The sequence below is a fragment of the Symphodus melops genome (genome assembly GCF_947650265.1).
Source record: "Symphodus melops genome assembly, chromosome: 11".
NCBI lineage: Eukaryota > Metazoa > Chordata > Actinopteri > Labriformes > Labridae > Symphodus > Symphodus melops.
Genome location: NC_136701.1, coordinates 21,254,879 through 21,320,225, shown reverse-complemented (window position 1 = coordinate 21,320,225; position 65,347 = coordinate 21,254,879). Strand labels below are relative to the sequence as shown.

The window sequence follows — 65,347 nt, the reverse complement described above, 5'->3', positions numbered from 1 at the left end:
TACTCAGTCCAACAACTCCAGGTCAACTTATGTGGATGTTAAAATGAATAACAGAATGAATCAAAAGTAAAAGTCGCCGACGCAATTAAACTTTTTGAGGTGTGCTGGAGACACTGACAAAGAGGTGAGATTTCCACACAGAGTAAATGACCAATAAGTGGCAGCAAGGAAGCAAAGACCTGTCTTAATGTCTATGTCTATGACAGCCCGTCCGTCAGTGGACTCTAATGGGGGGGCGGGACCAGTGAGGTCACAGGAGTCTCCACGTGGTGAATCAAGGGCAATCCTCCCCTTCTTGTCTGCAGGAAGAGGGTGGGCTCAGTGTCCGCATTAATGATCGCTCCTCAGTGGATCAGACAAACAATCCCCTGACCTACTATGATACAGCCCACTGACACACACACACACGGAAACCCTGTGGCACGACAAGCACACATGCAAGCTGAGCTGATCCACCCTTTACCACCACCATGCCTGTTTTCTCAAATACACACACACAGCCACACAAAGACACCAGCCACTCAGCACATAACCACATGTATGAGCTTTCAGCACACGCAACAATCATGCTAGCCTGATTGATGCGCAACTAAATCAGCCTGGACCAGAGGGACGCTGAACATGAAACGGTGACCTGTGCTCTGTGAGGATCAAGACTGCATAAAAGGAGCCTTTTGAGTCCAAACAGTTACCTTCTGGAGGCATCAGATGTTAGCCCCAAAGCTACTGCGATGCAACAATGCTGCTCATATCAGACAAACAGATGTGCCACATAAAGGGGGACATAAAAGAACCCCCCCCCAAACCCCCCCCCCAGCCTAATCCAGAAAAACATGACAAAAACCACACATTAATGTCATGAAAAATGTATTATCTGTCACATATCCTTCATATGATAATGAGCATTCAGATCGAGTCCCTGAACACGCTGTAGTGCGATCAAGTCAAAGAAAAAATGACACCAATAAATAAAGAGAATTCCCCCTCATTCACGTATAATCTTATTTTAAGGGCTTCTTTTAGACTGTCGAGCTGTATGAACACCATGAGAGGAAACGTGCACATGCATGCATTGACTTTAATGTTATTATGAAATATATCCTGAAGTTGGGTAAGCTAAGGACAAGACACAATAAAACGGGCCTTTAATAAGGACATGTACCTTAAGGGCGTTTTCAAAAGAAAAGGGCTCAGGAGAAAAGGGAAGAGGGAAAGTGGGACAATGAGGACGGCCTCGGGGATAAATCCCAGCTTCTGACCACGCAGACGCACATCAGGCTAGACACTGAGCGACACTGGCTAAGAAAGCAGGCCAGAGCCAGCGGCTTGAGAGGCAGTGCCACCAACGTCCCCTCCTCTTCCTCCCCTCCGCGGTGCTGCTTCCCTTCACCCAGCTGCTCTGTTTGTCACTGCAGCCCTTAATCACAGAGAGGAGAGGAGAGAAATAGAGCCCACAATCAGGGGCCTGCAGGGAATTAGGCCTGTGCACATTAGCCAGACACACTGCCACCGAGCACCAGGGGAATAAGATAGACACACACGCACACGCACACACACACACACACACACACACTCCCAGGTTTGCCAAACAAAGAGGAGCTGTTAGCCTTGCCATACAACTCTTACTAAAAGAGTAAAATACACTGTACTTTGCTGAAAACCAATTTTTTTTTTTTTTTTTACAACTGTAAAGCAGCCAAGAGCTTCAGACAAACTCGTTTTAATGAGTTCAAGCTGAGGTGGCACCTCTGTGTTGCCCGCCTGTGATATTCAGATGAATCCTGGAGGGGCGGGGAGGCAGCGCACAAAGCCTGGCCCCCATACAATGAAGGAGTCAGCAGAGAGCGGAGGCCAGCCGTCCAGCCTTTCCTGTTTGCAGCGATGAGGCAGCCAGAGGCCACATGTGCATCAGAGGGCCCCCTCCGCAGGCCGCTGATCCCGGCCTGAATGCCCGGCCTGAATAGGACAGCAGAGGTCCTTTGTTGACCTGTAGCATCACATTCATCAGACACTCAAGCGGCAGCACGACACGGCGCATAAACACAGACAATTTGTTCAGTCGGGAGGTTCTGCTCACAATCCAACAGTGTGAAGTCAACTTTAGAGTTCTTTTTGCTCAAACATCAATTCATAGAGGGCACTCTTCTTTTGTGTGCTAATGCAGCCTTGACTCATCAAAGGTTAATGACACAAGCAGGACTTGCTGATCTCTGTCAATGTAAGGAGTAAGAGTCATGTCTAATAATCTAACTGAAAGAAATGCATCTCAGGAGTATAGCACACGTGTAACATTGGTTTTACTTTCTCATAACATCCCCTAAACCTCCCCGACAATATCAGCACTGTTAGATCCAGAACTTCAGAAGCCCTTCCAAAAGGCTGCGAGGTAGTACGAGCGCCGCCGAGCTGTAGTAGCAGCGTATCCTGCTTCCCTTCCTGAATGGGCCCTGAGCTCAGACTGCGCTTTGAAGTGGACTTGGCTGGAAGTCACAGTGGCAGCATCAATCTCCAGAGCTGCCAGACACCCAATTAAAAGAAAAGAAAAAAACCTCACTGGGTGAAGTATTGATGCAGATCTGGATAATCTGCCTTGAAATTGGCCCCGTCCATTTTTAGAAAACACAACGACACCGAGCACTAAGCGTGAGCGCTACGAGCGTGCCTGCAGAGACGTGTGCCATCAAGTGAGGTCAACATTTCACCAGGTCGTCTTTGAGGAAGTTGGCTCGACAAAAGGCTAAAGCGTCCACTTGAGTTCTCAGGTTGCACTGACTACAGCGGGTTGTAAGCACTGTTGATGGACAGGCACTCTGGGTACAAGGTTATAAAAACTGAACATGCTTTACCGTTTTATTAACATTATAAAATGTATCATACTGATGTGACGCCCCTGCTGGTCGTGACACCAACAGCACCCTTCAATTTATACACAAAGTTGGACTACAATATAAAGCTACAGTTAGATCAGCGCGACACTGGTTCATTTTCTTCACTTTCATGCCAGATCCTCAAATCTGCGGATCTACAGTTTATGATGGACCAGCCGCAGATGTACATGAATGTACTGTAGAGGCCAAACAGCCACAGTCCATGTGCCTGTGTGGAGGAGGCGCTTGCTGCTTCCCCCAGTGACTTCTTCTAACTCTATATCTTAAAGTAAAGTGAGATGATGTGCACATTTAGTCGACTTAACGGTGAGACGTCGTCGCCCTCACACGTCGGCACCAGAACGTCCAGTTAAACAAGTGAGCCGGCATGTGATTGGCTGTCGCTGTGGTGAACGTGCCCGCTCTCCCTGCTCTACTCCCAGGGTGGACACTAGCATGTTGAACAGACAGCATGTGATAGGAGCAGCACAGTTCAGCAGGATGTTGATCTAGAGATAGAGATGTGTGTAAGCTGTTTCAGGTTCAACTGAACAACTAAAGCATTGTGTGACTACATTTAGCACAGTAAAAGAAAACCTGCAGGCTGAACAGAAGGCTCTGCTAGTTTAACAAGAAACGGCCACCTTAAATATTGTGCTTCATTTTGACTGAATTCCAACCTTAAGACGAGTTGTTTAGTCTGAATTTATATGGTCTTTGTACCGACGAGGAAATAAACACTTATTGACAGTTCATTGTTTGGACAACTATTTAATAGTCATCACGACTAATTTGACTGTAGGAGGATTTCAATTATTTAGAAATGTCGTCACATAGTTTGTTCTGTTTTAAGAAATCAGCCATCAGAATAACTCAAGAAGTAAAACCCATCGCTGGCATGTAAGCAAACATTCATTCTGTTCCCCTTTCTAATATTAGTGTTTGGATCACTCTAAAGCAAACACTTCCCTTTCTGTGAGTCAAATACTGCCCGGATCAATAGTAGAAATGTTTGAATTGCTTCACAGAGCTCCATGCTGAACAGGCAGAGAGATTTCTGTGGGGGCGGACGCACTGTGAGCCTGTGCTGCACATGTGCAACAGCTGCACAGAGTGCCTGCCTCTGCATGAAGAGTCTGCCCACACAGGAGGCCACTGGCTCCAAAACAAAGTCCTTCCTATGACCTGCTATTTTTATTGGGTAAAGAGCGTACAGTAAGATGGCTACTGAAGTACATCATGTGCCATAAATATAACATCTTACAAATCCTGCCATCCTCTTTATTGCTGCCCCTTTTCTCCCTGATTATCAAAAACTGACGATTGACTTTCCTCCCAGTTTACAACTGAGTACATAACATTAACTTACTCACTTTTGTATTAGCCTAATAGAATCACATAATACTGTGCTGATTTTTTCATTTAAGACAAGAAGTGCTAAATAAAGCTTGCACATTACAGAGATTTGATAGGAGCCATTTAGAGGCAGAATATAGAAAGACAACTAACACTGTTTCTGCCATCAAAGCTTTTAAATGCCTTTCAATCCACTTTGCTAATAGGCCAGTTTTTAATTATAGATGCCAGATAATTTGACATTTACATAAATGACAAAGCTCCTCAAAAAAAGATGAATATTTTATGCGTCAGACAGTTTCTTAGGACATTCTCCACTTTAATTGGCCTCAGCTGGTTTCAAGATGAAATAAATCTAAAAAAAATGTATTTCTCTGCATCACTTTGTTCAAATAGATGCTGTAATATTCATATGACCTACTTCTAAAGATCCAGATAACACACTGGGGTGTCCTAATGACTGAAAACATTTATATACAGTATATAACTCAGGAATGTCAACTTCTTAACAGCACATTTAAAAAAAAAACTGCATCAGTCTTCTACTCACAAACCAATGTGTTTTAGTCAAGCTTCAATTTCTGGTGTTGAAAAATTATCTATTGCACGAGCGCAAACCCTGCTGAAGCGTCAACGTGAGGCTCGCTGCAAAAGCCAGGAAGTGACATCATACCCATGCAGAATTGCAGTTTAACAGCAGAGATAAGCAGAGATGTAACTTGTCTGAAACACTCTTTTTATAAATCAGCAAACACTGTACGGAGGTTAGCATTCTTTGTAACTCATCCGTTTTGATCTTAGGACGGATAAGGTTTCTTCATAAGGGGGCGTGGCTGATGTGACTGACATGTGTAGGCGTTGTAGCTGTTTGTCCTCGAGACTTCAGGCCTACCTCAGCTCCAGCCCTTTAATCTCTGAGAAGGTCGCCCGAGAATTAGTTTTCATTTCCAATACAGGTGACGGTCTTCAAAAATCTGCTTCAGAAACGAATGGATGACATCACTGAGACTAAATCCATGTTTATACACAGCCCATGGTTTAATCAAACTTATCATCAGAAACCTAAAAAAAACATGTATTTAAAGCATAATAAATATTGTAAAAACCAAGACTAGACTCTTTTTTACATATATATAAATATATTTTTTTATTTTATGCAGTATTTTTGTTCAGTTAAAGCTCTTGTGGCACGTGTCACCTTCTGACCTGTTTAACACTTGTGCAGAAGCTTTCATGATTTTTTTTCATTTGCCAAGACAGCACTTGAAATGTTCAATTTATTATTGCAGAGAAAGTATCGATACCAAGTATAAGTCAACTCTTCACTGTAGTTTGATGTTTTTTACAATACAGACTAAAAAAAACATGAAGATACATGAAAAGTGCACCTCTGAAAGCAGCACTACTTACACAAGGCTGGCTGGCTGTCACGGTTCACTGCAGCACAATAGAAGTGTGAATGGCAGGAACTGAAAAAAAGCTTGTTCGAGAGGGATTTTGAGAATCAGCACTATGGGGGGCCCACATTCACAGCCCAAGTCCATTGTTGACCGCGGTCCATCTCGCAAGCCAACAACCATGTCTCATCCATCTATCCACCCAACCGCTCTGTCACTCAGTCAGAAGCCTTTACATTCACTTTTACCTGCAGGCCTCAACACAATCACATGCCATGATCTGACAAGTATGTTATGGGCAACAACAAGCCATGGTCCAACCTTTATCAAAAACTCTTTCCTGCAATTAAGCTTTCAATACTCCGTTCAGGGGATGGCACTGATAATAGGAACAGTGTGACTGTCCAAGTTTATAACACACGGGCAAATATGCATTTACATTCAATCTAACAGACAGCTTCTTCAGCTGTGTCTGTGTGTGTGTGTGTGTGTGTGTGTGTGTCCATCTAACCTGCCAAGACAAAGAAAACACAAGAACAGCTCAATGGCCCATAAATTATTCCAAGAACACAGTGTGTCTTAATGCACAATTACACAGAGTCATTTTCACATTTGTTGTTTGGTCATATCACAGCAGGCCTCTGAGGCTAGATTTCAGCGACAGCTCCAAAGGGAGGTGCTTCATTATTTAGCATGTTGTATGTGGCCTGCAGACAATGCTCGGTGAGCATCAGTGCATCTTAAAGGAGCAGAGAGAAAGGCCATCATGTCGCCCTCTGGTGGTAACCTGCTCAGCTCGATTGAAAGTGGAAGCCACTAAAGGGAGCTTTGTGTTCATTTCTGTGATATTTTCCAGTAAGAAAACTGAACAGATTGTCTTCAGTTATTCTATCGCAAATTCAGCCTAATTAGTAAGGTGAGATATCCATGAAATTAATCCATGTGGATAACAAACTCTCTGTTATGAACAAGCTAGCAATATAAACATGAAGGTATAACTTGAAATTGCTGAAATGGTCAAATAATGTATGCGTTTGCTTTTCAAGCATAACAGAATGAACCGCCTGTTTTCTTCACCCTCTGTCATAAGACGCGTCACTGAAATCAGTCACTGAATATGAAACAAGCTGAAAGCCTGCCATGTGTTACATTGAGCACTGCAGAGATATAGTGTTGTAATGGCTGTATTGTACCCCTGTAATGAAGAGGCCATTTGATTCAACAGAAAGTCAAAGCTCTTCTACTGCACAGTGAGCAACACAGGTCGTTCAGCTCTGCATGTAGAGGGACTTTCTCCTTTTAAAGCCAATGTGATTCACTTCTCCTTAATATATAATCAGTCATGGTCTTTAGTGACACCTTGCTGTATCTTCCTTTTGCAGATCTCTTCCTTCAGTTTGCAAAGTGATCCAAAAAAAATCTACACAAATTTAACAATCCCTGCTTTCAGCCATAGATGTACCTGTAATTCTTGTATGCAAAAAAAAAAACACCTTTCAAACAGGTAATCAATCATGATGATTCATGTTTGAATTCATTAATATATACGCTCATGTGTTTTCCTTGACCATAAATTAACAAAGGGCGGATGTTTCTGGGTCATTTCATTCTCAGAGCTTCTACACGTGGCTATCAATTGTCAGCCCAGTACTGATGCATATTCAAGGTTTACACATCACAAAGCTTCATTGCACACCTAGCATCCAACACTGTTCACCAGCCTTTCTTTTCTATTTTTTCATAAAGTGCACTTTTACCTGCTGCATGTTTGCTATGACTCACAGTATAGGCCAGGCACGCAGGAGAAATCTCAGTCCTACACCAATCATAACATAAGCACACAACAGCGCACAATGTCGAGGGGGGGTGATAAAAAATGCAGCTTTACAAGATGCCACAGCTTGGTGAGAGGACACAAATAATAGTCTGGCTATAGCAAGAAAGCAACTAGGCTTGTTTTGGTGGTGTACCAGCAGCAGATGATGAATTAAAAGATCCACAGGCTGCTTGTTCCTGAAGGCGCAGATGATAAAATGAGGCTGCGTTTGACATCGACTCAAACAAAGGCAAGAAGAGACACACACACAGAGAGCGATGGATCCCAATAACTAACATAACGTGGGGCACTGCAGTCACACACACTTCCCCAGCAGCCGGCTAACAACCCACGAATTACATATGGCTTCATTTCAACCAGCATCTCATTCACAGTTTAAAAAAATGGTATTTTGTGCATTACAAAAAAACGCTATCATCTTGCATGGACAGCTAATAGCGGTGGTATGCTAACAGCAGTCACCTGCATATCACAGATCCCTCTTATTATTAGCTTAGTTATTAAGTGGGTAAATCACTGATGAAGGGGAGAGGGGGGAAATAAACCACACAAAAAAACACGCTTACCCTTAGTTTATGTTCTCTCCTGTATCAGAAGGTGTCGTCCTTGTTACTATAACGACAGTATTTCACCAGACATGAAAGGTATCTTCGGTTGCTAACGACGCGCGCGTGCGCCTAAGCTAATTCAAATTTAACGGTTAAAAAACAAAATCCCAGGTGGCTCTCATATCGTCTTTTCCATCAAATCCGCATCCTCGAAGAAAAGGAAAAAAACATGTATTTTCCTCCGTGATGCTGCTACCGGTACAGCTTGTTACGAAACCGAACCGGTTTTTTCTTTTTTCTTTTTCTTTTTTTATCTAGCTTTCATTCAAAACGTTCAGCGGGTAAGATGATGATGAAGAAGGAGAAAAAACGCAGGCGACGAGAAGAGTCCCTTTTTTTTCAAGGCAGGTATACAAGACGGATATCCGCAGCGGTTTCTTCTCCTTCTTTTACCCCCCGCGTCCGAGCATCCGAAGGGCCGTCCGCAGCTCGCTGACTCCCCGCTTCCCCGCAGCGTTACTCCCGATCAACAGGGAGAAGAAAGAAAAGTGGACGTGGTGGAGGTGGTGGTAGTTAGGGGTGTGTGTTGGGGGTGGGTGTGGGTGGTTGAGGTGGTGGTGGGTAGGTGAGTGGGTGTGTGTGTGTGGGTGTTGACCCTTCACAGTCACATGGGAAACACCATGCACTGTGTTCTTCTCTACAATTACCGAGAGAAGCGCGTATCTGGGTGCTGTCCCTGGTGCTAAAACTGAAACCATTCACACAAAAAACTGTTTTGTATTTGAATAAAGCTTTCCGGAAATTATTTGCAGCCTCGTAATCCGGAAGAGGGCTATAACCTACAAACAGAAAACGTACATTGAATGCATCATTGTGAATCTAAACGGGGTAGCAGCTCAATAAAGCATTCCCATGGTCTTCAAAGATTCACATTTTACATTATTTAGCATACCTTCCTTCAAACTGGATTTTGGATTTGGAAAATCTTTATTGTCTCCAGGGTGCAATTTGGTTCACAACAGAGGTCCATAAAGGCAATATCCTAAAAAACAGTGTAAAGAACTGCATACACAGAAATGTAACTACCATGGATGGATATCATCATGATGGAGGAGAGTGAGATAAGGGACCCACGTAAAGGTTTATTAAAAGAAAGGGAATGAGAGTAGGGTGATGCCCTCTCCTAATATTCACCTCATAATTGTTTTTGAACACACATGTTGTCCCTATAGTAATGGATGCCAAAGCAAAGGCTTAAAATGAATATGCAGATATCGTGTTTGCCTTACCATTGAAGACAACATACCAGCACTCGGGCACTTTATTTAGTCAAACATTCTTCCATGAAATCAACATTTCTTAAACTCAGTTTCAATGTCCATTAAGCTTTTTTTTATTATTATTTTTTTAAGGACTGCAGATCACTAAATTATTTCTGAGACACCATGCAGCACCTGGCTGGTGTGTGACCTCGAGCAAGTCATCAAGATCTGGGTTATTCATAAGTTCCACATGCAAAGACCCTCCATGAGAGGGTGGATGTTTCCCCCCATACTGTACTGCACAGTCTAGTACTGTGAGCAGTGCATCAGTGTAAAAAAAGAGAGTCTTGATGTCTTGTTGCTGTTAGCCTGTAGGCTGGCACCAGACACCTTTTACTCCTACATTATATTTGCTTCTTTCTGTTCTTCATCTCACCAGTGGGTGTGTTTCTGTGAGCGTGGGTGTAGCTGGACCAACAAAGTGGTAGTGGTGAGGGTTTTATGGGATGATGGGTCTCACAGGGAGGCCTGAGCCGTTTGGAAACTAGCATGCTACTCATTATAAGCAGTTAGTGGTAATGAAAAAGCTCTGCTGTGTTGTTAGTGCCGTTCCAGTATTTTGCATTTTCGCTGTGAAGGTATTATTGTAGTTGAAGCCTTCCCAGTGAGCCGGATATTTTAAACCACAGCTACAACTTCAATGGGGCTATTGATTTGCACTATCAACATATCTGAGAAAATTTGAAACTGCTCAAAATGTTAACATGCTGTGTAAGCTCCTGACTCAACACACTGTTCCTCAAGGTTGATGGACAGCTGAATTAAGGAAAAAGGGGGCAATAAATATTTTAAAAAGGGGCCATGTACCACACCTACAGTCCACCAGAGTCCTGGATCAGTTTTGATTTGGACCAAAACATTCAACTTGGGTTTGTATCAAAATATAGAGTGAGAGGAAAAAAAATCTTCTCTGATTAAATATATTCAAATTAAATGAGGTTGTGTCTCTGATGATTGGTCATTTTCCATATTAAGCTCTTGGTTTGGACAATGTCCCTGTCAGAGTGGAACACTTATACAGTGGTATAGCCTCATGTTAGGGTCAATATTATATAAAATGGGGAAAAAAGGAAGTTGTTATTTCACTGATTCTCCATAATCGCCAAAGAAAGACAATAAAAACCCATGGGCACAGTGGTCATTGAGGTACAACAACACATCTATTTATTTTATGTTTTACATTTGTTAACCCACCATAGGCAAGGCTAAATAAAACCTCTCCACATAAAAGCATATATTCAGACAAATATATATTTTAAACCCCAACAAAAAGTCTGAAAAATGTTTCTAATGTATATTGGCATCAACAAACTTAATGTGTATGATGATGATACCCTGCTTTATATTTCTGTTGGTTCTGTTATTTATTTATGATAGATTCTAATATAAGGATTTATAACAAAAATATACAGAAACTTATATTCACCCCATTTTCTCTTAGGTTGGACAGATTTCAAATAATGATTATACTCTCCAATTGTCTTTTAAATCCACCATTTTAACATTGTTTTTTAACTGATGAACTTTGAGTATCTAAAGTAACACAATAAAAAAAACCCTTTCAGGTTGTTATTTTCATCTGAAAAATTTGAAAATCTCTGCAAAATTCCACATACAGATTCAAAAAGTTCATGTCGTACTTTTATTTTTATAAAGTTATAAACTCAAGCGTCACATGGATTAACAATTTAATTCACAAAAGAGTAAGGCACACCAGTGTCATTGTGCAGACGCTGTGCAGTAGTGTAAATGCTAAAATAAAGCCCTGGGGTATCAGTAATAACTCGTCTGAGCTGTGCGTATGTGTGTCAGCATTGATGGCACACATACCCACAACCTGTTTACGCCCCCGGCCCCTGTCCCCGACCCCTGCTCACAGACCCACACCCCTGCAGAGAGCTCATCCACAATCCTCCGTGACAAAGGGAAAGAGCTGAGCGCAGGATATAAGGCTGCTGCTGGCTGCCAGAGTGTGTCCAGCACAGAGCTTTCTGCAGATTGCAGCAGTTTGAGCTAAACCCCCTCTCTGTCTGCTCACTATAGACAGGACCTCGGTGGGTGGGGGTCATCATCAGTGCGTGCGGTGATCAGGGTGGAGATGGGGGCTTGTGTTTGCTAAAGTTGGTGTGACTGTAAAGCTTCACAGCCTGTTGGACATGATCTCTATACTTTCCCCCCACCCAGCACAATATGTCTGTGTGTGACCGATATTTACAACCTTAAAGCTGAATCACATGGCTCCAATCCTACGTAATTGAGGGGGTCCATGTTCTGACCTGAAGTGTCTGAGGCAGGGACACGCACATGAAGAGTTTACTTTGAGTGTATCCAACAAGTTTATGTGACTCGGAGTAGCAGAGTAAACACTGCCACTGTTACATACACAAATAGTTCACTATGATATAAAATGTAAACCTTTTTTAATGAACAAAAATAAAAGATGAAGCTCTGTCAGAAGAAGTCAAAGATGCTCAACATAGTCACCAAAAGAAAAAGGAGAACTAATTTTCAAAGTTGTTTTTTGTTGTAACTGGGTTGAACACTTTGGCTCGGACCCTTGCTGTAAGGAATATAATTAATCTTAACGTGCTCCATTTTTTTTTTTTTTTAAAGGTTTGTGTTTTCCTTAGAAGGCTGCTTGGCTCTGTTGTTTCCTTATTTGCAACACCTCTGATGTTCAGATCCTTCTTCCTAATTTGGCCAGAGATGGACTTCTTTCTCAGCTGATGCAGATAAACATCCTGTCTCATTGGTCTCAAACGAAAGCTATATTTTAAATTGGTTGTGATGACGTTTTTGATTCATAATTCTTAAATATAAAAGAGTTTCCTGTTTTCCTTTTTCATCTGCAGTGACAGAACATCTATAGGTACAGTTTACGATTCACCATTCTGTGAATACAAGAAATCCTCCCTCTTGCTTTTTTTTCTGATTTCAGTAGGCCCTGTGTTTTCTCTCCACACTGATAAGCTCAATAATTCTAAATCACATTGATGACTGTATAGCTCTCAAGGGAGGAGTGATGGGGATGATTGATTTAAAGGTACAGTACCATTCTCACTATTGACTCAACTTGTCAATAAACCTGCTCTGTTAAAGCCATAAAGCAGCAGATATAGCATCTCTGTTTGCACAGTGACAGATATGAAATATGCAAGTCATGTCATGTTTGTCCCCTGACTCCCAAAGTGAACTGTAGCTGTATTCATCCAGCAAAGAACAAAGTTTTATGACAGCAGTCTACGGCCATCAGTGTGTTAGAGTCCGGTCATGGCGACCTACTAAAAGATATTTATATCCACAAAACCCTTTTTTGAGTTGGCTCCCTATAGGACAAACTGTGCTATTTCTGTAGTGCTTCTTGTTCATTCTCTATTGCTCCTGTCCCGTTTCTTATCTCTCTTCCTCCCTAAACTAGTTGCTGGAGGTCACCCTGCTGTTCCAGTTGAAAATTATATAATTATTGGAAAGAATGAAACCAGGACAGTACTGTGGTGGAGCCACTATGGTGCAACGTGACTCACTGGGCTCACAGGCTGAGGATCATCTACAGATGGAGACAGACAGCTCTGTGAGTTATTGCACCTAATTCCTGGTGTGCAAATCAGCAGACGAGCTGTTTCACATGCAGTTAACATGTCTGCATCACATGATGACGTGGCGGGGTCGTTCACATGTTGCTGGAGAAAACATTTAAGAAGACTACAAGACAGGTGTCGTAATCAATCGAAACCCACCACAGCATCTTCAGAACATGGTGTGAGGGACCCCTTGCGAAATTTGTTTTTGCAAACATTTAGCTGTCTTCACAGTGATACTAATCAATGAAAAGTAAACCTATTTTTAAAAATAAATAATAATTCATTTAAAATGGCTGTTCCCTCATGAAATTTGAAACTTCTGTTTTTCCACTTTTGCTGAATGTTATTTCCTGGTGAAGGTCCTGTACAGAAACGTTGCCAATAATCGTGAGTTTGCAAGTTAGACAGAGTGCAGGACTTTACCTTTAAGTTTTTGATGGACACATTGCCCTCCCACACGTGGGTCTTGTGAAGTGGATGTGTGAGGGGTTTTTTCCCCTTTTGCAGTCCTAAAAGAATCTTTTTTAAGATATGTATAGCATCCCATTTAAATGAACATGAGCCTTTGAAGCCATATTATGATATATATGTATAAATATTTCACCTGCTGCAAAATATATTTCACAAACTGGAAAGGGTATGCCCACACTACAGTAGGAAATATACTTGCAGCAGGTGAAATATTTAGACAGCTGCCCTTCAGAGCCACTGTAAGAAAACCCTCAGAGACTTTCGTATTAAATCTGTGAAGAATATATCTACATGTCTGTGTGATAGATTTGGGGGGAAAAAAAAAAGAACTATGAACTTTCTTGATTGCAGGAGTGATGGGATACTTGTGTTCTGACATTTAACAGACACACATCAGGCATGATGACAGCTAAGACCCAATAAAAAGATGGAAAGTGCATTTAGTACCGTACATGTAGCTCCCTCTAGTGGAAGATAGGGAGGACTGCAATTTGATGCTGACTTTGCCATAATCTCACAAAATCTCATAATCACATAAGTGTGGGGTATATTATTAAAATAAACCACACCCACCATGGCACTGACGATGAAATAAAGCTTTTTGATGACTAGACAGTTTAGTTCATGTTAGACTAATTGGACGGCTGGGTATAAAAAACATGTAAAGGATTTTTTTTTCTGTCATTGTGAATATAGAGTTTCATGTCTTCTATACATTTGTTTTACTCCTCTGACATATTTCCACCCAAGGTGGCGCTGACAGTTTAAGTGGGATTGCGGCTGCACCAGCACATGTCACACATTAGGACTTCACTTGATGTAAACTCTTATTGTGCTGTATGAAAATGAGTTTGTGGGAGGTATTATGAAATATACTTATTGGACTGACTGTGTTGGCACTTTCCTCCTGACAGAGAGTTCCTCCCTGCTCTGGTTGACCCCCTAACAGAGACTACTAGAAGGAGAATCTCTCTTTACTTCTGACTCTTCAGCTGATGAATGTGTCCGCTTCTTGTTGATATTGTGTTTTCATATGTGAGTCAAACAGAAATCCCCCAACCACAAGAAAACAAATGCACACGGGTTAACATCATTTTTTTTTATTAAATTCTTCTCGTTCAAAACGTCTTTGGTTTTTCAACATACTTTGATAGAGCATTCATGACAACAGGTGTCAAACTTTGTGGGTTTTCCAGCGGAGGCTAAATTGAGCAACTATTTTTGCTATTCTCTTTGTTAAGTGCATGACTTCTTTTTCTAGCTTACAGTCCACTTAGTCGCACATGTCAAATTATACAAAAACTACAGGTTTGTCATTTTTTACATCAACAAATAAACAGGGATAGTACAAGGACCATTCTTACAGAAGCTGTGGATCCATCAAACAAACTGTACAATAACAATAGAAGAACATTGTCTTGTAGGAAAATAGGCCTCAGATGACGTCAGTTAAAGAACAAACAAGGAAGAGTGTGGACTCAGAGGGGAATGTAAAGGGGAATACCGACTTCTCATGGTGGTATGCAAATATTGAATGGGCTGAAGAGGACATCCAGAATAGCAGGTAGATCTTAAGGTTCTGAAATTCCATTTAAAATAAAACATCGATGCAACAGGGAGATCAATAGAACGAATCGAAACACAAAGAAGCACAATTTAAACAAAAACGGTTTCAAAAACAACAATAATTACAAAAATGTTTAACAAACATCTGAGCTGTAATGGTTTTTTCTTTCATCATAAAATGGAGAGTGAAAGAGAGGTGACGGTAATATGTTTTGTACATTTTATGTCAGCCTGTGCTATGATTTGGCTGCTGATTAGAACTCCGTCAGTCTCCTAAAACTGTTTGTACAGGCACGTTTGAGTCAGTCTTGCACTGTGGAGAGGGATAAACTGAAAGACACACAGAGGTTACCGGCTCCTACGACGGATACATATGTTTGGCCTGCGTGTGGCCACGAAGCCGTGTTTGCAGAAGCACTTATATGATCCGGCAGTGTTCACACAGCGAGCATTCTTACACGGACTCACACGAGCTCCTGGTTCTGCACACTCATCAATGTCTACAAAAACAACAAAGAAAAGGTCTCAGAAATGTAAAACACATCCACGTATTGTTGTCAATGCTGATGCCCTATGTTCTTCTTAAAGTTAGCTTTTGAAAATACAAACCTATACAGCGGGTGGGGGAGTGGTCCAGCCTAAAGCCTGTGTTACATTCACACATGGTGCCAAGGTAGGAGCGGACGCAGCGGCCGTTGGCACAGCTGCATTCGTCTGAATCCTCCTCTGAACTGTCGCCTTTAACAGACACGTGGGGGAAACAGAAGGAAACTGGAAATGGTTATGAGCAAGCAGACGAGCGTGTCAAAAGTCAGTGACAGAGATGGTGTGGTGGGTTTTCATCATGAATCCTTCAGTATTACAAGAAATAGACAAACAATCGGAAAAACAAAGAAATAAGGTGCACTTAAGAACAGTCACGTTCACAACAAGACACCATCAAATACAGAGTGTGCACTTTGCTACATATTAACTACACGGATCTGGGATCCCATTGTCCAATCCATTTATATTGAGGTAGTTTATAAATGGCACACGGTGTCCGTTTTACCTGGGTTGTAGTTGGCGAAAGCTGCCAGGAAATCCTGCTCCCCATCGGACTCAGTCTCCAGATGCATCTCACACAGACGACTGAACATCTCTGCGTGCAGGGAACAAAAATCCTCTCAGCTCAAAAATACAAATACAAAATGGCAGCGCAGAGCCAGAGGTGGAGTTAAGTCGGGTTCCTCATTGTCTCACCTGAGTTTCTGGGTGGACACGTGTTACACTCAGGCCCCCAGCCGCGTCCGTAGTGACAGCAGCACTCTGAGTAGGTCACCACGATGCCGTTCCTGGGCTCGCTGCAGATCAAACCTTCGTCGACCTGCAGGAAACACACGTCTTTGTGGGCTGCAGTGCGATCTGGATAAGAGGGGCGGTAATCACAAATGATTATTAAAAATAAACGAAGAGTTTAGACACTGCCAGATTTGTAAGAAGGTTCCTTAGAATTGTGAAGCAGTCCAGAGTTAAAATACAAGAAGCCACATTCAGCCAGTTCTGAGCTCTGGGATTAGTACCAGGCTGTGGTATGAGAGCAGGTGGAAAAAGTGCGGAAGTGTGTAACTTTAAATGTAGTTACTGTCGAAGGTGTATTTACTACGGAAGCCCTAACAGATCATGAATTCATACAATTTATTGACTTCTTTTTCATGTGATTACTTTTAATGTCAGGTTGTTTTCTCAAAATCTGGATTTATTCATCTTGTGATAACAAAGCTAGTTTTTTTTTACCATAACAGGATGAAAAACAAAACACAACTGTGAAAGGCCAAACCAAGACATGGCCACATGAATGAGGTGAGAAAGCCAATTTCTGTTTGATTTGTGTTTTCGCAACTCTAGGGATGCAAAACAAATAAGACGGGAACCCAAGGAACAACCGACAGTTACTCATGATCACATTAAACAGAGTTAATAAAGTGTATGGATACATGTCCGCTTTAGGCTCCAATAATTGAAAATGGAAAAATGACATTTCTAATAAAAATGCCTCAAATCAGAATGAAAAATAATATACAGCATTTTTCATTCTTGGTCACAGCGGATACAGGTACACTAGTGATGGATGTTTGAATGATAGTAAAATATCTCAATATTATAGTTTTAGTTCAGGAAAGCCACATGAACATGCCTCAGAAGAAAATATTGATCCAAGTTAAGTGGAACATTACTCTCTTATTTCTATAGGATTATGTATCAGACAAACTGTGTCATCAATCCTTACATTGTACAGCTGATTTCTGATGTCGGTCATAAGGCTTCTCATGTAAAGAGTAGCCTGTGGTTATAAAAAAAAGGAAATCATGAAAACAAAGTTAACATGAGTGAGCTCAGGTTTTCTCCAACTAAATCAGCAGTTTTGGACTGCGTCGTTCGTCTTTTTCTAACAGATCCAATCAATATTCTCAAAGATAAGAACACAGACAAAAGAGACACATTAGTTTGTAAAAGGAGACATGCAGAGGAAGGATTTTCTCTCACATTGAACATACTCTGATATTGCTTTGTGTGCATGAATGCTTCTGATCTGCGTGTTTTTTGGTGCTTGTTTTCTAAAATTGGTTTCCCTCCAATAGTGAAAAAACTGTCTCCTTTATGTGGGTGAGAAGTAAACCTGTATTATATAAAGCCTGCACAGGCCAGATGGGACACAAATTAGAAGATTGAAACAGAAACCTGAGCGGCAGATGTCGACGTAAGCCAAAACTCATTTTGATCAGTCATGCTCAGCTTAGCTGACTCTGGTTTTTACCCACCGTCATAGACGCACTGTTTCAGCGCTGCACTGAAGGTGAGGGGAGGGTCACAAAAACAGTGAAAGGAGCCGGGCGTGTTCTCACACCTCCCATTCTTACAGTACGAGGGGTCCTGGCACTCATTCACATCTGAAAAGGGCACCACAGACACTGGTTACAGTATGAACATCTGCTTGGAGCCAGCTCTTACTCTGTAGGTGATGGACACAATAGGAAAAGATACCTGTGCTACATCATTCAAACATACAAACATAATTCTTAATATCCTTTATTCTTTTTTTCAATGCAGTGACTTTTACTGATTTGAATAATAATAAAAAAAGAGCTATTGTGTCCATCTCCCTGAATATCCTGCTTGCTTTCTCTTTTCCTTTGTCCCATAACTGTTGTATGCAGGATGCTGATCATGAAATAAATGAGCTTTGGTCATGCATCAAACTGCAGTTGGTCTCTAGTACACATGCAGACAAACCGCAATATCTGTAAAAGCACAACAGATTAACACAGAAAACTTGGACCCAGTAACAGTAGAGCTGAGGAGTCTTGAACCTGTCCAGATGTTCGCTGCCAGTCTACAAAAAACTAAACGTTCATGCAAGTCTTTGTAGTAGAGGCCAGTCATTTCTTATCTTTATTAGGCTTGAATAGAACCAAACAAGGAGGGAAAATATAAAATAATAAAGGTCTGGTTAACATTTATGAGTCATGTTAAAAACTAATCTACAAGCTTTTTGAACAACAGATGTTTGGTTATTCAGGCTGTTAAAGATCAAGCAACATTCACATCCATACAGTCCCTGGAAGCTTTTACCCAATTTAAAAGTACTGATTTGACTGAATAACATCAAACTTTTAACTCATTTTGAAAACTGCTGGGTGCTAAAGTAAACATAGATGAACATTTTAAAAAAAGGACATTCTTATCTGCAACCAAACACCATGGACATCCACGATCACCAAACCAGAACTGTCGGGATTTACAGTTTTCTCAGAGGTGTCTATAAAAACGAGGAAACAACCCCATCCATACCTGAAGGGAGTCCAGAGGCCATGTTGGCCCCGATAGCAAGAAAGCAAAAACCTCCTTCATGCAGAGTTGACTTAAGGCAGCAGGAGTTTTGCAGAAAAGGCCTCTTTCAAAATCTCTTTCTTTCCCAGCCCTCGTCAGTGCAGATCCCTTCGATTATTTCATTCAGGTCAAATGAAAACTAAAACAAGTGCTCCTTTTTTCCAAAGTACAGACTGTTGCTGAAGAAGCATTCATTCTAGCAGCTCTCACAGAAGCTGTTTAATAGGCAAGTACTAGTTTCATCACAAAAAGCTTTTAGTTAGCGAAACCCCATTAAAGCTGCGGCTACTCTTTGTAGTGGAATGATGTCAACACCACTATTTGATTTCAGCACCTATTAAAGTCAAAACTAATAGATTTTTTTGATCCAATAAATAGGTTAATTGCCACAACTGACAGCTCTGTTCAATACCTGTTGATGGAGAGTCATTGAACTCTGCTTCAAACAGACACAAGAGCCTGTTCTACTTTAGACCTCGGCAAAGTTTACTGCTCTACTCAAGATCCAGGAGACGTACCGATGCAATATGTCATGACGGGAGAATTTTGTCTTCACTTGAATACAAAAGGAGGCGGTGGAGACACGTTGTCCATCTTTATATATGGTCAAATGGCTGTACTCACCAGCCTGCTCCTCGGGAGTCACACAGCTGTTGCGATCAGTAGCCAGGGTCCATGGCAGAGAGCAGATGCAGTAGTACGACCCTGGAGTGTCCACACAGTGGCCGTTCTTACAGTTTTCAGGGTCCTCGCACTCGTTCACATCTGTGGAACAGAAACGTCACCTCGCTGATCAGGATCATCTCCCCCAGCATCAGACAAAAATGTATCGAAAGCTGCTAAGATGACTGCGAGCGGATCCTCTTCTTACTCACCTGCTATAGTTTTCATCACACACTTCTTCTTGTTGGTGTCTGGAGACCAGGGACGGTTACAGTTGCAGTAGAAGGAGCCTTCGGTGTTGACGCACTGACCGTTAGTACACATAGACTCATCGTGGCATTCGTTTACATCTGAGGGAGAACAGACAACCAGAGTTATCCGTCAAAAAGGTATTAATAAAAAAAAACAAAAAGCTTTTACAGCTGTGGGATTTGATAGTTTGTATCTGAGCACTTACCAATGCACTCAAGAAGGTTGTTGTCATAGTAGAAGCCTTGTTGACAGTAGCACTCATAGCCCGGCAGCGTGTTCTCACAGCGACCCTTTTTGCAGATTTCATCAGCAAACAAAGCACACTCATCGATATCTGTATGTTGTGAAAGAAATGATGAGAGTATACCAATCACACGAGTGAGTACAGCCGAACACACGACACACATTACAGACTATTTGGATCAAATGTCAGATTAGTTAATTAACCTAAATACCGCTATTACCATTTTATGTTAAAAGCAAAACAACATTTGGATAAATATATTACCACTCTGTCACTTAGATACATGCCAGTATAGCGAGTGATATATCTACCATGGTAGGCAGGCAGGCTGTACATGAGTCCTTCATCATAGTAGAGACCTTGACCGTTCGGACACAGGTAGTGGAACTCGGCTGTGAGGAGAAGACCATGCAGAGATCATGGACTGAATCTTTGTGAACTGTAATGTCTTAACAAACAAACCATAAACTTCACACACTGAGCGTCACATCGTGCTCCACGTGAACAAAGCTTCATGAATCCTCTGGAATTACGCAGCGTGCACTTCTTCTGTGAATGTACCTGAGTGGGAGACGGGACAGGGGTAGATCTCACAGTGATCTCCCCACCCCACTCCGATGGAGCAGCAGCACTCCTGCTTGGTGACGTTGGTGGCGAGGACGCTGTCACAGAACACGGTGTCATCCAGGTTCAGGTAGCACTCCTTCTTCTCATCAATCTGCACTTGAACGGCTGCTCCAGTAAATAAAGTGGATGTTAGGAAACACCAGTTCTGGATCAATAAGAATGACTGAACTAGACTTCAAATAGGTGTGCCAAGCTGGCTCTTCTTTTAATTTTAGGGCTTTAATTTGACGATAATTGTCTGGCTTACAGATTCACCGGTTTGGGTTGGGTTTTGATGTTTAATGCTTTTGGTTTTGGGACTTGCAGGGATCAAATGTTCGGGAGTTGAGCACTTGGATAAAACTGTCTCAAAAAAGTAAAGCAGAAGGAATTAGAGCAGGCTTACCCTCGCAGCTGTGTTTGTCCTCCGAGAGCACATAACCGTGATTGCAGACACACAAATAGGAGCCCGGTCTGTTCTCACAAGAGCCGTAGGGCTGGCAGAGACTTCTGTCAGTGGCACATTCGTCTATGTCTGAAAGGGAAATCACACGTGACGCTTTAAGTATATCATTCTATAATAACATCTCAGAAGAAAACAAATAGATCATATTTTTTAAACATCTTTCTTTTGATGTTGTTGTCTACATTAATGTAGACATCTTCAATGTCAGCAAATGTGCTGTCAATAGCATGTACACTACTTTTAACCTAAAATCCCACAATGCCTTGTGGTGATGTGTAAAGTAGAAGAAATGTGTGATGATGCAAAAAATAAAGTGCCAAACATAATTTAACAGTCAAATGTATGACTCTTTGAGAATCCTTGCTTTGTAAAATGTAAGAAAAGGGAGGCTGTTCAGTAGTCACTCGTTACTTCTTGCACTGCTAAGGGAAAAAAGGGAAAGCATGTTGCTTTTTTCATTCAAATAACATCATGATTTGAAGAGACTGACCTTGGCACCTCCGGCCTCCGACAAACGTGTAGCCTTTGTGGCACTCACAGTGGTATGAGCCCATGCTGTTGATACAGTCGCCGTGGTGACAGTGTGATGGCCTGTCACACTCATTTATATCTGAAGGACAGGAAATCAAAACAACGTTGAAATGTGAAGCTTGTGGTGAGCAGTTTCCGTAGTTACAAATGACCTGACAGTTGCATTTAAGTTGGAAAGTCTGATGCAACTTGTGACGATAATATTTGTTTTCATTTAACCCTTTTTTTTTTTTTTTACTAGGAAAATATATATATTTTTTTTTTCAAGAGAGTCCTGGCCAAGACAGAAGCATAAAAGTTTCAGACCGAGAACAAGTACAGACAATAAACACATCTGACATTAATCAACAAATCAGGAGTGTTAAGCAGAGAAACATGTATACACAGTCATCAAATGACTCTTTTTGTTGTCTTTGTCTTTTGGGTTTCAAGTCATATCTCATTGCATATTGGATGTATGTGAATGATATCTAAAAAAAAAAAGATGGTTGAATAATTCATGCCTTCACAGTGGCTGCCTTCCTGTGTGCGCTGGTATCCTGGGTAGCACTGACACTGGAAGGAGCCCTCTGTATTGAGGCAGTGACCGTAAGCACACAGTCTGTGGTCTTCACACTCGTCAATGTCTGTTCAGGGAGACAAAAAAAAAAATCACACAATCTTTAAACATCAGTAAAGTCTGAATCCTTCAGATTTTCTAATTCTACATCTAAAGTCTGTCAGGCAAAGGACGTGTTAGCATGACTTACCGCTGCAGCCTTTGCTGTCTGAATTTGGGAGGAAGCCCTCGTTACACAGGCAGCGGTAAGTACCAGAGAGGTTCTCACAGCGCCCGTTAGGACAGATGCCGGGCTTCTGACACTCATTAATGTCTGATGAAAAAAGGAGGAAACAATCGAAGAAGATTAAATTGTTTTCATTTACTTTATTTCTTATTTCTATTTCCTAACATATGTGAAGGTAAGAGGGAAATGAAAGAATAGGATCGCACTTTAAGAGTGTCATGAAAATCTTTCCTTCCACATGTTTAAGACTCTATCCACTGTGAAGTAAAGCCCCTTGTGGCCAAACTGATTACTACAACAACAACTTCAAAAACAGGTGAAAAACCTGTTTAGTCTTTTCTGGGTTGAACTGAACACTATTTGTCTTTGAATCCAGCGTTCCTATGGCCTTTGTTTTATTTGTGGCTGGGCCTATTTAGTACATAGTAATGTGTTTTGCTTAATTGCAGTGCTAACACGTTATATGAAGTCTGTCTGTCATTATCATGATAAGGTGCAGTGGTGCACATGCAGTCATTAAAAATGTCTTCTTAATCGACTGATTTATTCCAAACAAAATCAGAACCCGTTCTCGTTCTTGTGGTGGACTGTAGTCGTGTTTGTCAGTGTGACACTCACCATAGCAGATGCCAGAGTGAGCTTCGTGTCCAGGCAGACAAGGAACACACTCATATGAGCCTGGTGTGTTCTCGCACTGCTCATCGGGGCAGGTTTCAGGATTTAAACACTCATTTATGTCTGGAAACAGTGAGACGAAAAACATCACATACCTGAAGGTTCCATTTGTACAAGTATTTACGAACCCGCCCGCACAAACGCCAGACTAAAGCACATCATCGTTTGACAGGGAAACCACATGTTCTGTCATCAGGAAGTCTGAGACCTAATCACATAATGATCCCTGTCTTTGTACCTTCACAGACCGGGTGACGGTGTGACTTGCTCCTGAAGCCGCTGTGACATTCACATTTAAAAGACCCGGGGAGGTTCAAACACTGGCCTCCCAAACCACAGATGTCCGGCTTAGAGCACTCATTCACATCTGCAGAACAGAGAGGAGACAGCCAATAGAGGAACTGATATGCTTTGGGAGAGATCAAACCTTTAATATAGAGGTCACACCTCGCAACTTACCTACGCACTTGAGTCTGCCATGCTGCACCATATGTTTGTAGCCATGACGACAGTGGCATTTGTAGCCTCCGTCTGTGTTGATGCAATGTCCTCTGCCGTGACCACAAGGCTCTGACTCACATTCATTGTTATCTGGACAGCAGGGGAGAGGAGTGAAAAAGCACATTTAATGAAAAACACGTGGAATATCCAGAAAGACAATAAAGCCTTTTCTGTCACATAACCAAGCAGACATACTTGAATGATACTGATACCTCTTATGTAATTAACTCATATGAAAGTGTTAACTTCTCAAATAACATAAAGCAGCTTCCGTGATGAGAAAAAGTAATATTTCTTTTTAATCAATTTCATAATCCGTTTTACTCATGCACTGAACTCCTCAACATTTCCTGAAGATTTCCAGATTTAGTGAGGCGCACTACAAGATGAAAACAATATGTGAGCTCAGTAAGTTGTTATTATTATTATTTAGTTTATATCATTCAACAGGTGCACGCCAGTATGCTCTTCGCCATTTCTTCCTGGATACAGTTGACGTGTCAAATAACATCGAAAGCATGCTAAGGTCGGTCCATGTTGTTTCATCCTCCATCATGGGTGTATCCTCAACATTACCATGTGACTGCAGCACCTACGTGAAGTTACGCCTTGCCTGCCAAACCCCCCCCCCCCCCCCCCCCTTTGAGTTGGTAGAGAAAATCGTCACAGTGAGGGACATGTGTGAAAGGGCAACCCAGGAAAATGTCAGGGGCAGGGTGTCCTGACATTTTGAGAAGTGCATGTTTGAATGTGGCCTCAGTCATGAATAGACATGGAGAGAAGGATTTTCCCCTCAGTTAAAATCGTCACAAAAAATCTAACAGCTTTTGGCAGTTTCAGCAGAAATGTCAATTACTGATCAAAATAACTCATCAATTGTGCTGACAATTATTTGTCATCATCTCTACTGTTGTACTTTTACCTTTGCATGATATTTAAAGGCAAAGACACAACAACCATAAGATGGATAAACAGCAGCTTTACTGAACGTCTTTCTTCTTCTTTTCATTGATAATTTTTGTTACTTATTTATTTTTAATGCAAATAACGATAAAACAATGTGAAATATTTTTTAAATGAAGTGCCTTTGTATGACAGAGTTCGCAGGATAACAGGTACTGTATGAGCTTTTGCATCACATAGAGTGGCTTTTAGCAGCAGGTGAATCAGAGGTGAGCAAGTTTCCTGGAACCAGAGCACCTTGTGTTTGCCATGGGGACACGTCATGCATAAGAAACTTCAGGCGAAATTTCTTCCCACCATCCGTCACTGTTCCATTCATGCACTCTCTCTACCATGGTCTCCTACCCTCACAGACGTTCCTCTGCGGGTTGAGACGGTAGCCGTGGTGACAGTGACAGATGTGGCCGTTCGGGCTGTTCTCACACTCTCCATGACCACAGATGTTCCTGCTTTGCTTGCATTCATCTGTCGCTGCTTCAAGGAGGGAAAACAGAGTGGACAAGCTTCATAGACTGTATATATACATGCAGATATATACAATAGATTTCAAGATGTATAAACCTAGATATTGATATATGTATGCATGGGGCTGAAATATGGAAGCCCTGAAGGCAAGCAAGAAAAAAAAATACTCTGTTGATACATTTTTTCAAAGTCTGATCAAAATGGTTTTCTCTTCTGTGTTCATGAATACAAAACTAACCAGGAACAGTCTTTGCCATCTTTTCTATATTTCACCCTGCAACACTGACAAAATCAAGGGAAATCATGTTTCTTTCTTTTTTTTTTTTTTTTTTTTAAATGTAAAAAAATGGATTTTCTTTTTCAGTGAACAATCCAAAAAAGACACACACTTCATACGTGGGTATTGGATCCACAAACGTGAATAGGAAAAGCGGACAAACACACTCTGCACACCACGGAGCTTCCTTTAAAGGATTTATTGACCAAATGCTCTTTTTTAGACTACTAAGAATCCTAACTGCATCCTAAGGTCAGTCATCTACCAAGTCTGAGTAAGAGCATTTTGGCTCTGAACGTCACCTGTCAATAAATCCTTCACATTTTTGTCAGTTCTTTTTTTTTTGGCCAGGAAAAAAATAACAAGTAAAACCAATCTGGAAGAAACGTCCCTCAAACAACAGACACTATTGAGGTACTTCAGCCTCCTGAGGCCAAAATGAGAACTACAACAACAAACACTTGAGAAAACAAGCCTGAAAAAACTCAACCTTTGAACTGTTCAGCCTGTTCAAAGACAAAACATGTCCGCAGCAAACTCTTTTCAACAGATGTTTTATTAAAAATCCTGCTAAAAATAAATCACCAGCCAGACCCTCCCACCTTTGCACTTTTTAACCTACAAGAGAAAAGTGTATGAACTTTAAAGATGAAAGTTCATTCACATTTATAAGTCATGAACACAGGAGATCATTTCATTTGGATCAGACCTGGAAAAAAGAATCCACAGATGTCCCATGCCGTACCTACATTCATATACCTGTGTAAGAGTGTGTTGTATAACCTGCTTTAATAAATCAAACCACATTAAGCAAGTTACTGCAACACTCCCCCCCATAAAAGTGTGCTAACATTGCCTTCGGGCTGGTTCATGCTTCATGGTTGAAAGCACACACCATGCAAGGTGTCGGTTAACCATTCAACACACATGCTAAAGACAAGAATGAGGTCATCTTTTCATGTATTTTCATTATTAGGGGTTCAGTTCATTTTGAAATAATGCCATTAGGATTCTGCTTCTTACGTGGAGATAGTCAACATGTCATTCAGGAGGGAAGGAGCCAAAGCTCACCATGATGTCTACTCTTTCTGGAGAATGTGGAGGTCTGTGTCTTTGTGGTTTGGAAGTGCAGGAAACATGAACCAGCCTTCATATAAGCTCACTGTCTATATGCTTAGTGCATAGTGTTTGAGTCAGTTTGAGGTCTGCAGGAAACTCACGCAAGACTTTAGTCTGTGTTTCGAAGGGGTGATTTTCTGGGGTCATTCTGATGATTGTTGGAGGGGTGGGTTTAACAACTGTGGATCCAACAGAAACAAAAGATAAAGTGGACAGACTTCAGGAGGAAGCATGACATGTTGAACTTTAGTCCTGATATTTCTTGCTTCACCACACGTTTGTCTCGCTATGGTAACCGTTTTTGTGACCGGGACAGTCGAACTATACAAGGATGTGAAGTTACCCGGCACACGAGGACTGTTGGTGGTTGTGGGAGCCTGCAGAGCATCAGTCGTCACGTCTGGACGCCTCTCCTGATTGAAAGACATTGTCTGATTCCACAGCAGCACAAACAGCAAACTAGATTTTCTAAACCAAAAACAGAAAAATTCCTTACCGGCCGCTTTGGTTCTGAAAGGGAGAACAACACACGGGGACTTTATTTAATCACACGAATGACTCTGAAGTTGTCAGGAATGATTACTGCTGTATCAAGGACTCACCCTTCTTTTCGGGCTTGCGGGGGAAGATGATGGGAGGAAAGGCCACGGTCTCTCTGATGTTTTGAAGGAAGTAGCCTTTCCCTGCTGGGCAGATCTTACTGAAGGCCACTGACGCACCACATGAAGGAAGAGGAGAGTGGATCAGTTTCTGTAACTCTTTAGGAATGTCACATATTGCAGAATGATTGAAACAGTTCAGACACTGAACATAGAGTGAAGCCTAGTGGAGGCTGGGACTTGATTTATAAGGATAGGATAAACTTCATTGATCCCCCAATGGGGGAAATGTGGGTGTTACAGCAGCTCCAAAAAACAGTAAAACAGGTAATATAAACGGCATCAATAGCAAAAAAGTTAAAAAGAACAGCTATGAGCAGGTTTACATAAATTAAATAAAGGGGTTAAAAAAATATAGTAGACTTAAATAATACAAGGCATAAACACTATGTACACTTTGTACACACAGTGTGAAACATTAATGATGATGATAATTATACAGTCATGTGGCGGTGATGCTGTTAAACAGTCTGACTGCAGATGCAATAAACACCTGAAACCATGAACACACTGAGCCAACAAAGAAACAAAGAAAAAACCTCACATATTATGAGTTATACATGAGGCTTGTTCTTCAAGGTCAAACGTTTCATATACAAAGAGTCATCATTTAAAAGAGTGAAACACTCTTCTCACATGAGTCAGCACACGTGGACTACATGACAACACATGTGTATGGAGTGAAACTGTGGACTAAAAATGCTGCGCTAGTATTAATCAATTTAAAAGAATGTATCAGAATTATGAATGTGTTGTGTATTCTTTCATAAAGATGATGGCATGTGATTGTTTCAGGAGGTATTGTTTATTTGACATGATATGTGAAAGAAAAGTTAAACAAGGTGGGCAACGGTTTGTGAAGAGGCTTAAAACCCGCCTCAGCTCTCAGGATCATGCAAAGGGAAAGCAAATTGCAATTTTCTTTTTCCATTTATCCTTTCATTGAAAATCACTGGAACAGTTTTCTCACTCTTTAACTACTCGTTTCCATCTCTTTGCCCACTCACCTGTGCCCACCTGAGGACAACGTTCACAGTTGTGGCCCCAGGCTTTGCCCACAGTGCAGCAGCACATCTCCTGTGTGATGTAAGTGGGCAGAGCGTGCTCGCAGCCCCTGTTGTCCGACGCTATCAGGAAGCACTGAGCCTGCTCAGCTGGAGCCTCCGGCAAAGGAGTCAATGAGGCTTCATTTAGAGAGGAGAATCACATGATAAAATTACTTTATGTCATTTAAATACATACTTGCTGTAAAAAGAGAAAAAATAGACACCCAAGAAAGGCCTCGGACTCACCAACACATCGATTCCTGTCCAGCACCAAGCCGGCCTTACAGGTACATTTAAAGCTGCCCAGTGTGTTCAGACAGTCTCCGTTGTGACACACACCCTGCATGGTACACTCGTTGATATCTTTATAGTGAAGGAGGGAGGATTTTAAACACAACAGGTTCATTTGAAAAACTGTAATGTAACCCGCAGCTTAGTCCTTGTTGTAAGTGATGTCCTGGCAGTCTTACCTTGACAGTGAGTGCTGTTAAATCTTTTGTAGCCTTGTGGACACGTAGAGCCGTAATCCTCCACAATGGTGTGCTTGACTGATGCATCTGAGGGAGAAGAAGAAACAACACAGAGGAAAAGTGGAGCAAAGCTTGAACATTAATGGAGTGAGAAGAAGGTGGATGATGGAAACATAAATGAAACGTAAACATTTTACCAGCAGCGCATGAAAATAGTCTTATTTAAACTTTGAACACTTTATATGGCCTAAGAGTTTAAAAAATGAACAAAAAATTCATTTTTGGCCATGTTATGTTAAAAACCCTTATTTATTTATTTATTTATTTATCTGAAGACACTTCATTTGATGATGGGTAAATTGACTCCTACTGTACCAGCTGACAAATGACCATACTGTATCTAAATATAGGAGTTTACATTGCAATGTTCTTTGTCATCTTATGAAGCAAGTCAATTTTTGAGTTTTTCAATTTTTTTCAAAGTTGTCCAACTACATTAAGTAGTCGTGTTTAGTTTTGCTGCCGATGATTGGACAGTGCCTTTGAATCTGTGATCTCAACTTCTGCACTTTATCTGCGAACAAGTTTCCACATTCGAATTTTGGCGTGCCCTGAACTTATCGTTTGTTTACTATTTTTGAATCATGTCACGTTTCTTATGACTGTGTGCTGCGAAAGAGATCTTGAAAATTAAAATGGTAAATTAAAGGTTGAAAAAAGCAACTAAACCTCACACAAAAACTTGAGGGCCTCTCTGTCTGAACATGAAAAAGAATATTCCCCAAATGTCTAAACAGGCAACTCATTACTAGTTTGGCTCAATTATTACATTGGAAAAGTTGAGCCTTTCTTCTTCTTTGTTTTTTTTCAAAAGAGGTTTTGATGAAGAGTAGTTTTTTCACAAGCTCAGAGCAATACATTGTTCTTGTTCCTATCAGTTCCCTTAAAGAGCCTCAAACCTCCAACATAGGCGAATGTTCTTCTTTCCATATGGGAGTAAAAACATGTAAGGCAGTTTTATTAGAGAGTGGGAAGACAGCACGTACGCGAACATTTTGAAAGCACAATGAAAAGAGAGTAACAGTTCAGTTTTGCTCTTTTCATTAAAAAAAAAAAAAAGAAGAAGCTCATAAATGGATATGAGCGTAACAAACGTGACAGCGCTCTGGGCAGGAATCCAGTTATATAAAGACTAACCAGACGTACAGTATCAGGTTTTGTCAAAGGCTGCATTGTCTGAGTCAGAACCTGGAGATGGAATAATAGCAGAGTGGAAAAACGTGAGCAGCCAAGATTTTCTTGAAATTCAATCTTGAGTAATGTGATGACAGTCCTGCACTGGGCAGGCTCATAGGAACATGCTTAAGTGGAGGTTTATTTTCCACATTCTCTCTTTCTGTCTCACTGTCTGTGTGTTATTCCCATAATTTCTTCTGTTTCCAAACTGTTCACAGACTCCCCACCCTACCTTACCACTAACTTTCATGTGCACGTTTTTATAGAGGCAGGAAGAGCCATCATTTCAGAAAGTGAAAGGTATAAATTGCAGGGAATGCTTGACACTTTTGGCTCAATAAACAATAATTTATCCCCAGGAAGACACAAGAGGTAGATGGTATTAAAACAATAAAAAAGGTTTAAAAGGATGATCAACAGAAAGCACAAGGCATCTATAAAGCTGTAAAAAAAAAGTAATACAAGTGAAAAGAGTTGAATTCTGTAAGTACATTGGAACTTACTTGGCAGCTTGGGACACTGATAACACTTATTTTGTCCCCATGAATTCCCCACACTACCGCAGCAGTCCTCCTGATTGGTCAGAACAGGCAGCGGGGTGCTGTTGCACTTAAGCAAGAAGAGACAGATAAGAGTAATCAATCAATTGAAATCTAAAAATAAAATCTGACGATAGCATATGTCTGAGCGCTCACAGCTTGCTTTTGTGTGGTCTCCTGGAAGCAGCGGCCCTTTGGTTTGTGGCCCGTGGGGATCGGGCGTGGCCCTGTCTTGAGGGGAGGCTTGACATCCGATGGGTCCAGAGGTTGAATGACTACAGAGGTGTCCGCAGTGTGGTGAACACGGAATTTAACCTGCACTGAAAACAAAGAAAACAAAGACATAAAACAAGTGTAACTTTGACACGATACTCTTACAGGTGTGTGTGAAATGTATGGCTAATTCTGCCAGCTAGCTTAATTTAGCACAAAGACTAGAAACATTAGAAAATAGCTAGCCTGACCCAGTGATAAATCCAGCTTTAAGCTCCTCTTAATCTCACTTACTAAAATGTTACAATATGTGTAGTTACTTTAACTATAAGAGCTTTTAGCGATTACTTCTTTGGTGATTTTGGCGCCACCTGCGGTCTATTAAGTTCTGTAATAAAGTAAATGATAGATGGATACCATCCGGGGAGAAGGGCAGCGTGAAGACTGAGTGTGTTTGCGTGAGCCCTATGCTTGACTGCTCCCCGAGTTTCAAGCCGTCTGGTTTCAAAGCGATGGGGTAGATGGGCGACTCGTTCCCACGCGCTGCCTGAGCTTGTTGCGTCTGCGGGAGTGGAAACTGGCAGAGCCGACCAGTGAACCCAGGAGGGCACAGGCAGTGCTTCCTCGAGCTGCATACTCCTCCATTCAGGCACGTCAGGGGACACACAACTGCAGACAGGGAGAGAAAGGGAGAGGAAGGTGTTATACACAGAGATGACAGAGACTCCCACAGGTCAACAGTTCATAGCCATGAGTGACATCAGAGGAAAAACTTACACTTATAGGCAACAAAAGCACATGTGACATAAAAAAAAAAAAAACAGCTAAAGATATTATTCAGAAGTCTGGTTCTGCTCATTTTGGAACCATTTTCCCATTACACTGACAGGGCTTTACAATAACCATGTGAACAACCTTAGGCTTAGATTATTTCACAATCAATACGCTACACACTGACAGAAAAGTTTAAGATCAAATCAGTACCACATAATAATAATTTTAAAAATAAATCACTTGGCATTGCACGGCTGAAAAAGTCACATTAGCCTGATGGACTAACGAGTCCCTCCAGCCGGTCAGCAGCAGTGTGTCTGAGAAAAAAAGCAGGTGGAGTCATTGATCTGTTTACCAGCTTTATTCGGACATATGGGAAAGATCTCAGAATCTATGGGAAAGCTGCTGGCTGGAGAGAGGCATCGAGAGTAATCACTGCGGTTTTACTGGGTCTCCCATTGTGTTTATTTTAAGTCCGATTGTGCCTGAAATTCCCACAATAGAACAATCAGAGGAAAGAAAGACAGAGAGAAAAGAGCTGTTAGGAAAGCTGTGGACAAGCGGTGACTGCAGGGAGACATCTGACTAAAAAAAAAACCTCTACTTCTGACAGCTGGTGAAGTCACTCTGAAGCGGCTGGATACTGTTCAAGAGTGACAAATTCACTACTTAAAGCTTCGATATCCATACTTTATATCCTTTATTGCTTTTATCGAGGTATCAGAATCAATATCAGGAAGAACAAACTGGTATTTAACATATCGGCTAACTGAGCAGTAGTTCCACTTCATTCCATATGGTAAATCTTATCATTTGTGTGTTTTGTAGAAATGTGAAATTATTGTGGAAACTGCAGCTATCTTGCCCAGCAGCCGACTCGTATGTCGTACGTTTTGTTCTGGCTTCACGCATGTAAATACTTTGAGGGTTCAAACTCTCCAATGACAGCACACTGAATCTGTCTTTTAGATTTTTTTGCACTAAGCAGTTTGCAGAAGCCACTTTTGGGCTGTCGTGAAGCGTGATTCCTCCCCTTTTTCCTTCAAGTGATTTTCATGAATGGACTTTGGCTTTCACAGGAGTAACACATAAGATGCTGAGCAGGGCAATGAGAGTGAGTGCTGTCACTATAGGGCCTCGTTCCGGAGGTTTACGACATGTGAAAAATGTGCACACTTTGAGCTACTGCTGTGGTTTTCTGTTTGCCAGTTGTCTGCCTTACCTGTCGACAAGCATCCCCTCTGGTTTATGGCAACACTTCAGCTCAAATCTCTTAAGTCATTCAATTTTCCTAACTGCACTTTATCCACTTTAACGACACATTATTCCATTTTATAATCGTTGCAGCCGAGACAGTTATCCAGTTGGTGCAATCTTGTCTTTCACTGTGTTTTCTTAACAATTATTTCCCAATCTCTTTGTTAACTTTCTTTACCTCAGGCTCCAATCTAATCATAACCTTATTGTTACTGCACACATTGCATTGTTTTCTCTTACTGCACTGCCTCTGCTGTATGTCTGCTTTTCTATTAGTTTTAAAAGTATGCGCTCCTCTTGAATCCAAAAGTCTTTTTTTCCCCCTCATTAAATTGGTACCAATTATCTCTAAAAGTAGTTGATAGCCTGAGTTTCATGTGAGTGCATCCGAATGGTGTGAAAGCATGGAGGGATATACAAAGACCTCTATCGAACGGGTAAAATGTACTCATGCTGAGTGCTTAAGATTTGCTGTTTTACATAAAACATTTTTCTAACTTATTGTGATATATGGACGGGACAGGAGAGGACAGGAGAGGACAGGAGAGGACAGGAAGAGGAGAGGAAGAGGAGAGGAAGAGGAGAGGAAGAGGAGAAGAGAGGATAGGAGAGGAGAAAGGAGGCCTCTTTCTGCTGCCGAGCTAAATGTGCACACATGGAAGTAATTAGGAGTGTGGACTGCCAAGGCGTCTGGTCTCGGTGTAATTAGGGGACTAGATCACTTTCAACACAGCAGGGACATCCTCACATAGCGAAAGTTAGACAGAAAGGGAAACAATGAAACAGGATAAAAACAGGTACTTTTTAAAAACCTTTTCACTCGCTCAAACCGTGTGACGGTGGTCTTAAACCACTCGGTCTGTGTGCAGGCAGCAACATGCAGAGTAAAGCTGGAAGGCTCAGGCATGGCGAGGAAGAAGAGGGAACATAAAGAGGACAAAATACTGACAGGGTTTGCCAGACTTCCTTAGACATGAGCGTTTCTGTTACTACGCTTCAGATTTCAACTCCGTACTGGATTTAGAAAGAGAGGAAAGTGGGAAAGAAGCGTGGGCTGAAGATTAGGATTGCAGACACAGAAAGTAGCTCTTTCCAAATGTGATTACACAATCTAAGCCCACAGAGACTTGGAGGGACCACATACTGCACGGAAAGTGTGTGCTGAGGCCGGGACGGTGACTGAAGTAAACCCTGCCCACTGATGTAGCACAGTCAGGGTCAAAGCCACGCTAATGATCGAACACAGAGGAGAGGGATCAGGTTTCAGACTTCATGGGTGGGGATCATTAGAGTGAGATGAGTTGTGAAATGAACCCAGTGTGATGCCACGCAACACGCAGTGCAAACTACAACACACAGCTGCTCGTGCCAGAGGAACACCTCATCCTACTATCATGCAAGATGTTTACGCAAAAATCTCGGCTGAGAAGCAGTGCAGCTCTCTTCTATGAAGCTCTAACTCTGAATCCACTTTGATTATAATAATACGGTGACATGAGGCCGCAGCAGAGCTAAAGGAATCATGCTGCGAGTGAAAGAATGGAGCTGAGCGCAAAACACAGAATAATGTTTAGAAGTAATTTTATGCAACAGGATCAGTGCTATTACAGCCAGTTCTTACACTGCTTATAATCCTGATTAAATGGCCTCTGTTGGCACTGTGCATTCCCACACTATGATGCCCACTGGCACATGCAGTGACAGTCACTTTGGTCCAATCAGGATGCTGGCTCGGCTCGTGGCTGGTATTTCTATGAATACTTGGTTTAAACATCAACATGACTCGAGAAAAATGCTCTTGCACACACACTAAAAAAAAGTATGCTCTTTACTGCATGTACACGATAAAAAAACATGTTTCATTATGTTGATATTGAGGATACTTCCATTTTGGGGTAATGCGATGTTGAACTCAGTGTGCAATGGGAGGGCTGCTCTGTCAGTCTCCTTCCTGTGAACGTGATTGTGAAGCAGTGAGACTGCAGCTCTGACTTTAAGCACTTACAGAAACTCAGAGGTGTGTACAGAGAATAGGAAACAAACATGGAGGATTTGAGATGGTGTTTAGATGCTTTACAGATATACAAAAATTCAAAGGGTAAAGCCTTCCAATGTGGTTTTATTCTACAAATGGCAAATAAACTGAACTTGTTTAGCAGTTACTGGATGTCGTGTCCCATTTTCAGAGACTCTCAAACGCCAAGCAGACAGCCAGAGTTCGAGTTTGATCATCGGCTCTTTTCCTTCTCTCATCCCTGTTTCTGACTCATTAATAAAGGTGTAAAAATGCTTAAAAATAAATGAACAAAAACTTGGAAAAAAGATTTCCCTTCTTATATTTGTACTCCTTTCTTACCATATTCTTCTTAAATGTTTATAAAAATATAATCCTGTTACACGCTGAAGAAGAGCGTGCTGTCTTAATCGTTTTTCTTGTTAGAACATTTTTCGGTTTTCAGCACCCAGTTGTTTTATGCAGAAAGGGAGTTGAGTACGTTTTCTCTATTTATATCCTTGCCTCGTCAAATATAGCACATTTTCAGTCTGCACACAAAAGCTATATGGAAAAGGCAAATATTACCTAAAGTCCCAGAACATAGTTTACCGTCATCAATAATGATAATAAAGAGAGTTTTGGGTTATCTCTGCGTCAGACTTTATCTGTCAGTAACAGAACTGAACTTCATGTCTTCATTATCTCAGTCATTGGAAGCTTTTTAAACAAATGTCCTCGTGTCTGTTTGTCTTCAGAGCTCCAGACGGACGAGATAATTTGAAAATAAAAAAACAAAGAAAAGTCCTGTCCCTTAAATCTGCCAGCTTCATTTAAGTGAGAGACATGCAGGCATTGTATGCTCTAATGTTTTCTGCAGGTCTCATATTTGAATGGGCGTGTCAGTCTGTGTGTGTGTGAGAGTTATTAAGTGGAGGGTGTACTGTCTCCTGCTGTGGTTTGGTGACTGCACCACATTACACACTGCAAAGGGTACAAAGCTTTAAAGTTGAGATCACAACAAGGATTGTAAGTTCCAGTGGACTTTCCCTCTAAATCATTACCTCAGGATTAATTAGCAGAATTTATGATGCTAAATCGCTCAGTGAGTCTCCTCGTCAGTTAGCTTAGAGCGTCTCAGAGGCAGCCACCCTCTGTTTCAGACCACGCCTCTGTCTTTTATGGATCTAACACATTCCTCAGACGAGAGGCGGTGTGTTATTAAGAATCAAACGCACCTTACAGTTAGCTGTTTGGTGGTCTGAATGAATGTGAAGCATGAACAGGGGTTGAATGGAAGGGGGAGGGACATGTGCACGAGAAGCAGTTGTGTTACTATTTTAAAGACACAAAAAAGATGATGAAGGAAATTAAAACAATCACATTCACAGACTCATTTTCCATATTTGGAATTAAGCTCTGTAAAAAGTGGTATTTGCTTTATTAACTGTATTAATCAACAGACTGTATAACAACATGACAGCTCCCTATAAGTGAAATCAAAACATTTGGTGCTCCCCCTACTGACCGGCTATAATACAGGTCATAAGCTCATCCTCTGTTGACAGAGACATACTGTAGGTCAAACTATAAAACTTAACACATGTAAAAAAAAAGTAGTATGGTTTCTGTCTCTAACTTCAACATTGTCCTCCTCTGTCATGGCTTTGCTATCTAATTTAATATTGATCGTCAGCCTGCAGGTACAGTCCAAGACAGCAGGAGAACGTATAATTTTTCCCTTGCAGCAGTCCAACAAGAACAGAGAACTGAAGTGAATCCAGAGACAAGGGGAAGGAAAAAAGTCTTTGTCTCAAAGCTTTTCTCATCCGAGTGTTCCAATGACATACGAGTGAGAGCTCCTTCTCTCTCTCTCTCTCTGAACCTCATGATTCACTCCAGGAGGAGAAGGACAGGACGAGCTGATAGAAGAAATATCTGTATCATAATGTAAACATGGGAAAGCAAGGGAGTACAGCATAAAAAAGGCAAAGGAGAAAGAAATCCAGATAGTGCTAAACGATGTGACATTTTGTCTGGATTGTTGTGATTCCCTGACTTTTTTTTCCACTTTAAAAAAACATACAGTACATTCCTCAACGTCTCAGTAAGTACACTCCTTTAACTAACAGAGTAGAGCTAAATAAGAAGCCATTAATGTCCATGTAGATACATAAAGACTCTGACGCCATTGCTCTCCTTTTTTTGCCAAAGGGCAGGTACTTTCTGGTAGTGGGGGAATTCAAACACTTCTTCTGTCTTTTTATGCCAGCTGGGCAACAAACGTCTTGAATATGTGTGTATTGACAAAAAAGACAAAAAGGGAAAGCTTGCCCTCTAAATGGCCCATACCCACCCACCCACTCACTCGGTCTGTCTGGAAGATGACGCATCTTTTGCCCTTTCTCTCCATGGCGGCCTTTCAGCCACAGCCGCACCCTCCCAGCTCAAAAACAACAAATTACAGCCCTACAAACCACAGTTCAAGAGCTTCCAAACGCACGAAAATGAAAGCTCCTGCAGTCATCGCAGAGTTGATACAATAGCCTGATCTGCCTCTTTCTTCGAACACAGTCAGACAGTATTCCGGTGGAATTACAAACAGCTATTCAGCCAGTCTGCAGGAATGAGACACCAACATCCGTGACTGATGCTCAGTGAGTCACTTTCACTCTGAATCAGGACCAGTGTGAATCAACCAACGCTGAGGCTCAAAGATGGATGCCAAAACAGTTTTTGGTCAACATTACATCATGTTCATGGTCATGTTGGCTGACCCACATAGGATGAGTAAAGATTTATTGGAGAAGATTTCTGATGATACATGAGGCAGAAGCCTTAAACACTAGTCTCCTCTCACACATTAAAATGTCTCGACGATTTCAGGACAGTCTGCCACTAATAGCTTCAAAGTTGCCCATTCACACACGTCCCTCACAGCAGGAAATATGCCCTATTGGAGAAGACGGACTGGGTCTTAGGAAGGACGCTGCAGAAGTGACAAGTAAGGGGAAATTCTGGCAAGTAGAAAAGAGTATGAAGCAGCTTCACCAAGTGCACAAAGGTCCCGGTGGTTCACACCATTTTACTAGGAAGTAGGAAGAGGAAGTTCTGGATAAAGTCAAGGTTAAATTCAGTTGTTTGTGGCCACACACACAGCCCACCCGAGCATTCTGGGAATTTTTCAGAAGCGCAGTGCATGTTAGAAAGAGTCTACTGTGTCACAACCCAATGACACTGTAGTTTGAACAGTCTAAGTTTGAAGTAAATCTCCATAAATGACCACAAATCAAATGTAAAAGCAGGCTGGTATAATGCTCATCATCATTTTATAAATTCAGTCATATCCACGTCTTTCAAAAATTCTCTGTTCCCGGCCAAATAAATTCAATCGGAAAACAATAATTAGTTGATTTAAGCTTTCGCTTTTTGCAGAGACTAAGCAGACAAGTGAATATGTGTTAGGTTAAAGAGGGGCTGGATGGAGACTTGGTCAGAATGAGCCAAGACTGGGCTAGCTGTTTCCCCTCGTTTCAATGCTATGCTATGCTATAGGTGACGAGAGAGTTGCATGGACTAGATAATTACAGAAAAGAGAGTCCTTTTGTATGATTATCAAGTTTTGTGGAAAAAGATAACCAGCAAGTTAAGAGTTGTTTCGAGCGGAGGTGGGATGAAAAGAAGCACAGCACTGATTGGCTGTACGCTTGTCAAGCTAGTTCATTTGAAAACACTTTCACACTTACTTCAGAGGCCCAGTGTAATATGAGTACTGTATCTAACTCATGGTTGAAAAGTAAATTGTCAAAGATTGTCGTAATATGAAGCTTTTGTATGGTAGGCCAATGTTCAGCTCGAAAACCAACCCAGTGAGCTACAATCAGCAGCCAGCTCGTGTCACATGTTCCTCCATGGTGGGTTTGGTTTGAGTTTGAATTACACTGCCGTTAAACTGATCCAAGGTAATCTGAGTTATCCAAAATCATCAGGTTAAATGCAGTTTTAAAATAAACAAATCTACTCATCATCGAACGAATCATGACTAAACAACACTGGACCCCATAAATGGTTAAAGACAGTCACATCTTGAGTCACTTCTTGAAACTAAAAAAAGATGGGAATTGCCACCATCACGTGACGTGCTTCGCTTTACCATCAGCCCCAAAAGCTGGAAACCACATCCCCAAATGGACTGGCACCGAATGATCACATGCCAGGCGGAGTGAGAAGGAGCGACGTAGGTCAGAGTCCTGCAGCTGAGCCAGACGTGGAGTAAATGACATAATCACTGCCTTTTAAAAACACAAACCTGCGTGAGCATTCCTCCAACCACCCCCCTCCCCCCCCCATGCTGAAGTCTCTGCGCTCTGTCAACCGCCCTGAAACCGTGAGCAGCTCCTCAGGCTCAGCCTCGGCCTCAGCTATCCAAACAATAGTGCTGCCCTTTGCCAGAGTTGACCACTGTCACCCAAGGCATTCATTACCTCTCGCAGTCGGCCTCCGACAACAGAAACTGGACGATGTCTTTGAGCAGACTCCTCCTGAGACGACCATAGTAAATCTTAGGGGAGCGAGTATCAAAAGCTAAATCAAACTTGCAGAATGTGAATTTCACGTCACAGAACTATGCCGAGTGATTTTCATAGCTCTTAGGTTGGCTTAGATCCAGCTTTACTCTGTCACTCCCCTCAGGCAAAAATGTTTGTGGAAAACGAGCCAGAGAGTCAGACAGGATCTTGGCAAACCTATGGATGATGTCATATAATGACTGTCTAAAAGCCTGGGCTATAGGGACTGGTAGGCAGGCAGGCAGTGCTGACTATGCGCCGCTAGGATTATGTCAGACATCTGCCCTGAGGTGATGCTCCGCACTCAGCACCGGAGCGCGTTTCAGGTAATGTCTGAAGGCTGCACAGTCCCTGTGCTGGCAGAGGCCGTGTTATTCTGTTTACCCTGGCTAATCGCTACAGCTACAGGGTCCTGCATGGCGTGGGTGCAGGCCTGAGCATTCCTCTGCGCGGCTTTAAATAACTGCTCCGTTTCTCCCCCTCGCTAAGCAAATGGGAGGAGAGTGTTAAAGATGGCAAAGAAGGTTGTTTGTTTAAGCTGGGTTCAGTACACTGAGGCACACACACAAACATACACAGTGTTCCTCAATGACGTAGAAAAAACGCACCTGATTGCTGCTTTGTTTTTCTACTGAAACTTAATTTGAATGTGATTGCTTTTATAACTTGCCAAGCAGAATTGGCTTTTTATGCAGCAAGCGATGACATGGAGGACTCAGGTTTCATGGGAAACTCGTGCTCGGATCCTGTGGATTTTCCCTCCAAATCAGTCCCGATAAAAGTAAACACAGGAAGAAGTAAGTGTGGATTAAACCCTCTTAGAAAAACAAGTTTTTTTCTTACATCTCTGGAGTTTCTGTGAGACTACTACTCAAGTAGAAATACATTTTAAAGGTTTGCCTTGTGGACTTGTGTTTTTCAGCCCGATGACAGTCCAGTCTATGAACACACACAGTACATTTTAAATCCATACAACTACTGTATTTGTTATGAATTTAAGGGTGACATTTCTACATCGTGATTGTGTACCATTTGTGAAACTAGCAGAAGGTTAATGAGAAGGACGGACTGCAAATAACCCATATCTTATTTTCATTACACGCATAAATAGACAGGGAGAGGCGACAGAATGTGCATCCATAAATATGAAAACATGGCCCTGACAAGAGGAATAACCTGCTGACATTAAAAGAAACTCATTTTACAACATTTAACAGGCTTTTGTAATGAACTAGCTGCAGGAGCCTCCCTGATGAATTTGTGTTTGTGTTCGAAAGGGTTTGAGCGTGGGAGCCATGCCCAGCTTCGCCTCTAAAGTTCAGTCCAACTTGTGGCGAAATCCAGAGTGCTGCAGGTTTCTGGTCACCGGTGTGAGGCCGCCTTCTCCGCCTTCAAAGCTTGGCTTAAGAGAATAAAAGGTGTGTGGGGAAGAGCAGAGGGCTCTGAAAGCTAAAATAAGCTTTCTTACTAAATAAAGAGATGGCAGAAGCAGCTCTAACACTGTACTGACCGACTTGTCCTCTTTGCAGACTCCCATGGACCTCTGACCCATGCCAAGGGGAAACCAAAACAAACCACAGGCCTACTACTGTCACTTTGCTCTAAATACAGAGCCACATGGGAAACCCTGAAATAGCCAGATCCACTTCTCATGATGCCCTTTTTGGGGGGGGGAGGGGACGTGGCCAGACTGGGATATGATAAGACCACTTCCTGTGTTTCATTTACTCCAGAAGAAGTTGAGAATCTAGAGCAGCCTGCATGCCTCTGATAAAGAGGAGATGCGACTGAGATACAGAAGAACACGAGACCCAGAAGGCCAAGCAGCTGCTGTCAGTGAGTCTGATGGATGGGATACCTACCTGCCAGGAACAGGGAGAACAATTAGTCAGTCAATCCTTCGTTAGTCAGAAGGCATGTGCTGAGATACTGATGTTTATGTAACACATTTTGAAATATCTTCCCTAAAAATGTCATTTTTTTTATGATCCAAGTCGACAAATATCAGATGCAACAGAAGACATCAAGTCTCCAAGCAGAAGATAACTTGTAACCTTGTCTATTTCTTTTGTATCCTAGAATTCATTTCCAAGAGCTGAAAATAAAAAGGACAGTTTGCTGTTTTGGTAGCCAAACATGGAGATCATTATAAATAAATAGAGCCTCCATCAGCAGGTTAACAGGTGTTTGTGTCAGATGGAAATGGAGGAAGACAGTGAATGGACTGCTCATGATGAGGTTCATCCAAGTGTTACAGCCTCCAGCTGAGTTCTGGTGGCATCCATATGCGCTGTGCTGCCACCAGGAGAAGCCTGAGTGGTGCTTAGCTGCGAAGTCGGATCAACCAATCAGAGGGGAGAACTCATCAATTCAGCCTTAATAAGGCTGCTGCAGGTGGATGATATCAGGGATTAAACTATAGGACACACCACACAGCGCGCACACGCGAAGTGTGCGCACACATGCTGTTGCCATAACACCAACATTTTTTTAAATGTTATCACATTAAACTTGCAAATATATAACAACTGTTTTGTTAACCTTGATATGAAAGCTCATTAAGAACTTTTGGCGTGTGTGTGTGTTTGGGGCCCCTTTTGGACTGAGCAGGACCTGTTATTTTGTCTTCATGTAGTGTTTGTTGTTTTGTTTTTTTGTTGTTGCCATGGACGACTTGAAGAGAGGCTGCTTTGGTGTAGTTAAACACCTCATCTGATGCGTACCATGTGCAGCTGCTTTGAGGTATTTAAACTACTGAACAGAAATCCTCCATCCCCTGTCTGATGGTCTCTTTTGCTTTTGAAGGTCATAAAGATGTCTGACCGTTTCATAACCAGATAAAAACTCCTCATAGCTTTAGCAGTAACAGCGCTCCTGCAAAGCCTGATGACGAATCCAATAGTTATGTTAGAAAAAGCCCAATCAGGCTGCAAACTGGAACGTTTGCCTGCCTGCCAACCTGCTCTGAAGGCTTTCAAGTTTCCATGATTGCCTCAGTTTTAGGACGTGAACTACATGAAAACGTGCATTTCTCTGGAAGCATATGACCGAAGCAAATCTCGCACATGCTACATGTTGTTGACGTGTAGTTTAAGTCATGTAAGTGTATGCAGTCAGGGTTCAGTTGACAGAAACTTGATTGAGTTCTCCAATGCAGTATATGTATTGCAGTGTCAGCTACTGTAGAGCGGATGTACGTACATGTGGAAAGTAATTATAACATGAGTGAACTGCACTGTATATCAAAGTGAGTTCAACTGAGTCCAACTTTACCACAACATATCCTCTAAAATCTCTGTGTACGCGAGTCAGCACTCTGAAACACAGGACGTCCGTGACAAAGAGCTGCCTGTTGCTCAGGTGATTCGTCCTCGTACACAGCAGCTAATCCAGAGCTAGATGATCTGCTCTGCTGGTCATCATCTGAGTCCGTCTGGATGCTTTAATCGGTGTGTTTTTATATGAACAAATGGATCAAATGATTTAATGGTAAGTGTATGGTGTCCCTAATATGAAACTGCCCCCTACAGAGAATCAACGTTACGACTGCCCACCAATGACATTAACATCAACCGATTGCATACGTACGATATCAAACCCTAAAATCTTGGATTTTTATACTTTTATTAAAACAACTCCTTAGAAGTATCAACCCCTGCCAACACTGGCATGTTCTTCAGTTTAGTCTACAGCTGCTTCACCCTGGGACATCATTTATCCTTCCCCATGGATTAGAGGTGTATGTTTTTGTATGCCATGTAACAGTAATGGCCTCACTTTGATTTTTTTTCCCACAAGGTGATTTTGTCAATCTGCCCAATGACGGTACATAAAAAAGTTTCTCTCTATTACCCTCAAAGTTAAGACCATAAAAATGACATTGGCAGAAATCCCAGATCCAGATCACCACTAAAACCTGACTGGTTTTTGGCCCTGTGCCTGCTGGTCTCGACAAAGTCGAGCCAGTTTCTTAACAGCCTGTGAAAGCCTTGGACATATCAGAGCACAGGTATCGAGAGGTATTTCTGCACACTGGCAGGAAGTACATTTCTTTAGAGGAAAGGTTCGGTCAGATTTTGGGCCTCAGTCTCACTGTGTGGACATTACAACAGCTAAAATATGGAAAAGTCTTCTTATTGTTGCTGCTATAGCCGTGGTTGTTTTGACACGGGAGAGAGAAATTTCCACTTGTCCACACCACATTCCAGCCCTTGCAGTGAACAAGACACGTCTCCTCTTCTAAGTGAACTCTCGATCGCCCTGCTACTAAAAAAGTCAAACAGTCAGCAGGAATTTTTTTCTGAAGTCTGAAATCCAAGATACAGGTGAGCTTGGAGCAGCTCCTCTATCCAGACCAAATGTGAAGCAGCATGAGGTATTCCAGGAATTTAAGATGTCTCTCTTGAATTATTTGACACAGAAGCTCCAAAAAGTGACGTGACACAGCAGCGAAATCAGACGGGAAGAGGGAGGACTGGAGGCAGAGCCAACTGTCTGACTCTACATCACTGCACGGTGACAAGCAGGAAAAGTTCTGTCACACGCGCTACAAGTGAGGAATCACTTCATTTGATTGAATCCAGCCTCCTTACTCACACATGGGGAAAGCAGCTGCGGGGAGGCTGCAGCATCTGTATGATCAAACATGAATTATCTGCTGCGAAAAACTGTTTGTAAGAACTTCAAGAAGCATCACAATGCTGCAACTAACCGTCAATCCTTAATGATTTTAAAGGGACCGAAAGGGGAGAACGTAAGGCAGCGCCAAAGAGCCATTAAGTTCCACATCTTAGCCTCTTCCTTACAATCAAAAATGTAGTTGTTGGTAAACTGATGCCAGTATTAGAAACGCCACTGCTACTCCTAAAGAGGTTCCTCTGCCGGTTTCTAAAGACGGCAACCTGTTATTACATCTTAAAATGAGCCTTCTGTTCTCGATCCTGTCACTTATTGCATTCTATCTTTGATGTAAGCATCTTAATATATTCGCTCCCCATCCAATTTATATTAACCTAATTACATATTCTGTTTTTCTTTATTTCTTTGGTATTGTTTAACAGACTTTTGTTTGCTTGTTTTTGTATTTTCCCATCATTTTCTTTGTTTTAAAGAACAGTACAGTAAGACCCTGTTGGAATACAAATTCATAGCTGTTTTCCAATAATGTATGTAAAGTATGTATGTAAAATCAGAAGTTACTCTGATAGGATGCAGTATAATGGCATCTGTTATTAACCTTCTGAAATATCAACATGTGCCCTTTTCTTTAAACAGTAGTCTACAGCATTAAAATGTATAATTAGCACAAGGAACTACTGTTACAGAGCGGCCAAAAGGGAACTGATTCCAGGCACATTATGTAAAGCGCAAATTTTGCAAAGATGACGTTATCAGTGCTGAGCTTTGAAGTCAGCAATGTTCATAGATAGATAGATAGATAGATAGATAGATAGATAGATAGATAGATAGATAGATAGATAGATAGATAGATAGATAGATAGATAGATAGATAGATAGATAGATAGATAGATAGATAGATAGATAGATAGATAGATAGATAGATAGATAGATAGATAGATAGATAGATAGATAGATAGATAGATAGATAGATAGATAGATAGATACTTTATTGATCCCGAGGGAAATTCAGGTCATTAGAGCTAGCAAAATGTCAGCTATGAATGTTTTGTCGTGACACATCTTAATGCTGTGTTTTTATGAATCCAATCTTAAGATATTCAAAACGTTAACATTTTACCGTAAAAATCCAGGTTTCTCTGACACTTTTAGGTTGACACAGTGAACCAGGAGAGGCAGAGAGCCGAGCTGCTGCTAGCTGAGCTGCTGCTAGCCGAGCTGCAGCTAGCCGCGCTGCTGCTAGCCGAGCTGCAGCTAGCCGAGCTGCTGCTAGCCGAGCTGTAGCTAGCCGAGCTTAAGTTAGCTTTCCTAACTTAAGTTCAGATTGTTTCAAGGTTATGATTTCTTCAGCCTTCTCACTGAGCCAAGCAATACAACAACAAAAACAATCAATCCCATTATTCAGAGTCGATGGTACAGCTGTTATAAAGGCATGAACTTTATTTTACAAACACACCAGCGTCAGAGAGTTTTCTGCAAATACTAGCACCAAAGGTATTTGAATCAGTACATGCATGGAAAAAGTGTATCAGAACAACTTGTGCCAAAAAACACTCTAAGTTTTCGAGAATATTCAAAGGCAGATGGTTCTGCTTAAAAGTGATGCCCATAGAAATGTGAAGCTATTGCATCATGTTTAATGAAGCACAGCTACCATCTGTAGTTTGTTATTAAGTCACATAAGAAAAAGGGTTTAAACCATTTATGTTACAAATTAAGGGGAGTAAAGAAAGTATTTAGACTTCCAGTTTCTGCAATAAAACAAACAACTGAAGGGTTGTTTTCTACTTCATGTATCACACATTGGATCTCAGACGAGTAATCATGTATTTTTCTTTTTCAATATCTTAAACTCAACATCAAGAGTCTAAGAGGACCAGTGAAATCCAGTTCTGGGCCGGAGTCTGACGTAGACATTGAGGCTCCACGTCTCACCACAGCTGATCTGATACAGCAGAAAGGCTCCACTCATGCCAAGCAGACACTGGAGTCGAGTAGGGGGAAAGTATAGATCTTAACAGTACATTTATATGCTATGTAATGAAGCGTGCCTCAGTAATTAAAGTGTAACATGGAAACATTTTTCCAGTAAAGCTGTGAAGGGGTAAAACCCAGCTCCCGTCACTGCAGCCACCTTTTTATTTGCGGAGCAGCTTCAACACACTTGACATAAATCTTAACGATATAAATCGAGGGTGGGTGTACTAAGTAGCTACATCAAACTGATGAAGGCCATAAAGAAGATTCTTCTTTTAAGGGACCAAAGTGTGAATGAATCAGGAAAGTATTTTTACGTTTGGTTTGTTATAATCACCTTCAGAGGTTAATTTAATGGGTTTAACAGAGATATAAACTACATGAGACGTTATTATTCAAGGAGTGTTTTTAAGCTTCACTTTACTTTTAAAAAAAGGACTTTTACTGTAAACTAGAGGGGCAGCAGACATGTGTTTTTATATCTCACTTTCCTGTGATTATGTCTACACTACAGAAAAGGTATTGCTGCTATATAAAGAAGGTCTTTGAATTGTTGCAGATCTAAATATACACATAGCTCTTTGTCTATACACTTTGATGCTGAAGAAAACTGCAAAGTCTAAATCTACATTCATTGTTTGTTTGGGGTTTTTTTATGCTGGAGTAGTCTTCTACCAATATGACTGGACTTGTATCAAGTAAAGAATAGGATTACAAAAGTTTTTTGCCCGTAAAGGGAGCAAAAGTGGCCCATTTTACACTAGTTGATACTGGCAAAGCAGAAGGTATTTTGTCCATGATGTAGGTTTTTATAGAGTGCACAACATATCATTACATACATTATAAAGTAGGCTAATTATTCTCCCATGCAGAATAATGCCTGAAATACTGTTGGATGTTTCCATGCAGTGAAATGTGATAAACATCCAGGTCTCTATTAGAAGTGAGTTAAAATTAGTATAAGAGGGTTATACGTCATATTTACCATAAAAAAAAGTTTTATGAGCATTGAAAAACACTCCTCTGCTCCCCACAGAGGAAAACAATAAAGCAGAGGTCAGATCAACACTATTAGTTGATCTCAGCTGCCTAATCACATCCCCTGATAAACAAACAGCTCCGTTTGAGCCTCGCAGAGTCACTCACCGACCCTGAAGCCCTGTCCGATCAGCGTGTCGGCGCCCTGGCCGTTCTCGGCGATCAGTGTGGTGTTGTTGCCCTGCTCGCACGTATCCTGACACTGGCCCTTCAGGCAGATCCGTTTGCAGATGAGAGGAGCGATGACCACCTTGAAGCGCTCCCGTGTGGAGGAGCGCTCCGTGCACCACGCCAGCCTGTGGACGCTGAGCCAGATGACAAGCAGATGGGGGATCAGAGAGGGCATCCTGGCATCCTTCACTGCCCTCCACAAAGACCCGGGCTCATTAAATCACCACCTCCAGCTCTGAGGCGCCTTGCTTTGTTAACCCAGGCTGATTTCTGACGTCTCATACAGCGGAAAAAAAACGCGCGTCCTCCCTCCTATTTTCTCCTTAAGAAAAATCACTTTCCTCGCGCTCCCAAGTGATCCGTCTGCAAAACCGACACGTTTGACATCTTCAAAAGTTACTCCTCGTCCTCGGTGCTGTTGTTGAGAAAGTTGGCCTCACTTTCTTGGTCGCTCTTCTTCCTCCGTTTTCTTCTTCTTGTCGCCTGACGCGTTGGAGGGTTAGTGCGTATGTGGGTTTGGGAGAGAAAGAAGGGAGGAGAGGAGAAAGGGTGAGCCAACCCTCTCTGAAGAAACCTGGCTGAGAGCCAGCCAGGCGGTGCAGGAGCAAAGCTGAAAGTGGTTTCCTTGTTGGTTATTTCTCCTCACACACCCCCTCCTCTCCTCTCCACAGACCCCACACTGCAAATCAGAGCAGCACAGCTGTGTGTGTCACTCTCTGAATAAACAAAACATAGTCACACATAAATCATACACTACTTTTTACATGTTTGTGTTTCTGCCATTGACACTTGGCCACTGTTAAATAAACCATCTTTATCACAGACTGTATAACATAGACCCATTCTCTTTGTACAAACCTGTTGATACCCTATAACAGTATGTCCATATAGAAGTGCCATCATGCATGTCCTGTTGACATTTGTCAATGTGGGTCACACTTTAGCAAGTGACAGTTAAACATCAGCTTTTCACGTATATAGAGAAATAATAAATGAGGTGATTCACCACGATGTTGCATCTGCACTTTCCAATAGTTGCTCTGTGTATTTGATTCCTTGCATCATATCATCCATCAAGGGCTGCTGTATGAGGGAGTAAAGTCCGGACAGTTCCAGGGGCCAGTGAATAATGGGGAGAGAATTAGTTCATCTTTTTCCTATATTTAATAATTTTTGGTTTTTATCGGGCCAAAAATCTCTGGCAACACCCCAAAGCAAAGTGTGCTATCACTGTGGGAAACCACTTACATTATTTGTGTTATTATTTCACCTTCTTTTTGCAAACCATGGACTGAAGACTACCAAGAGATCATCAGTTTATTCTAACCTTTAAAGTCAAACGGGATGAAACTGAACAGATGATTCATAAAAGCCTTAACTGTGAACAAAGGAACGTTGAAGTTATCTTCTTGCTGCTGCTGAAGAGTCCATGAATGTTTTACTGTAACAAGTAACATTTATAATCCAAACTCTGTTGGTTGATTAGATTGATGCTCTCTGAGCGGCAGGAGTGGAGACACCAGCCATGAGAAGGTTTTCTGATTCCTAGCATTGAAGGCAGCCTATACAGAACTGTTAATATTGAGATTCTGTGAAGGAGCCTTAATCACATTATCGCTATGTTAACTTTAAAGGAAACCAGTGAGCCCAGCTATGGATCAAAACCAAGCAGTAACCTGCTGGCTGAATTATTAGGGCAACAGTGAAGTGCCAAATAACTGCAGTTCCAGTGATGGCCACTTGAGGCTGGCTCCAAAGCGAGTCAGTCCATAAAAACCTGATAGTTAAAATAATGTGAAATCTTGTGATGAGAGGACCGACTTCTCTTAAATCACTTCTGATCACGTTCGAGATATGTGAGCGAGCGGCCAGTTCGTAAAGCTCCATATCAGCTCTTTAAAGCTCCTGGGAAGATCTTCCAGGTTATGTTGATTTCGGCGCCCCCCTGTGGACAAATTGATCTTTCGATTTTTTAATAACTTAGACCTTTACATGTATGTTTTTGACAAAAGATAAATCTCTTCTTGCTGTCTTTAAATGGTCAAATGCATCAATCGTCAAAAGTCTATGCCACAGATGCTGTTTCATCGCTGTGCAGTTAATCCTGTTGTCTGACACGTACACCGTGAGAGAGGCTTCAGGCTTTAACAGTAAAGAAATAATCAATCAAGTCGCAGGTTTATTTGCTTTGTAACTCTTTAAGAGACCATTTCAGATTGTTTCATAGACATTTAAAACCTCCTCACAGGAGTCCAAGAAATGACCTCACAATCATCAGTTACATTTAATGGGGTTAAAGGTCCAGTATATCCTGCTGATGTGAAGACCAAAAGCGTAATGTTTTAATATAAGGAAAAAAGGATTTCACAAACAGGCACCAGAAATGGCCCCGTTAACTGAAACAACTGTGTCAAAGCACAGTCCAGAGAGCGGCCACAGTCACATGATCAGCTCTAATATGCGTGGGAAAAGTCTGATGATGATTCAACGCATAAACTGAAAAGTGTTAAGGTCCTCCAACACTGTGGGTCAGGGAGTGAGCGGGGTGCGAGGTGTGGAGAAGGGGACAAAGAGAAAGCTGAGGAGAGAAAGAGAGGGGGAGAGTTGAGTCACTTCCTCTCTGAAAGTGAGAGTGTTTACCTTCAGTCACTGAGGAAATGACTGTATGGGCCTGCAGAGAGTTCACGGGCCGTTCTCACGTTTCTCTTTTCTTCTGCTGCTCGCCATCCCTGCATCATCATCCACTGCCAAGAAACACACACACACACACACACACACACACACACACACACACACACACACACACACACACACACACACACACACACACACACACACACACACACACACACACACACACACACACACACACACACACACACACACACACACACACACACACACACACACACACACACACACACACACACACACACACACACACACACACACACACACACACACACACACACACACACACACACACACACACACACACACACACACACACACACACACACACACACACACACACACACACACACACACACACACACACACACACACACACACACACACACACACACACACACACACACACACACACACACACACACACACACACACACACACACACACACACACACACACACACAGATGTATGTATATACACACTGAATGCAAATACAGCGTAGGTTACCAGTGAGTATTATTATGTCAGCACATTATAATAGCTTCCTTTCCTGAGACTGAAATAATAGTGTAACTCATTCATGCTCCACACAATCATGACAAAGAGAGAGAAGAGTGAACAGTAAGATCACACATGCTGAAGTTATAACCAAATGTGACCATTTTTAAAATGACTTCATTAATCTGTTTCAACAGCAGGTGTCTGGTAGGCACCGTTGTTTTTGGGGGTTACAGGCTGAAAAGTCAGGGAACCCTTGAAGTTTTCTCTCTGAAATTAAGCACAGGAGGTGACGGGTCGCACAAAATGTAAAAGTGTGTAAAATGACTTTCTTACTTTCTGCCACTGTTGTTTACAGGTGACATGTTATTTCTTCGTCAGTTTGTTTAGCAGAGATTTTTCATGCTCAGATGAAGTCATCATCCCTGGTTTTTTTTTTGGGACCCAGTTTGCAGCAGGTGACGTGAATTCTTCTGAATAAGTCTTTCTCTGACGATCACTGCATCGTCAGCAACCATCAAAGTGCTTCAGGTCGTTTTTATGTTCTGTCTTTGTTTTTTTTTTTTACAATCCCAAGCTCTACACTGAGGGATGCATTCAGGACAATGTTGCGTTTAAATGCACTCCACAGCGCTTGTTTCGACTTGATGTCATAACTCCCATTAGTGGTCTGTTTTGTTGGAACAAGTTTGCATCCTTCCAAATCTGTCTGTCTGTGTGCTTGTAGCTCCTGATCAACAAGATGCAGGCCTTTAGAAGGTCTGAGATCAATAACAACACAGGTAACACTGCTCTAGTCTTTTCTGATGATGCACGCATTAATGAAAACTACCACCTTAGCAGATGACACTATAATTGCACACTACCTTTGTTGTTATTAATGAAGAAACAAAAAAAACCCATTTAAGCAAACAAACAATAATGGAGTAAAAAACTAGCAAACTTTCTACACTCTATTAGATTCTTTTAAGGTAGTTATGTTTTAAACAAACCATCGTATCATCTAGCTCACTGCGACGGAGTTATGTTTACATGTAACATCTTGAAAACTAATGTGAACTTTGATATCACCTGGTAGGTTTGAATCCGAGTCAGGTTCGATCCTGCACGTCCTCCCCTCTTTCTCTTCAGCTTTCCCCGTCAGCCAAGGCGTAAACTCCAAACATTATCTTTGAAAGGACGGGCCAGGTGGATGTATTAACTAGGTGAGTGAAAAATACTGACACTGCGTTATTTCATCCAGACATAATTGAATCACTGGTGTCAAATATCAAGAACTTACTTGAAAAAAAAAACCAAACAAACAGTGCTGTAAACTGAATTCCTCTACAATTTGACTTTCCCCGTCATCACCTCGTGAATCGTCTAAGTGGCACTCGCTGACAGATGAAGCTGAAAGAAGAATACAACACGATGTCATACAGCTCATCATACATACACGATGATCAACGTACGCACCTTTCCCTCACCTGCTCTGGTGCCTCCTATGATGACCTTGCTGACCTGTTTGCCTCTTAATGGTTTTAATCAGGAAGTTATTTCTATGCATGTAAATCCGACTCAAATTAGAGTAACAGTAATATGAACAATATATTTACCGTCTGGAGTCAATAATTCATCTGTAGGGAATAAAATGTGACAGAAAAGTTGAATGTATTGTGGATGAAAGCTGCTACACACTTCAGTATTCTTTCTCAGTCACGTCGAGCCCGCTAAGCTTCCTGCAATCACGGCTAAAGCCACCTCAAACAGTAGTTAGTGTGTATAAACACAACTTTCATTACTCAGCACTGGAAGGAGAGCAGGGTATCATTTGGGTGCTTACCATGGGCGTGTCTGCAGCACCTACATAATCTGCTTGGCAGAATTTCAGCCATTGTTGGAGGGCAAAAAAAATAGAAGCTCTTCTTCAGGGTAAATGTGTTTTTTTTTTTTTTTTGGGGGGGGGGGGGGGGTTGCCTCGATACACTGCATGAAATAAAAATGCCTGATCCATCTGAAATCAGCTTTGTGTAAAACCCACATGGTTAATATAAAACGCTTTCTCAGCGGTCTTAATCTTCATTTGGACTCGACGTCCTTCGGATAATTGCTCCATCTTTGATTCCGTGTTTAGAATAAACGACAGTCAGAGAAGACGTAGAAACAAGGCCCTTTAATATAGTACCATGTACAGCAGGTAACAGGATGGCTGTGATGTGAGGTGGATATATATTAACGACAGAAGCAAAAAAAAAAAAGAAGAAAAAAAAAGAAGAAAAGTCATTTATTTCACATGAAGCACTGACTTCTAATGAGACAATGCTGTTTCAGTTCAAACCTACATGCAAAGGCCTCCCTGTGTGTAAGATGAAAAACAATAAATAGGATGATCCCGGGGAAAGACGTCCTTGGCAAAGTGTATTCTGAGAGACAAGGTAACAGATATTTGTACATTTCGAGTGCCTCTTAAGATGACCCACACGTGTTTCTGTACACAGAATAGTTACATAGAGTTCATTATAGTATCGTATACATACAGACAGCAGAGACCGACAGTATAGCTCATAAGGCTGAGAGGATAAAAGGCCTGTGATGTTTCTGGTCAAGTCACATCAGAGCATCAGGAAGAACACGAGTATGATTATATCTATTTACAACGTATGCACTATAAGCATCCTGGTGTTTCCAAATCCTGTTGCCTCGTCCTTAAAAAAAAAAAAAAAAAAAAAAAAAAATAATAATAATAAGTCTTTGTACTTTCTCACATACGTTAACCCTCATCAATCCAGAGTCATTCTTATTTACAGAAACATCTGGCAAGGCATCGTTGCCAGCATTAGCAGGACTGATATGCACATGCAAGCACCAAAGTATGTCCGCTAGTAACAATAAAACAAGTCCAAAGAGAGAGAAGAGGCTTTCTGGATCTACTGCAGCAGCTTGAACTCAAATAAAAAGGGAATGCTAAGAAATGGTCCATAAGAAGAAAGATGAGAAACAGACTGGACTCAGTAAAGATGTAGATCTATGCGATCAAGTCTATTTTAATGACCTTGAGTATGTAACAGTGAAATAAAAAAAAAATTAAAAAAAAGATTCATGTTGTCAAATATATTTCTTTTTATATATTCTTCCTTTTTTTTCCAAACAAGCTTTAAAAGAAACAAGATATCTTCAGCCGTATTTGAAACCAAAGTTGCCGCGCGCGAGACAAAAAGCAGAGGTGAGCCACTCAGATGTAGAGGTTAGAGAATACTGAACACACAGAGCAGAAATCATATGTAGCAAAGATTAAAACTGTGGGATCATGAGATCTTAATCTTCGATATTTTTTTACACAGATGACTTCAGCTTGACTGACATGATAAGAGGAGCCTGATTGATTTCTGCGTAACGTCCCTCGATCTCTCGTACAGAGATCGATCAGAGGAGCCGAGTTAAGCTTCACAACTAGACGCTGGTTCATGCTTCATGGACACACACAAACACACACACACACGTATATTAATATATTCAATATATCATCTTAGCTTTTAGCTTACACTGTGCTTAGTTTGTGGTTTTCAATTTGCTTTTCATGGTCGTTTTGACAACAATTATTCTTTGGAAGCTTTCTATGACTTAGTAAAAATATTAAATCCATACAAGGACAAGTAGGACGAATAGTTGATTAGGGTACGAAAATAGATGATTGTAACTAAACAGAAACAATCTCAATGTTTGTAGCTGCTTAACTGTCCAACTTATTAGACGTGAATAGACCTAGTTTACTGGACTAACAGATCAAATAAGCAGCATGGTGAGGATGAGGACAAAGCATGAAGCATGAAGCAGCTCTGACAGATAAGCTGTTCAGTCTTCTCACAAACGCCAAAATATTCAAACAGCAAATTCAGTCTCTGATCGATGTGACATAATAAACCGATAAGGTGAGAACCATATTTAACAGCAGTGTCGATGTCACTTCCGTTTTAAAAGAAGGGGAAACTGTTCCGTCATCTATTTCACAAATAGATGGTGGAAAGACAACAAGCAGGCCACTTCCTGTGTGTGCCAAGAACTGTGAGCTGCTGCTGCTTGAGGAATGTCTGCACAAGAATACTTGCTGTTGGAGAATGTACAGTGGATATTTGAGAGTTATTTTTACATCTTAGACTGCGACATGTCACTGTCAGGTATGAATGAAACTGATGGCTCGGGTTATATGTGGCCTGGTTCTTCATGAAACAGAGGTGACCTTATGTGTCAGGTCGACAAACAACACAAAAAGCTCACTTCAGGTTTTTCCACGCATGTGTGTCATGGTGAGAAAAATCCTCGTGTGTGAGTTGAAATGCTTCTCTACACACAGTCCACAACAGAGCTGTCGTCCTCCTCAGGTCCCCACTCCCCAAACCTCATCTGAGGGGACGGGGCTGCTGGATGGAGGTTGTTTATGTCATCCATGGCGTCTGGGTCCGTGTCGTCGCTCGCGGCAATTCCCATTTGGCCACTTTCGCGGTGTGTGCGGATGTGTTTCCGCAGAGCCGCCGGCTCTTTGAAGCTGCGGTTGCAGAAGGGGCAGCAGCACGGCCTCTCTCCCGTGTGGATGAGCTGGTGGTGTTTGAGGTGCTGCAGGCGACTCAGACGCTTTCCGCAGATCGCACACACGTAGGGTTTCTCCCCCGTGTGTGTGCGCCTGTGTTTGCGCAAACCATCCAAGTGGCGGAAGCAGTTTCCACACTCGGAGCAGGAGTATGGTTTCTCCCCCGTGTGAATGCGCAGGTGGGTTTTGAGCGCTCCTGACTCACGGAAGCGGCGGCCACAGACCCCACACGGGTAAGGCTTTTCTCCTGTGTGGATGCGGATGTGCTTCTTCAGGCTCGAGATTAAACGGAAAGTCTTCCCGCACTCCAAGCAGTGGTGAGGCCGGTCTACAGAGGGCTCCCCTACTGAGTCAGGAGCAGAAGGTCCTGCAGAGTCCTCTGCTCTGCCTGGTGAAACACTGTCTCCTCTTCCGGCTCCAGAAGTCCTTGCCAACTGTTTCTGTCCATCAAGTCCAGCATGTAACTCGCCGCTGCACTCTCGTGCAGTTCTTTGGTGACGCAGCGGCTGGGTGAAGGAACGCTGGGCCCCTCCCTCCCCTCCAACTTGAACGTAGCCGAGGTCACCCATGCTGTGGGACGATCGCTCTTCGTCCCCGACTCTGCTGTCACTGCGTAAGCCAGAATCCTTCCTGTTGACCTGAGCGGAGCCTGAAGCAGGTCCCTGCTCCTCTTTGATCTCGAACCTGGATGCCCCCCCTTGTCCCTGAGACTGCCTCTCATCTAAAGACAAATCAAACATCAGTGTTAACAGAGAAGAAATGATATAATAAAGCAGGGAGAAAATGTTTTCGTAATCAGTAGATGAAATTTGAGAACATAAATCGGACATGTTTACCTGCTCTGCTGGTTTCTGAGCACATGTGAGAAGCGCTGGAATCAAAGTCCATAGCGTGGTTAGTCACCGAGCCATCTGGTTGGATTGAAAGCTGGCACATTTTGTAGTCATCTCTCGGCTCGAACCCGTGAAGCGATTCATCCACAGAGCCACCGAGACCCAAGTCAACGCCGGCGCCGTTAACATTTCGTGCGTTCTGGTGGTCCCGCTCCAAGCCTGAGCTCATCGCAGCCATGGAGGACAGAGACGGGGCGAAGACGGACTGGTTGATGGTCTGATTGCCCGAGTAGGAGATCTGCAGCTGGTCTATGAGCTTCTGAGCGCTGCACAGACACTCCTGCAGAGTCTTCAACTCCCTCTCGGACACCTCCAGACGAACCTTCAGCCTTTCGTTTTCTTGCTCTTTGTGCAGCAGCTCTTGTTGAGTCTCGTTGAGCACCAGCACCACTTCTCCCAGGAGTGTGTCCACTGCAGCCGACATCGCGTTTTGAATAGTCGGCGCGAGACGGGACTTTAGAGACGTGACAGTGACGCCGCCCTGCAGGGACCCGTATGCAGACTTTTCTACTTTCCGATCATAACAGGACTCAGACCCGGTGGTCCTGTCGGAGATGTTTATAATGCTCTGTTTGCGGTTTCCACTGTGGACTGAGCTGCTGCTGTTTGACTGAGATGAATCCATGCTGCCGGCATAGCCTGTCCTCCTGGAAGTCATTATTTCAGCTGGCTTTAATACACTTAAGATAATGTTCAGAGGTGATGCCAACCTTTTCTGTGCAGCTTCAGGTGTTTAAAATACACAGATATGGGAGTTTTGTTGCAGCCTGATGAGTTGTTGAACTGACAAAAACAATGAGGCAAACTCTGCGATGGGCCTGCTAACATTAGCCTGCTTAGCTTTGGATTTATTATCAAGGCCAGTCGGAATAAAAGACTAAAACAAACAAAGTGTCTCTGCGGGAGAAAGCTTCCGACGGGCTCTGAAAGACTAATTTAAGTCCGAAAAGTGTTCTTCTGAATCTTTTAAAACCATGACCCTCAGCGGAAACTCACCCATCTCCAGCTCTGCAAACCTGGCTCACTGTACAGAGGCCCGTCGCACACTGATGACGACATCACAAGGGCCTCGCTTCCGTGCAGAGAGATGCTCTTCTTCCTATTTTTATTTTTTTTTAAATAATATGTTGTTTTGCTCTCTGTCTGCATGTAAGTTCGCACAATAAAAAAAAAAGATGTTCTTCTTCTAAGCAGAAAACGTAAAAAATTCAATAAAAATACTTAGTTAATTTGTTGATCATTTTAAGGAAATTTCATATTCACAAAGTCACATTTAGTAACTCTAAACCTTCTTTTACTGCTTTTGGTAAGGAAACGGAACAGTACATCAAAACCGTCAATGATTCTGCAGATGATACGATATTTTATATTTCTGCAATAATTTACTCCATACTGTGCAATTTGTATATTTATATTTCTGCTATAGTTTATATTTCATACTGTGCAATAATTATATTTTATATTTCTGCAATATCCATTCATAATTGTTATGCTGCTACCTGTAAACAAGTCATACCACACATCTTACCTTAACTAGACTTACTTTTTATATATTTTTCTTTTGTGGTCTTTGTTTTTAGCTGTGTGCACTTATAATCAATAATCAACAGTATAATGGCTTTCTATTGTATTCTATTCCAAAAAATAAGAGAGCTGCTAAAACCATTCAGTTATGCTCTGTTTTTAAAGCATTTATTTGAAACTCCCCCGAGCTCTGCTCTTTTTATCATGTAATTCTGTATTAATGACCCTGCTTGCTTGTTCCTTCTGTTGCTATGCATGTTTGTATTGTAAAGTTTAAATAGACATATTCTTCTTCTTCTCTTCTTACACGCTGCAAACCATCGTGTGTAGGTGCACACCGCCACCTACTGCAAGTTTGTATGTATTTCAAGTCTTACATGGACTTAAATTCGTTATTTTTGTTAAAAATGTAAACTTTGAGCTTGTTCTTAATAGTAATATTTTATTTTTTTCATTTATAATTTAAGAAATCCACATCTTTCAGTTATTCTGTTGATTTATCTGTACTATTTTTTTTTTCTGAGATATCTCTCAGTTCTTTGCTCCTCGTTTAATTGGAGCTCCTCTCATTTCATTTTATTTATGTTGCTGCTGTTCTTCCTCAACCTGAAGCTCGTGGTTGAAATGTTCTGATATTAGAAAGTGCTTTGCTTGTCCGTACCGGTTTATTGTATATGTTCAATAAAGAGTTTATAAAAATACATATTGAATACACTTCTTTTAAGACTTATAAAACCCAATTTTTAACGTTTTTATTTGAAACACAGCTAGCTGTTTTAATTCTGTTTTACACTGTTTCCTGCACACTTGATCTGCTCTGTATTTAAAACTATATTTTAAAAGGACTTAAGATGTTAAAGAGATGTAATAGGTTTCCTTTGTGTTTGACTGTACCCACACTTACAGTAGCTATGTTACATACCAACCAATAGAGCCAATTAAACATGTTGTAATTCAAATCAACTTAATCCATTCTTTTTTAATACAGTTGTATACAATTCAAAATCATATTTGCATGCCTTTCTTGAACAATTTTGTCTCCAGCAAACTCAAATATTATTATTTGTTATTGTTATTTAAGAAAGTGAAATGTTCCCCACTGTACCAGGCAGCAGGCTAAAGGAGCCAACTGGGGAGAAAGGCTGAAAAAAAACTTAACTCTCAGGGCTGAAACGCATAGATATATCTATCTATGCTGAAACGTACCCAAAGGTCACTGACCGCTCAGGGGGTTAAACAAACTTTGGTATACTGTCAGAGAAGACAGTTTCTCCCACAGCAGCAGCCTGCAGGCCGAGCTGTGAGTACAGGACGCTGTTGCCAGATGACTTTGTTTAAGGAAAGTTTCCAAACACATCATGAACTTCTGTGTTCCTTCTCAGATGAACTGCTCTTCGTAACAATCCATCATGGAGTCTAATTACTGTCACCCACACCCAGTTGTGTAACTCAGCGGACACAGACCCCGCCTGTGCTCTTAGCATTCTAAGACCTCATTTATGAATTTCATCCAGTGTTTCCTCAGTGTTTTGGGCTCTAGGAGGCACTGTTGACTGCTTTAATAATAACACATTATTCTGAGATCAGGTAATGAGCTCCACATTAGTCATTTCCCAATAGAATATCTACTTAAAGCAGAGTAAATACAGAGACTTTGCAACATGTTTTATGTATTTTCTCTTTCATTTAAGTTGTATTTTCAGAAAGATCAAGTGGACAATTCCCTGTAAACAGAATACTGCATCGTTTTTTTTATGTGACTTTACTCCTGAAAATGTGAGACACACAACATTTAGTAGGTTGGTATTTTTTTTTTCAAGAAGTGAAAAAGTAGAATAAAAAGAACAATGTTGATTCATAAATTCTACATTTTTAATCCCTTTTTCCAAATGTGGAGACTGAAATGCTGGAATCTTAAGTCCTGGTATTTTTCATTACGCTGTTTAAAATCACAACATATGCTTCACTTGACTAATAAATTATGATGAAGCAATAGATTATCTCCTGGTAATAGTTTACTGTTTGCTATAAATCTCCACACACAGACACACACAGACACACACACACACACACACACACACACACACACACACACACACACACACACACACACACACACACACACACACACACACACACACACACACAGATCATCATGGTTGTGCTATAACAAGACCACGTTGTTTTCCTTTGGGCAGCTTCCATTTCATTTTTAAAAATAAATTGTTCCTGATGGAGTCGTCTCTGATGAGGAAAGCAGATCCATCCCCGCCTGCACACAAGTGGCGGTTTGGGAAAAAGTGATGTGGTCTGTGGCAGAGAGGGTTAGAGGTTATATAACAAACCGTCTAACGGTTAGCATGTGCCTGCGTTTGTGTCACTTCCAGTCACAACAGAAATATTTCCCTCTCAATGACTTTAAATCGGTTTCTGAGAAGCTCACACATCTTTGTTACTTGTATTAACTCGTTTCTGTCTCAGTTTCCATGTAAGGGCCTTTTGTGGAAACACAACTGACTCACTGTTTACTACTGAAAAGATGCTTCACCATATTTGGAAAAGATATAAAATAAAGTATAGATAAACAATTATTTCCCCCACATATCCAGACTTTTTTATTTGTTAGGATCTGGAGTTCAATTAGACTTCTTCTTTCTAATTTTTGATCAACAAAAATGTGCAGCCCAATTACCAGAAAGTATTAATTATTATTATTATTATTATTATTATTATTATTATTATTATTATTATTATTATTATTATTATTATTATTAATTAACCTGAAGAATGGGTGAAATGTGTTAAACTTGATGATAGTTTGTCTCACAGCAGAACATTTACAAATGCACTGCAAGAGTCTGTGACAGTATCTCAGATACGTCACAATAATAAAATTAAGTTCATTTTCTTGTTGCATTGGCAGCTATTTTTTACCCATCACAAGCAACTCAGGCCTTATTTTTCACTTCTAACATCTTGACACGAGGTGAATGTGACTTGTATAAGTGGTGTAGGTTGGCGTGTTACAAATGCGGTTGTAATAAACACAAAGGGTCAAGGATTACATCTTTTTGCAGGGCACAAAATTTTTTGCATTTACATGTGTTTTAAACATTCAAACATATAAACACCTAAAACATCCTGTTTACCCAAAGCTCAGCCTCACCTTCACAGTATTTACTTTGACAAACCAAATCAGCAACAGACACATGTTCATTAAACAAAGGATGAAAGAAACCTGAGGAACATAATGAGGTGGTATAAGATGTAATTTATGAGACAAAGTCTGTTTTCATGATCACGACATGACAGCATGCATTTCTGTAGAAGTACTCATTCGAAGGGCCAGACCTTTACAAGTGTGTATCGGCACAAGGACCTCACTGTTCGTAAAATGAAAGCGACTCCATCAGTTAAAACAAGTGAAGAGTTTTTCTTTGTTGTCTGAACGTTGTGATTTGAGCTCACAGTCGTCTCTTTTCCTGCAGCCTCAGCTCAGATTCAGAACGGATATGTGCGTGTTCACAGCTGGATTTAAGGCCACGCAGCTGTCACACAATGCTTCTAGTCCAAATGCCACATGGACAAAACGTCTTGTGCAGTTTGTCTCTTCCCGGCATATCCCTGAGTTGAGCTTTCTGTATGTGATGATGTTTTTTATTGTTCTGTGTACACCCAGGCTGTTCTGATGGTATGCTATCAGCTGTATACACAATCCAAAGTTCCAGTTAAATAAGACGTGACTCATGACCTATTGGACTACATATAAATATGTGGGGTTTATTTATTCAACTTTTCAAACATTTTTATGATCTTGGGTCAGATCCATTTACTCAAGGACAGATTGAGATCGTAATATATTCTTGGTGGTATCTAAAACTCTAACCACCACTTGCTGTTTTTTTACCTCTCCTGTTCTTACATTTTTGTTTTTAAGACAAGTACCTACTTGGCACTTTTATTCGGTACATTTCATCCCCCGCACAAGTCCAGTCAGGTACCTTTACGGCCTTTTGGTAAACATCTGCACAGTTAAAGATCTTTCAGTTTTGTTCCAGGTTTACATTTACGGTCAGTCATGCATTTCATTTTAGTGAGAGGTTAGTTGCTGAACATGTTGGGATAGGCTGTCTGGAGCCACTTGCATATATCAGAGATGACACATTCAAATGAATCAAAAAGGGCTTCAACATCCTATTCAACTCCTCTCAGCCGTAAAAGGAAAACAAGAGCTCATTAGCAAGTGAGACACGCTCTGAATAACCTGCCACTGTGGAGACATGCAGCAGGAATCCATCTGGGACAGGTCATCTGAAATGTAGGTAGCTGCTATGTAAGTAATAGCTGACTTCTGTCATACTACTAATAGCTTGCACACTCACTCAGAAACTCACAGTGGTGAAACAGTAAAAGAGGAGGAGGAGGTGGAGCTGGTGCAGACGGGTCGGGAGTGAGGGAGCGGGGGGCTTGTGGGAGGGCAGGAAGAAAGAGGTGATTGTTGGGGAGTCTGGAAACATATTTAAGAGGAGTGAGAAGCATTTTGAGGAGAGACGAAGCGAAAGAAGCTCACACACGTTTTCAGACAGCAACTTTTGCATACAGCAAGTAAGTCCACTTCTAAATACTTGGCATGTTTCGGGGTAGAGCTTGGTTGTGGAGTAAAAACAAAGAGCACTTGTTCCTATTGACGGTCCAGGTTGTGTGCAAATCAGCTCAGACTTACTTCAGCAGATTTTTGAATGGGCTTTGGTTTTCTCTCAGAGAGCATTTTCGGTAGATTCGTGTAGATTCTTGTGGATATCACGCAGGCATTTTTCCTGTAAGTTGATCCTGCTGACAGAGCTGTGTGTGCGTATATGTGTTTGTGTGTTTTGGGTGTGTGAGAGGCATTTGGACCTGTTGAGCAATACCGCCTGAAAAGCTGAATTATTTTGAAGTACCTCCAAATCGTAACAAGTGAGGATCATTCCCGGCAGCTGTGTATGAATCATTGTCAAACATGCCACAGAACAAATTTCAGCTAATGAAGTGTCTACATGTTTTGGATGAATACTCAAGAGAAAAGGCAGTTTGTGTCTTCTTCTATTTTCTTTACAAAGAGAGAAAGAAAACTGTTTATGTTTTAAAGTTGGGCAGAATTTTTTATTCTCAGACTCAAGTGAAGTCAGGCTCACTTTTGCACCACATTTTCATTCTGTGCAGTTTTCTTCAGTGCACTCATGTACTTTTTAAAAGGCACGGCATCAGGGGAGAAATAACTGTGTCCTTATTCAGGCTCTTTAACGCAAGACAAAAAGTTCCTCTGAATGTACACATGGCTGGAAACCCAAGGGGCTGATACTTTTCAGCTGTATGCAAGAAACAGATTTGACTTTTTTTTTTACTGTCTCTGATCTCCACAGAGCTCGATGGCTTCCTGCAGGGACCTTCCTTCCTTCGTGATGATCGTTCTCTGTCTGCTTCTCATCAGAGGTTCTTCTCCTCTGCCCACGACATCAGGAGAGAATCCCATGAGAACCTATGAGTCTGAGTTTTCAAGTGACATTTTACCCGATGATTACTATTCAAACTATGACAGCACCACTGTGGCACCTATCAAATCTGCCCGTCCAGATGAAGGAACGCGTAATAGATGTGATTATGACCCTTGTCTGGAGGGTCAGATACCCTGTGCTAATCTGTCGGCCTCCACCGGCTGCTTGTGTCGAGGGGTCACTCTCCATAACGTGGCCCCGCTTGCCCCTGACCTGAAGTCAGTGTCCTGGAACGGATCAGAGGTTGTTATCAGGTGGTGTGCACCTTATTCATACGTCACAGCGTATATTGTGACAGTCGGAGGGGAGCAGACGCAGAAGTTTGGAAAGGATAAAAGAAGCGGTGGATTGGGCGACGTGGAAAATGTCGCTAGGGTGTGTGTGTCGGCCTTGAACGACGCAGGAAGCAGCGATGAGAGCTGCACGATGTACCAGCCCAGCGACAGCAGTCTGCCTCTAAAAGCAGGACTCATAGGAGGAGCTCTGGGCTTCCTGCTGCTCCTTCTGCTGGCTGTGCTGCTCTGGAGGCACAGGAGGCAGAGAAAACAGGAGGCCAGCATCTCCATGCACAACACAGCGGGAACGACGCAGTGAACAGGAAGCAGTGCCAGACTTGACTCCCTTTGATCATCTCAGTCCCATGAGACACCTCGAACTTACTGTAGCTAACAAACTGAGACTACATTGTAATGTCGGAGGATTTCTGAAAATGTAGCAGGAAACAGGAGTCTTCATGCCCCAGGAATACATCTACATATATATTTATCTGACTGGCAACATTGATGGCCTAATTCTAGTTTTTATTCTGAGAACTCCCTTGGAAGTGTTTAAAGGAAGTTCCCACATGATTTAAAAAGCAGCCGCAGGACTTTTAAAACAGATAATTTATGTGTTATGTTTTAGGAAATTAAACCCAAAGGACAAAACAATAAGCAAACAAAATGTTTAAACGTTTGACAGGGCGTTTCAATGTTGACAGGGCTGAAATATAAGGTGTCAGGACTTCAAGTAACACGTTATCTATACTGTTCACTGTCACGTAGATCAACAGTGATGGGATCAAACATGCACACCCACCACGGAGATATCTAAGGATTTATTTTTCTTTATATTTCAGAGAACAGAAGTTGTTGATTCTATCCTGTCAGTCCTGTGAAAATGTCATTTTGTCTTCATGAGAAAACTGTCAGCTGTAGCTTAAAGCTCCTGTGAGGGGATTGTAGCTGCTTTTGAAACAGAAAAACTCCTGTCATCGCTGCCATCACGTTTGTTTACATCTTACTGAGCACAGCATTTGATCTTTTTCTTATAGATCATAACGCACAAAATCAGCAAATGACTAAGATGTATTGATTTGCCCATACAAGTCGCCAGGATCAAGCAAAAATGATAGTTCCTTATAACTACAATGTTTCGCTAAAACAATCACCTCATTTTGAGATACAGTTTTGTAAGTTAAAATTGGATTCTTAAAAATACATTAAGTGAGACTAATTAGAAAATTATAATTGAATATAGTAATAATATATATTCTATAATTGAATGTATAGAAAGAGAATCCTTTAAAGCACCACTGAGGAACTTTCTGTTTGTGTCTACTTTGTCGCCCCTCTGTGGACAGAGCAGTCCCTCTTATTTATTAAACTTTATTTACATGGTTAGGTAGTTTTAATTAACAAACAAAAAACCTCAGCTTTCATTCTGTCAAACATATCACTTAGTTTGAGTTTCATTAATGTGGACAAAAACACAACATAGGGAAGATAGGACTTTGTCTGACACTGACCCTGCAGCAGTGGTTTCAGGCAGTAATAAAGAAAAACAATATATAAATAATCAGTAATAATGCTGATGCTTTTTTTTGTTTTTGTAGCTCATAGAGAGGAATGAGTATTAATTTCAGTCGGTTTAATGACTTCTTAAAAACTCCTCACAGGAGCTTTAAGAGGTAACGATATGTAAATAACAGATTAGTTGTATGGTCCACTGTAAGAAGGTTTCAATGCTATCATTTGTCGTCAGTCAGGAGGTGTCGAATGCTGTATTGTGTTTGAAACTCTCTGTGAGAGTCCTATATATTTAATTCAAGAGTGATCGGGTAAAATATTATTCAAAGGCTGTTTCAGAAAAAAAATCCTATTTATGAACAATGTTTGATTTTTTTGAGACATTTTGAGAAACAAATAAACAAGGCTCTTTAAATTGTATATTAAAGATCTGACTATTTTCATAAAAATGAATCACATTACAAGTAGCTTTCACACCCATGTGTCATCATAACGTGTATTTATGGAACAGCTTTTTCCAGCCGTCATGGGTTGGACATTGTCTCAGTTTGCTGAGAGAGCTCAAGTGTTCAGTGCTGTTTTTCCAGCTGTCATACGGCAGACTCTCCAACGGATATAGATTTTTTTTTTTTGTTCTCTAAAGCTTGTCTCGTTCCAGATGAGACTTCCAGTCAACCATCACCAAGCTGCTGAGAAGCTTCAGGCTGCTCTTTTTTTTTCTTTTGCCATGATGCAAAAGAAAAGGTCCAATATTTAAATCCTCACAGTTTATCTCATACTCTTGAAGCCTCCATCTGCGTGTCTCGAAGCCATCATATAATTCCTTTTGCTCTGGATCCTGACAATCAGTTGTTCCCCTGCTTCTAGCGTTTTTCTTGTTCAAACTGCACATGTAACACAGCACAGGGCTT

At 41.5% G+C, this 65,347-nt stretch overlaps 3 protein-coding genes across 7 annotated transcripts; 1 reads left to right on the top strand and 2 right to left on the bottom strand.

Annotated features, from left to right (window-relative positions):
- Nucleotides 1-14,465: 14,465 nt before the first annotated feature.
- Nucleotides 14,466-47,481, bottom strand: ltbp3 (latent transforming growth factor beta binding protein 3). 5 transcript variants are annotated; one of them, XM_079356684.1, is made up of 30 exons: nucleotides 46,879-47,481; nucleotides 30,943-31,194; nucleotides 30,469-30,632; nucleotides 30,277-30,382; nucleotides 28,538-28,624; nucleotides 28,314-28,430; nucleotides 28,029-28,205; nucleotides 26,965-27,072; nucleotides 26,859-26,872; nucleotides 26,706-26,775; nucleotides 26,464-26,541; nucleotides 24,847-24,975; nucleotides 23,497-23,628; nucleotides 23,276-23,404; nucleotides 22,981-23,100; nucleotides 22,327-22,449; nucleotides 22,081-22,203; nucleotides 21,537-21,656; nucleotides 20,987-21,115; nucleotides 20,536-20,706; nucleotides 20,286-20,366; nucleotides 19,936-20,064; nucleotides 19,691-19,828; nucleotides 19,440-19,580; nucleotides 17,747-17,875; nucleotides 17,215-17,268; nucleotides 16,188-16,349; nucleotides 15,997-16,086; nucleotides 15,555-15,716; nucleotides 14,466-15,445 (listed from the first exon to the last, which is right to left on the bottom strand). In XM_079356684.1, exons 1-30 carry the CDS (start codon nucleotides 47,114-47,116, stop codon nucleotides 15,294-15,296), a joined length of 3,825 nt encoding a protein of 1,274 aa, XP_079212810.1. In that variant the 5' UTR covers nucleotides 47,117-47,481; the 3' UTR covers nucleotides 14,466-15,293. The 5 variants fall into 5 exon arrangements, with proteins under 5 accessions (XP_079212810.1, XP_079212811.1, XP_079212812.1 ...); XM_079356685.1 differs by having other exon boundaries at nucleotides 15,555-15,683; XM_079356686.1 differs by lacking the exon at nucleotides 17,215-17,268.
- A 4,790-nt stretch (nucleotides 47,482-52,271) lies between these two features.
- Nucleotides 52,272-56,675, bottom strand: LOC306831776 (uncharacterized protein). Its single transcript, XM_079356008.1, has 2 exons — nucleotides 55,535-56,675; nucleotides 52,272-55,419 (listed from the first exon to the last, which is right to left on the bottom strand). The coding sequence occupies exons 1-2, from the start codon at nucleotides 56,247-56,249 to the stop codon at nucleotides 54,455-54,457; spliced, it is 1,680 nt and encodes a 559-aa protein (XP_079212134.1). The 5' UTR covers nucleotides 56,250-56,675; the 3' UTR covers nucleotides 52,272-54,454.
- Nucleotides 56,676-61,599: 4,924 nt separating this feature from the next.
- LOC306832070 (leucine-rich repeat neuronal protein 4) lies at nucleotides 61,600-64,810 on the top strand. The gene is made up of 2 exons (XM_079356460.1): nucleotides 61,600-61,720; nucleotides 62,518-64,810. The coding sequence occupies exon 2, from the start codon at nucleotides 62,524-62,526 to the stop codon at nucleotides 63,241-63,243; it is 720 nt and encodes a 239-aa protein (XP_079212586.1). The 5' UTR covers nucleotides 61,600-61,720; nucleotides 62,518-62,523; the 3' UTR covers nucleotides 63,244-64,810.
- Nucleotides 64,811-65,347: the final 537 nt, after the last annotated feature.

What these genes read in the sequence shown, in the direction of transcription:
- ltbp3 (XM_079356684.1), bottom strand. Translation starts at nt 47,116, where the DNA reads ATGCCCTCTCTGATCCCCCATCTGCTTGTCATCTGGCTCAGCGTCCAC. An exon ending in TTGTCCTCAGGTGGGCACAG is followed by an intron (nt 27,073 to 28,028) that starts GTGAGTGGGCAA and finishes GTGGTGCGTCAG; the next exon opens with TGGCCTTCAGTAAGATCTGC. An exon ending in CGGAGGCCGGAGGTGCCAAG is followed by an intron (nt 21,116 to 21,536) that starts GTCAGTCTCTTC and finishes TTTCCCTTTCAG; the next exon opens with ACATAGACGAATGTGCCACT.
- LOC306831776 (XM_079356008.1), bottom strand. Translation starts at nt 56,249, where the DNA reads ATGACTTCCAGGAGGACAGGCTATGCCGGCAGCATGGATTCATCTCAG. An exon ending in CTCAGAAACCAGCAGAGCAG is followed by an intron (nt 55,420 to 55,534) that starts GTAAACATGTCC and finishes ATTTGTCTTTAG; the next exon opens with ATGAGAGGCAGTCTCAGGGA.
- LOC306832070 (XM_079356460.1), top strand. Translation starts at nt 62,524, where the DNA reads ATGGCTTCCTGCAGGGACCTTCCTTCCTTCGTGATGATCGTTCTCTGT.